Raw genomic sequence first — 72,089 nt, forward strand, 5'->3', positions numbered from 1 at the left:
GCCTTCCTCTGGGTCACTGCCTGGTGGGTCCTGGTGTTAGGTGGTCGGTGCCGGGGCTTGGATGGTCGGTTTGGTCTATCAAGTGGGCCTCTTTTGCTTGTGTTACACAGAACGCGATATTCTGTGACTTTATATGCATATTCTTCGTGTTTTTTTCGTTTTGCAGATGTATGTGCCTGCAGATGACAATTCACCAAAACTTGTGGAATTCAATTAGTCATAAACCCTATATCTAAGTTTGGTGATAAAAAGTTAAGAAAAGCTGCAGGAGTTGATGGTTAATTTTAGCACTTAAGGACCGTCAACAACATCCTCACACTTAGCTCTTTGCTCGTCCTCGAGTAAAGTTTGAAGGGCTAAGGTGGTTGCCACTCCTTGAACATAACCTGCATACAAGTTATTCCAAGCTTCTTCCAGTTTCTGTGAACTTTTGAGTGGCTACCATGCTTTCTTGGACAATTGAAGAATGAAATGAAGTAGATTTCAGGTTCCTAGCTCTTCCTACTTAGAAACTTGAGTTTTTATTTTTTTTGAAAACAAAAGCATAGTCTTGCTCCTCAATTTATTCCCACGAATCATTCTTTTTGTTTCAGATCCTCACCAAGACAAAGTTGCTGCCTTCTTTTCTGCTACCATCTAACCAGGCTTATGTGGAGCTCAGGGTGGGAGCAAAGAGACATGTTTGCTTTGCTTATATTGTTAAGTCAAAAACAAGATCCAGGCAGAAATGAGTCATACAATCTGATCAAGAGGTGCAAGTGTGTGGAATATTTTTGGTGGATAGTTGATGTACTCCTTTATATGATCTCTCTCTCCTTATATTTTTCTTGAATGTGGGCTATATATATATATATATATATATATATATATATATATATATATATATATATATATATATATATATATATATATATTAACATGTCTTGTGGACATGTAGCAACACCTTCTTTGGGTATGCATCTTTTCTCTTCTTCTTTTATCATGCTTTTTGAGCATGTGGCACACCTTCTTTGGGTATGCATCTTTTATTTCTTTTTGTATAGCCCATATCTTTGATGGTAACCTTGGAGAGAGAGTCATGATAGAACTTGGAGTTTTATTTTGTGAGTGGATGAAAATGTTTGCTATCTTCCAGTGTAGAAGTATAGCGTGTGAGTAGACATGTACGTGATCTTGATCATGAGAGTATGACAAGTTTCTAATCATGGGTCAAAGAATTTGACGAAACTCAAAGCAAAGTCAAACTGCATATGAAGGTTTGGGCATGAAAATCTAACTTTGGCTTTGGTAGAAATTCATATTAATTTGAGGAGGCAAGCTATTGCATTTTTTTTTGAAAATAAATCTCAAGTACTTTGCAAGGAAGAGCATGGTTCCATTTATCCAATCATATCACATTAGTCAATTACTTAGATAGCATGGGGTCCCTATGAAGATATATGTTCACAAGAACTAGAAAGAATGCGAGGAATAAAGAGTATGCAAGTTTATTCATGGAAGCGCATGGAGTGGACAAGGCGATAAGGTAGGGTTCATTGAGTTTAAATTTGATGATCAACATGCAATTTATTTAAACTCAGGAATGAGGGAGTTTGAGGGTAGTGTTGTGCAAACCATCGTTTGAAGAGGAAACTGAGTGAAATCAGAGGTGGTTTGGTCGAACCAGAGGTTCGGCCATCCTTCTCTGATTCCATCTATCCTGGTCTTCAGCATGTTGGACCGTCGATGATGTGCAACATGTTGGGGGAGAGATCACGAAAGCGTTTGCAATTGGTGATTTTGAGAGATCCCCCCACACTTATTTTTGTACCTGTTTTTATTCAAAAGAAAAACAAAGGTGGAAACAAAAAAGAACTCTACCAGTTTTGAACACCGGGGGAGTCTAAATTTTATTCAAACAAAAAGCAAGAAGTGCTTGAAGCACCAGATTTTATTTATATATTTTTTTGTTTTATTATTATTATTTTATTTTGTTTTATTTATTTTTTTATTCTAGGATGGCAAAGTGGACATGATGGGTAACTAAGCAGAATGAAGACATGAGTGAGAATGCACGAGGTGTTACCTTATTAATAAAATCCAACCCTTTTCTCAAAAAAAAAGTCTTCAGCAGCTTCCTCAGTGACGACGGAGGTAGGGATGGCACTGACAGATTACTAAACTGCACCGGCTCAGCTCCTACAAACTGAAATGCCTTTACGATGTTTGGATGTGTTGTCACAAGATATTCATCACAAAATGTCACCACATGAACACATTATGAATTAATTAGGTTTAATAAATTTATATCGTGAATTAGCCTATATTTATACAATTAGTTTTGTAATTATTTTATATTTATTCCCCCCATCCGATGTGATATAAATAGTGCCAAAGTCACCGATGTCATGAGTCAGTGTTTTCACTGTTATTGACAACTACCGAACTTATCAATGGTACGGCGCGCCACATGGCATCATTATTATTCATGACCATTCGCTCGCTTCCGGTCGTTACGTTGTGTAACCGAGTCCTTGTCGCTACTTTGGCGTGTCAACACGGCAACTGTTTTTTTTTTCCTCCTCACGGGCTCTGTTTGGATCAAGAGGGCTAATGTTTAGCCCTTCGAAATCTTGCTATTTATGAGTATTAAACGTAGGTTAATGATAAAATCTATTCTATAACTCTAGACTAATTTATAAGACGAATCTAATGAGCCTAATAAATCTATGATTTGCTACAGTGGTGCATCAATAACTATTTGCTAATCATGGATGAATATACCTCGTTAGATTCGTCTTGTGAATTAGCCCAAGAGTTCTACAAGTAGTTTTGTACATAGATTTTATTTAATACTCATAAATGACAAGATTATCTAGAGCTAATGTTTAGCCCTCCGGATCCAAAAGAGCCCACGGACGTAATGGAGTACTCAAGTTCAAAAAGGATATTGTTTTAGACATCGACAGTCTTCGAAATACAGCTTTGATCATTACTTTTTTTTACAAAATATTTTTAAAATATAGTCAAAATATACTTTTATGAAACAATTTTTTGAGATGAATCTACTCATACCATTTTCACATCTCACAACTCACCATATAAAAATTTATTTATAGTCAAAATTTAAAATCGTTAACTTAAAGACAGACTCAAAACTACACTCTTTTTGAACCTAAAAGGAGTACAATGTAATAAACATTTTAGCACAAAAGAGACATACCAGCTGTCTTGTCTTTCAGAGCGAGAGCCGCGTGCCCTTTTCGGTCTGAACGCACAACTCTCTTCTTCCTGTCTTGCAGACGTTGCACACCAAATTTTTTTGTTGCATCAAGGCCTACCAGGAGTAGGAATGGTAAGTGGTTATTCGAAAGATTCGTTATTCGAATTCGCTGAAATCCGAATATAGTAAGAGAGATTCGTATCCAATTGGTATCTCCGTTTAACTTACACGTAACATGCACCATTTTAAGCTCGCTGGATAAGATTGACAATTTCAAGTTGTAATGCAACAACTTCTGGAACCACTTATGAGTAATAATTCAATTACTCAAGTTGTGAATGGTGAATCATCTTAACTAAATGAGTAATAGAGGAGCCATAGAAATTAAAAGAAGTTTTACAATACCATTGGGTCACTCTCACTAATATTTGAAAATTTATAAGAAAGTTGAGATTTCCTTGAAATTTACAGGTTGATCATGCAGAAAATAGTTCAGAGCCCCTGAGCGACCACCAAGTCGACCCTGCGACGTCAATGCTGCCTGCTGAAATTGTTGCTCCGGCCAAACCTAGGCTGGGGCAAAGGCTACAAGTTCGCTCCCGCTGGAGACTCGTCTATGCAGAGTTTAGTTTGTCTGCTTTAGATTTGGAGTAATCTGCACTTTATTTTTTCGCTTGGGTAAAATGGTCATTTTACCTTTGACTTAACACCATTAAGTGCTACTACTAGAGATGAACGGAAGGTCATATAGGTAAGATAATTTTATTTTCGGTCCTCACAAGTAAGTTTAAAAAAAATAGGTCATAGAAGGAAGACGCATTATTTTGATATATTCAGCTTGGGTGTCATAATGATAGCCATAGTGTCAGGACCTGATGGCCGCTCGAAATATGAAGACATGAAACATGGAGACAACAACAAATTTATTGATTTAGTGAGACACAATATTTCTCTTTAAGAAGATTAGATTTCCTAATAATCTAATACTGTGTCGGATTTACATTTGAATAGTATCAACCAAATTGACAGTTGATTCTTTAGGTAAAAACACACTGGAGGAACAGGTTATTGCAAGCAACAGAGTGTGATTCATATCTTGAAGCATATTGCCACCAGGTAGAAATATGCGCTCAGATAGCAATGGATTGTGTGGAGGAAGAAAGCCAAAAAAAGGCCCAATATTATAAAGATCATCAACAAGCTGACTAAGACAGAAACTGTCATTGGCAAGGTAATCAAAATCATTATTTAGCATTGAGTGAAAAGGTTCCTTTTTAAAGGAGTACAATGGAACGACTAGGGCAGTAAATTATTTGAATAGATTTGCATTCATGTTCTCCCATCATTTCACGATATTTTTCTGTTAATTAAGAGGAACTGTTGTTCAACAATATGTGATCCCTCCAGAATTCAATAGTGTAGCCAGTGGTTGGGGGGGGGGGGGGGGGGGTCAGTTCTTTTTCCTCCTCCACATCCACACCATTTTATTATTATTTTTCTTCTTCTTTCTCCCCTTTTTTTCTTCCCACTCTACCTTTTAGATATATGGACAAAACACTATGCAGAAGGTGGTCTTTAGTGGCAGGCATCATCACATAAGGGAGTCCGCCGCTAAGAGATGCCACTGATGATCCCTCAAAAGTGAAGGACTAAAGCCCGCCTTTGACATTTATCAGTGACCTTTGACAATTGTCAACTCGTCACCTTTGACAATTATCAGTGACAGGCAACTCTTGTTGCCCATCACTAGATGCCTCTTATCCCGCCACTTATGAAGGTCATAGGTGACGGTGATCCATATTGTCCGTCACTCATGTCTGATTGGGAAAAAAAGGGGAGAAATTAGGTTCTATTCTCTTCTTTGATATCATATACATATGAACACGAGTATATACAACAATAAAGTTGTGCACCATGTAGGTAAACAAATATTATATAAGCAACACAAGAGTATAGACAACGATCAAGCTGTGCGCCATGTAGGTAAACAAATACTACACAAGCAAGGCCAACAACTGATATGATAGCATCAAGCATCCATGTATTCTATGCCATGTACTTTCAGCTGCTTTGAAGTTCATAACATACCAATCAAGTCCATGTCAGATTCATACCCAACAGAAATGTACCAATCAATCAAGACATGGTAGGGTACGCTAATTGAACATGCAAATAACTTGTACTTATTAATTATACTACATCGAGAAGACATGAGCGATCCATTGGACTACATATAGTTTCTGATCTTATGCAAGTAACTAAAATGGAATTGACAACCATTTCTGCAGGGGTTCATAGTTCATTCACAGTTACAGGCAACAATAGCATGCAATTCAGAATTGCAGTAGATTTCTTAACCGTATTAGCAATAATAATGGTTTCACACTACATACCAGTGGACCTGTCAGCTACAATATGAAAAAAATGTTGTCATGAGAGAAGCAATCAAAGCTGAAAAAACTTAAATGGAATGTAACTGTTCCACAGTAGGATTAGTTACAATTTACAATGGTGTAAACAACTATACTAGAAAGGATAAAGAAACTTATCAGTTCAATGGTTAGGAAATAAATTGGCGGCAGAACGAGTATAAAGGAAGCTAAGTGTATGCAATGTATCGATCATCTTGCACGATGATAGAAATATTTCAGTTTTGTCATAATAGTATACACTGTCAACATGCATATGAGTATCTTCTGTGATGCCAGTCTTCCTTGAGTTCAGACATTTTGATTTCAGATGCAAGTTACTACAATCAAATATATAATAAAAAACTAAGAATTTGCAGCATCAACCTTTCAATCAAATCAAAGTTTGAGATCCACTTGGAAGTAGATCAAATTACCTGTGCTCAGTAGCCTATCAGGAGGGTCTGATAGGCTGGAAGCCTTTCTCCGTATAGGGATTAAAGAAAAGAAAATTATCTACGACTTTAGACCCTCCTGATAGGCTGGAAGCCTTTCTCCGTATAGGGATTAAAGAAAAGAAAATTATCTTCATTAGGGGGAACATGGCCCCCCTCAGCTCCCCCTTCCTCTTCCCCTGCCTCCAGGAGCGGCAGCACGCCATAACGCCGCGCCATAGGTCTTCCAGCGTCAGCTGTGAGATCGCCTCCGCCAGGCACACCGGCGTCATCTCCGACCAGTCTCGCTCCTCCTCCGGCGCCCGCACAGGCATTGCCTTCTCCAGCTCGCCGTTGGCCACATCACTGGTCGCCAGAGGCGGCGCCACCACTAGGGCAAGCTAGGGTGGCCGCCCTAGGTCCCTCTGGCTGACCTCCACTGCATATCCCCAGTTCCCCACCCCGGCACGGTGGCACGGCGGCATCCGAGACTACCGGACGTGGGAGGACGACGTCCGCAGGAGGTCGGCGACTGCGACACCATGTCGTTTCGTGGCCTCGTGCCCACACGGGCTTTGGTCTCGGCTGCACTGGCCCCCGGCCTTTTAGCCCAGTAGTGCCCCCCCAGCTTGCTCGACCGCTCTGTCCGTCCTCGTCCGACCGTCGCGGTCGCTCCGTTGAATCCCGCGCCTACAGCCCGCCTCCCGCCGGCCGCCGTCCACTGGCCACAGAGGATTGGTCATTTGGGGGATTTTTCAATTTTAGTCATTTGGTGATGGATGGGGGAGTAGTTGAAGCCGTTGTGGGTGGGGGAGATATAGCTGGAGATGAGATTGGTTCAAATAGCGGCGACACTGCCACCACAACTAGGCAGACAGCTTCAATTCCAGTAAGAAAGAAGCACTATAAGAAACTAGGTATTGCCAAATTTGTGCTTCATTATTTGATTTGATTACTTATATTCAATTGACTGATTCAGTTCATTAACTATATTTGAAAAGCTTCTTTGATACTACATATTAGTAGTAGAACTCCGCCCCTCCGGTTGGCGTTGCCACGGCCGGTCGCCTCCGCCTCCCAGATCCGCGCTCGAGTGGCTGCAGAGGAATGGGAGGAGGGAGAAGGGAAGATGACGACTTGCGGAGGGAGCCAGGGAGGAGCCGCCGGCGTGGGCACGGGGGAAGGAAACGGGAGGATCGTGACCGCAACGCCATGGGCGCCGGAGAGGGACTGAGGGGATCTTGGTCACCCGGGTGCCATGGCTATGGAGGGGATCGGAGCAGGGGAAAGGAGAGAGAGTGGATTGGATCTGAACTGGAGACGCGGGGAGGATGGGAAGGTGAACACAAGAGGGGACGCAAGCCAGCCACTCAGAATCTGAATCAACTAAAATTTCAGGTCCCATCTCTAGGTGAATAGCTCTTGCAAAGAGTGTCACCTTCGATTTTGTAAGGCATGGCCTGTTACATATTTTCTCCATATCTAAATATTTATCGCCACTGACTTTTGGTCATGAGTTTGACTGTTCATTATAGTGTCGATTGTTGTGGTGTCTCTTTGTTGTTGTTATTGTCATCGTCATAGTCACTACTGGTTGTATGGCCCAGTCTGGGTCTAACTACTTCTTTATCAATATAGTGGGCAGCTCTCATGCCTGTTCAAAATAAAGGAACGTAGTTATATCATATCAAAGGCTTACAAATATCAACAAAGATTGATCGAATGGCTTATAATTTCTTGATGATTGGATCAATGAGAGGGCTCATTTTGTTTCCAAAATGAAGGGTAGAGAGATTATTATTGACTTCCCTATGAATTTTTTTCTTAATATTTCTATTCTAGTTAAGATACTTTTAGAGAACTTTTATTTGAAGCGTCACCTTAGAGATGGTTTACTAAAAATATGATTCAAAGTAGATTTTACAATGTGTTGATACATCAATGAAAATCTTGCAGCTAACCCAGATAACATGTCAGGATAATATTTCTTGGATGACATCGCATAATAAGACTGAGCAGATGAGAAAGGAGAAACACCAGCATTTTAATTTGATGACAAACTGCAATGAGCTGGAATCTGTTGATGTACACGAAAAACCATCAGATGAAACAGAAGAGCTCATTGTAGGGAGGACAGATGAGAAAAATGAAATAGTAGCTGCTTTACGTAACAGCATGAATCATAAGTTCACCATCCTTCCTATATATGGTATTGGAGGCATTGGCAAGACTACTTTTGCAAAATTGATTTGCAATGATACAAATTTCACAAGTTACCACCGCGTATGGGTCCATGTGTCCCAGAGATTTGACTTGAATAAAATATGTGACTCTATAATCTCACAGCTACCGGACATGGAGAACCAAACAAATAACGGACAGTGCCTCGTGAAACTATTTTCTGGTAAGAAGACTTTGATTGTTTTAAACGACCTTTGGGAGGATAATGCATTTCAACTAGAGGGTTTGAAGGATAAGCTAGGTTCTGGGGACAGGATCAACACAATTGTTTTAGTAACAACACGCAGTGAATATGTTGCAAGGAAAACTTGTGCTAACTTTGAACCATACAAGATAAAATGCTTGACAAATGACATGTGCTGGGAAATAATAAAGCGAAAAAGTGGCTTTGAAGCTCGAGATGACAAAGAACACTTGATTGTTACAGGAAGGGAGATTGCCCTGAAATGTGGAGGCGTGGCTTTAGCAGCTCAATCTCTTGGATTCATGTTGAAGTCCATGACAGTTGATCAGTGGAAAGAAGTCAAAGACAGTGATATCTAGAATGAATCTATTTCGCAGGATGCCTCTTTGCCAAATCCCGTTCTTGCATCCTTGAAATTGAGCTGTACCTACAGTATGGTTGAATGCTTGATGTCATGCTTCACCTACTGGCAATCTTTCCAAAAGGTTACTTTATACTTAAAGATGATCTAATTTACCAATGGATCTCTTTGGATTTCATCAAGCCAACAAAAATGCTCTCAACTATACAACTCTGTGAAAAGTACATTGCACGGCTGCTTGGACTTTCCTTCCTTCAAAATTCAATGTCACGAACAGTGAGTTTTATTTATGCACACTACTATGGTTTTTTTTTGTTATTTCTTTCTAATGATTGATAGACCAAACAAGCTGAGCTGCTTACCTTTTTACCACAGAAAATAGAACGTGGTCCAAGCCTCGATAAAATCTCGTGTGTGTACCACACAAGCTGAAAAATCAAAGATCATTACCAATCGTGGGTGTTGTATTTCAAAAACTGTGCAACCAGACAATATAGAACCACCGAAAAGACTGATCCCTGACTGAATTTGTCTGAAGTCATAGTGAAGCAGATTACATCGACGCCACAGAAAAGCGCAAGTCACAAAAATGTAGCTCCATTATACTTGAAATCTCACTTTGTTATGTTAAACCTATTAGTGTCATGGAACCCAGAAACTATAAAAGGAAAGATTAATTTTCTTAGTCTTTGATTCAAACCAAATACCATATAGTCCCAAGGAAGCATGCATGGAAAAACAGAAATAAGGGAACATAACAAGAAAACTTGTCTAAAACTGTAGTTTTTTGCAGTTCGATCTGAATGGAACACCATCCTGTATTCATGTGTGGCATGGAAATGGTAACAAGAGCCATATGTCTGAGCTTCTGCAGAACAAGCTCCCTCTTTCACCCAGACAGATTCTGTGATTCATATATAATGTATCAAACAATTTTAATTGAGAGGGGACAAATCTGTTGGGCCCCGAATAGGAACTTTGAATTTCCACTAACTCAACACACTTAGCACGTGGCCCAAGGTCGGTTACATATAGGGGAAGGAAATTTGGCTTTCATGTTACCCCTAGCGAACTTGGGAGCCAAGATTCCCCAGCCGAGTCATAGCCTATGTGGCAGCTAAATCTGCCATTTGATCTCATCAATGGTCAAGACCACCCCAGGGAGACTAATACCTAGTACTATCTAGTAACATAGATAAATACATGGACACACTAGTGAGAGACCTAACTAACATTCTCCGCCTAAGTCTCACACTGTGGTCCGGGACATGCCGATGTGATCCCGAAGCTCGTTGAACTTGATTTAACCGAGGGATTTGGTCAGGAGGTCGGCAAGTTGATCTTATGTGGCGACGAAGTCGGCCTTGATGCTCTCCTCCTCCAGACTCGGTGTCAAGGTCGAAGCAGCCAAGTGAGTCGGGGATGATTCCTAGTTGTCGCCAGCTCTCCTGGCTCTCTCAAAGCGGACGTACTCGATATCAAAGTCATTGAACGACGCTGAGTCGCCACTTGCCTCTGAGTCCCACGTGCAGCCACACCCATCATTGAATACGACGTTGCATTCTGTGCACGCACACCGAGTCATTGGATCGAGGGTGTGGTACGCCTTGGAGCCCTCCGCAGAGCCGATTAAGACCTCCGCCTTCCTGTGATCTTCAAGCATGCTAAAGTGACTTAGCTCCATGGTGAAGGCCTGACAGCCAAAGACTCAGAAGTACCTGACTGCCGACTTCCGCCCGTGCCAGGCCTCATATGGCGTCTTGCCGTCGAGATCCTTGGTCGGCAACCGATTGAGGATGTGGACGGTGGTCATCGTTGTCTCTCCGAAGATGGCTGGCATGCCCCTATGCTTGAGCAAGGCACGCACCATCGACACCACCATCTGGTTGTGGCATTCGACGATGCCGTTCTACTGCGGGGAGTAGGGGCTAAGTAGTGGTGATGGATCCCTACGTCGGCACAGTACACCATGAACTCAGCCACCGTAAACTCATCTCCATTGTTCGTGTGCAACACCCAGAGTTTGCGGCCACACTCCTTATCTGCAGTGGCTTGGAGTTGCTTGATGGTGTCCACTGTAGCTGACTTCATGTCAAGGAGGATGACCCACATGTAACAGGATAGGTCATCGACTTGTAGCAGGAAGTAGCGCCGACCTCTTGGAGAAACGGGACCGCAGAGGCCGTCGTGCACGACTCGGAAAAAGGTCGCCTCTTCTGCTTTGTCAAGATGCAGGTGTCGCAACGCTGCTCCACATGGGCGACCCAGGGCATGCCGCGCACCATCCTTTTGGTGCTGAGTGGCTTCAACACCTCAAAGTGCAGGTGCCTGAAGCACTCGTGCCATCACCAAGCTTCTTCATTGCCTGGAGCGGCGAGGTAGAGTGGCTAGGACACCTCAGCATGGAGGACGTAGAGGTGATTCTTCACCCGGTTCAACATGGTGAGGAGCCGCAGTCGGCGATCCCAAATACGGAGCACTCTAGCTTCAATCTCCTCACGCGAACCGCCCTCATCTAGCTACCTGAGGATGATGATGGAGTTCGGAAGCACAGAGATGAAGTCAGCTCACTCTCCGCCTTTGTTTCCTCGATGTGAGCTTGGCCTCCACGCTTCGGTTGCTGATAATCCTTGGCCCAATGGCCGGCCTTGCCGCAGTTGTGGCACTGGTCATCTCGAGTCACCTTGTCAGCTCTGAGTGTACCACCACATTCTTGGTCATCGCTCGTACCGGAAGCCTCCCCTTTCTTTTGATCCTTATCCTTGGCACACCAATCTTGAAAGCTAGGTGATCCCAATCTTGACATAGTTGCTGCTGCGTGTGCTTGCAGGCATGCTCGTTGCTGACATGCGACGCAGTGATGGCATGCCAAGCCGCCTTCGCTAAACTCTTGTGACAAGGGTGGACGCTATCTCCAGCGGAACTGCGGTAATGAGGGCCTCCATCGCCTACCGGTTCTCATGTCGGTCGACGTCGTCATGCCGCACCATGTCCGATAGCTGATGAGACTCCAACTTCACCTTCATCACCTAGCTCCACTCAACATAGTTCGTCTTATTGAGGATGAGACATGGTATACTGGCGCCATACCCCTTGATGATGTGGATGATGGTCAGTCGCATCGCCGATCCGGTGAGAGAGAGTCCCGCTGATGTTGTTTCGGGGAACGACTGCCTTAGCGCTGCCGATTGGGAGAGGGATTGACTTGGCATCGCCATTCTGGTTAAGGAGTGACTCGGTGTTGCCGCTCCGGAGACAGATACACTTGGTGCCGCCGCTTCTGGGAAGGAGAAAGGCCCACCCATACAGCTCCGGAAGAGGATCTGGTTGCCGAAGCTCCAGTGAAGGTAGCCGTCGCTGATCTGGGGAATGAGCTGCACACAGCCGTCTCGGAGGAGTAGGCCGACCTCCACTCCGCTAGGGCTACTCGACCTCCTCATCCTCTTTGTCTTCCGCCTCTTCAGTCCGAGCCGAGCTTGTTGCCGATGCCTCTGGGCACAAGGCCATTGCCGTAGCAACCGCCACCTCTGCCACCTTGGTAAGGTGCGCCACCTCCTCATCTGCCATCACGAGCCGAGTTGCTCTCTCCGCTACCACCTGACTCGTCGCCGCCCTCCACCTCCGCTATAAACTCCAGGTCACGTGTCGCAACCTCAGCGTAGACTATCGTCTGCCAACTCTACCCGCTCGAGGTGACTGAGCCCCATGAGGACGCTTGGTCAGAGATAACTACTATACCATAACTGGATTTGGTGGTGGGTTACAGAGCTCTAGTCGGATCTGAAAGAGAACACCAGCACCGTCACCGCCTGGTGGGAGTGGGAGGATGGGAGGGTTGGTGGGAGTGGATGAAAACCCTAGGCTCTGATACAAATTGTTGGCTCCCGAATGGGAACTTTGGATTTCTACTAATTGAACACACTTAGCACGCGGGCCAAGGCTGGTTACATATAGGGAGAGAAAACTTGGCTTCCAAGTTTAATGGGGATGTGGGTTTCCAATCTTCCGTCAGGTTCTGGATAACTCTCGTTGTAAGCGGAGCGCGACACACAGATCCGGCTTCAGTATCCTAAGACTTGAACCCAGCAATCTAAGCACCACAACTCTGGTTATCAACTGTCACAACCTGGTTGACCACGCCACTAAGGCTAATCTCTGCAAGCGCAACGAAGAACACAAGCAAGAATTTGAAAGAACACAACTCAATTAAAGTGACTCTGCAGATGAATGATTAATCTCACAAGTTGGGGTCTCACAAACCGATACGGCGGTGAAACTGTTCTTGACAGAATAATTTAAGTAAAACCCGAGCATCTAGGGCGGTGGCTACTAAGTCTTATACATCCAAGAGGTGGCGGCCAAGGGGGTGGATGACCTAAGGCACCCTTGGAGCGTGCTCCTACTTTTGGGGGCACACAACAACTTGGGCCTGGGTCACAAGCAAAATTACAAGGCCCGTGGCCCGATAAAAGGTGACGCAACACCCTAGCAGATTCTGAAGGTCCACTTGTTTTGACGATTCCCTTTGACTCAGCAGGAATTTTGAAGCAAGACTGGTGCCATTGGAAGCCATACGAAATTATCTTTCCAACCATATATGGATCATCAAAATCAGACTCCGTATGTGGCTTGGGAATCCAATTTAAGATGGATTGTTCCTGAATTTCGAGCTGGACTCGAACTTGAGATGTATTAGGCCTCCAACTTAGCTTGGACGTCCTTTGCTGGCCCTTTTCACCTATATGGCTGTCTTTATATACTTTATTATGATCCTCTCCATAGTTCCTAGTCATATTAATATCATTAGGAAGCAATCTATTCTTAGAATTATCAATAGTGCATATGAACGAGCTCACCTTATCATCATCTTGAAAGGTCGTAGCTAAATGGTTCATGTCCTCATCATTCTCCCCTTCTTGAAAGCAAACCGTCTTCGGTTTGACTGCAGTTGTAGAATATATTGTAGGTGACAAATATCACTCCCCTTCTTGAAAGTTAACATGTTTCTTTAAAACAAAACTAGCTAGGGGATGTCGACAAGATATGATTATTGTTATTGCAACCTTCTACTTGATCAAATTCTTGCACAACCAAAGGATATTTCAGAATTGAGCACATATAGACACGATGCACCATATACTCTCCTTTATAATTATATCGCCCAATATATATATATATATATATATATATATATATATATATATATATATATATATATATCAGTGCAACCATGACAATTCAGCGCATATAAATTTCTCCTTCAAACTACTTAGAGTACAAAGATTGTCAAATTCTATATAACCCAAAGTACTTAAAGAAGATAACAATTTGAGCTCATCAGTTACAGATGCAATGGGAAGCAAAATTATATTTTCAACACAACTATTTCGCTCCAAAGTAATGATATCAGATGCAGGGACTAGTTGTGACACATGAGCAACAGTATTGTTGTCACAAAACTCTTCTTTATCACAAGAAATATCATGCACCTCAGCTTGTGACAAAGGTAGAGTAGAAAAAGGATCCTCACCTTGGAGTGTTTCACAAATGTTATTACCTATGATCTCAATCTCAGTGGAAGGAAGGAAGTGTTGGTTCTGAAATTTCTCCAAAAACTGTGTGTACATCTTCCTCCTCATTTGTCTCATGTTGCTTGAAATCTCCAAAGCCCTGCAAAATGTTAGGCACAAATGGAGGTACAACAAGACACTGCTCCTCTATTTGTTGCTCTTCATCTTTGCAAAAAGGTGCATGAAATTTTGACACATTATCATCACCGAAAAGTTGTTTCTTAGCCATACAAGCAAGTTCAAATAATTGTGAAAGAGAAGTGTAATACTGATCAATAAGAACATTCTGAATTTCAGATTGAAGCCCATGCAAAAATCTATTCTCAGTTGCTTCTACACATTCATCTATTTCACATTGTAACATTAAAGCTTGCATTTTTTATAATATGACTTCACTGATTTGCTACCTTGTTGGAGAAACTGAAGTTCTTCACACAAAGTAGAGTGGTATATAGGCACATAGTCATATCTTAAAAGTTGTTTCAACATCATCTATGTTTTAGGTGTCTCATAATTTTCACAATGAAACTGCCACCATGTTAAAGCATATCTTGTGAAAGCACTAGTGACGGCTCTAATGCATTCATGTTCAGAAACATTATTGATTGAAAGCAATTTCTTCTCTACCTCAAGCTCCCACTTAGCATATTCAGAATAATTGCAATCACCATCAAAAGAAGGAATAGAAATATGAATTGTACCTTGTTTTACATGGTTTGGTGCTGCAATGTTTGAAGGGCCCTGAGTCGTCATCTTTCTTCCATCTCCATAAATTATGTAACCTGCCATTGTTAGTGGAAAACAAGAAAACACACAAATGTATATTTTCCTATAATCTAATAGGATGTGGTTATGCAAAAGGCACACACTCTCAAGCGTCTTACCAAGCTCTTACAAGGTTCTTACCAACACAAAGCAAGAGATGGTACAACCGGTGGATGGTTCATGATACTTACCAAGAGGGAGTGGAACCAAAATTGCAAGGGTTTACCAAGCTCTTACAAGGTTCTTACCAACACAAAGCAAGGGATGGTACAACCGGTGGATGGTTCATGATACTTACCAAGAGGGAGTGGAACCAAAATTGCAAGGGTCCTTTGCTGTACTGATCTAAAGTGTATATGTAGAGCTTGGAAGTCACACAAAAGAAACAAAAAAAATATTTGTATGTGGCACACAAGTCAGTCACAAATAGCAATATTGAATAAATGTCCAAAGCACTTGTCCTAGTTGCTGGCCTATACGTGTTCCTAGCACCAATTTGTGATAAACAAGAGGGGGAAAAGTATGAAAGGTAGCAACAAACAAGGACAAGGCAAAAGGCACCACAAACAAATAGAGCTATTAGCTGTTGCTTATGTGCTCCTCTTTTCTTGTCTTTCCATTCACTATTTTTCCTTTTTTCTCAAACTTTTTTTTGCTCTTATACTTTTGATATATATTTTTTCCAGCAAGGAGCACACAAGAACAAACCACAAAAAATGTGAGCTCAATTGGATAAAAGATGTGGTCAATACAAAATCAGAATTGTGCTCTCAAATGCATGACAAACTTATCGGCCCCGAAACTCAGTTTTTCTGATCAAATTTCGCAATTCTAATTTTTGCGAACCTAGCAATGCTAGGATGAAACAGATCTAAAATTTTCTGTAGTTCTCTGTAGATACAAAGTTTGCTCCTTTCCGAGTTCGGACGCAAAAGTTATGATTGTTTTATGGAAGGCATTCGAATCAGGATGTTATATAGACAAAAATGTGGATCTAGTGGATGGTGATAGCAAGGTTTTTGGAAAACAAAGAGGGATCACACAAATTAGATTGAAACACGATCTAAACTAGCAACAAGACCTTGACCTAGGACAAAAACTCAACACTACGAACTCTGAAACTGAATTATGCAAAGGCTATGGCGCGGATGGTTTTAGGTAGGAAACAAATATGGCGGTGGACTATGGGACAAAGCCAAAAACACTCAACTAGGGTAAGATGCGAACTTGACGGTGTACCTGAGTCTCTGAATACCAAATAATGGGGACGTGGGTTCCCGATCTTTCATCAGGTTCTGGATAACTCTCGTTGTAAGCGGAGCGCGACACACCGATCCGGCTTCAGATCCTAAGACCCGAACCCAGCAATCTTAGCACTACAACTCCTCTGGTTATCAACCGTGTCACAACCCGGTTGACCTCGCCACTAAGGCTAATCCCTGCAAGCGCAACGAAGAACACAAACAAGAATTTGAAAGAATGCAGCTCAATTGAAGTAACTCTGCAGATGAATGATTAATCTCACGAGTTGGGGTCTCACAAACTGATACAGCAGTGAAACTGTTCTTGACAGAATAATCTAAGCAAAACCCGAGCGTCTAGGGCGGTGGCTACTAAGTCTTATACATGCAAGTGGTGGTGGCCAAGAAGGTGGACGACCTAGGGCACCCTTGGGGCGTGCTCCTACTGTTGGGGGAGCACAACAACTTGGGCCTGGGTCCCAAGCAAAACTACAAGGCCCGTGGCCCGATAAAAGGTGACGCAGCACCCTAGCAGATTCTGAAGGTCCACTTGTTTCGACGATTCTTGTTGACTCAGCAGGAATTTTGAAGCAAGACTGGTGCCATTGGAAGCCATGCGAAATTATCTTTCCAACCATATATGGATCATCGAAATCGGACTCCGTATGTGGCATGGGCGTCCAATTTAAGATGGATTGTTCTTGAATTCCGAACTGGACTCACTATGGGAGGCTCTTTGTTTGCCGTGTGCCGCAAACACACAGCAAAGCCCGTTTTGCACATGGCAAAAGTTTTGCCGTGTGTTGCACACAGCAAACAGCACACGGCATATAACGGCCGGCAAAATCAGCTTTTGCCGTGAGCCTTTTCTCGGGTACACGGCAAAGTCTTTGCCGTGTGCTGTTTTGGCCCACGGCAAAGTCGATATGTAAATAGCAAAAATTAACCCCAAAAAAATGGCCAAAAGTTTTTTTAATGAGAGGAGGCCCCACTGGTCATTGGCTGCTTGTCCCATCCCAAGTCGCAAGTCATAGTATTTGGTCATTGGCTGCTTGTCCCATCCCAAGTCGCAAGTCATAGTATTTTTTTCCAAACTACCCAGCCAGTGGGATTCGAACCCACGACCTCCCTCTCGCACGCAACCTCCTCTACCACTGCACCACACATTCACTTATGTCTACACTTCATTTTCTTTTCCCACATATTATACTAAATCGAGCGTAAATTGCTTATTTGAGCCTCTAAACATATTCAAATTAAAAAGTTGTCAACTACAAAGTTTCATAACTTTTCGAGATCTACAACTTTCATTTTGGTAGTTTCTCCATCCGAGGTCGTTTATGAAATTTAAATTTAAACTTTGCCGTGTGCCAGATCTAGGGCACACGGCAAAGACCTTATTTGCCGTGTGCTAGATCCAGGGTACACGGCAAACAATTTTATACCTTCCATAATTTTTGTATCATTCAATTTGTTCCACTATATTTTATGTTTTCATAACTTTGTCACAATTTATACCTTGCCAAAGTGATTCAACAATACATGTTTGATGATTGTAGGAGAAAAATCTATTATTTCATGCAATTATTGCTCAATTTCAATGTATATGGCATGATATTTTTTAATTGCAAAAAAAATTAAAATTATCAAATGGCTCCAAAAAATAACCAAAGTTTTACATGAAACAATCTAGATTGCGTATTGGCTATAGAAAAAATTTTCAAAGTCAAACCCAAATTTGTTCGTAACTTTCACTCCAAATCTAACCGCACACTTCTCAAACTCTTTAATTCTTCTTCGCAGATGTTTCTATTTGTAAGCATCGTACATGATAAAATTGCAAAATCTACTCAAATTTTTACCACAACCTCCACGTACGATATCATGAGATATTGACAAATCTCATAATTTTTAGACTTCATTTGCTTTTTGTAGAATTTAAAACTCATTCGTACTTAATAGTTTACCGTGTGTCATATAAAAAACACTAGTGCCCGAAAAAATACACTCGGCAAAGATTCAGCCCTCGGCAAAGATCAAGTTTCCCGTAGTGACTCGAACTTGAGATGTATTGGGCCTCCAACTTGGCTTGGACGTTCTTTGCTGGCCCTTTTCACCTATATGGCTGTCTTTATATACTATATGATCCTCTCCATAGTTCCTAGTCATATTAATATCATTAGGTAGCAATCTATTCTTAGAATTATCAATAGTGCATATGAACGAGCTCACCTTATCATCGTCTTGAAAGATCGTAGCTAAATGGTTCATGTCCTCATCAAAGTTACCCCTAGCGAACTTGGGAGCCAAGTTTCCTAAGACGAGTTGACTGAGTCTAAATTAGCCTAATTGGCAACTTAATCCGTCATGTGATCTCATCAACGGTCAAAATCACTTCGGGAGGACTATACCTAGTCCTATCTAGTAATATAGATAGATACATCGTCACACTAGTGTGAGACTTAACTAACAAAATCGAGCTGAGCATATAATGGAAATTCAGATTGAGAAACAAACCCGAGGTGGAAGAGAAGGCCAAACATAAACCATTTTTTCGCCATTTTCCTTCTGAAGCTGGGATCAAGGGGAAGAGGCGGTGCAGCCCATTTTGGGCATGGTGGCTGTGTGCAGCACACAATCATGGATCAGGTCCTTGCCTGGAGGTCCTGGTGTCCGGTGGTTGTCGTTGCTGCCCAAGCAAGAGTTGGCACATCCAAGATTGATGGGAACACAAGAGCGGATGAAAGACAATGAGAGGGGCATGTGATTTGACAAGGGTGGAGCCAAAGGCGATGGGCAGTTGGGCACGAACAAAGCGCCAAGCAGGGTGCGCATTGCCATGTGGAGCTTCAAAATGCTCAAGCTGTTAGCTCGGTGGTGCGGCCGCTGGATGTAGCGCCCATCAACCTATGTTAAGCCTCGCTCAGGGTTGGGTTTCACACTTGTATCTAGATGAGAGGCTTAAAAAAATTGCTCGGGTACACTTGGTGAAATGTTTGTCTTCGCTCAATGTAATGATGGAATAGATCTGCTTTGTGTCATATGTTGGGCTGAACACTGGGTTATATACTTCAACTTTCTCTGTATAGCAGCATAGATGATGAAACCTTTGCGTATATAAAATTCTAATTACTTGTCCCAGGAATGATTGGCATGTAAAATTAATTCAGTGGCTTGGTCTGGTATGCTCATGGGCGTTTTATATTGTGATGTGTAGAATTGAGAAAACTGACACTAGTTTGTACTCCCAATGCAGGTTGATGGAGAGTATTCTCAATATGATTGGACATTATTCACCATGCACGATCTAGTGCATGATTTGGCAATATCACTCCTTAGCAATGAAATCCTGTTTCAGAGCAAACAAGGCAATATGAGGGGAAGCAGCTGTCAATATGCGATGCTTACTGATTGTAGCAAGCCACTAGAGTCATTCACGAGTTCACCTGCCACGCTAATATCACTTTGTTTTCTAGACTACTGCGGAACCGAGCTATCTAGTGCTGTAGTTGCACCTGCTATGTCCCTGCGAGTATTGGATTTAACGAAGTGCTCCATACAGAAGCTGCCAGATTCCATTGGCCAACTGAAGCAGTTCAGATATCTTAAAGCTCTTGGGATCAAGGATAAAATGTTTCCAGAATGCATCACGAAGCTCTCGAATTTGATTTATCTCAATCTTCTCGGATCTTCTATTGTCGAAGTGCCAAATTCAATTGGAGAACAGGAAAGTCTGATGTATCTGGATTTATCAGGCTGTCAGCTACTAAATGAATTGCCAGTCACATTCAGGAATCGAGAAAAACTGGTGCATCTGGATTTGTCAAAATGCCCATTAAGGGGTCTGGGAAGACTCTTTCATCTGGATTTGTCAAAATGCTGTAGTGTTCCCACCGTATCAGAATGGTTTGGCAGCCTGAGCCGATTGGAGCATTTGAACTTACAGCGCTGTTATCTTGTTGGAAGAAAATGGGACAACATCATAACTAAGCTACCAGAACTCTTGGTCAATCTCACTAAACTCAGGTATTTAAATTTACAACGCTGCCTTGTTAGTTCTTGTAACGAACATGGCACCATTTATGCCATTTCGAGTGATTTTGGTGATCGTATGACAACGCAATCAATGGGACTAATGGTTTTGTTAAGTGAACATTTCTAGATCCCAGGGATGAAGTAAAAAGGCCATGCAAAGCAAAACACGAAGAAATAACTCAAAGAAACACTGAATTGGACGAGTTCTACAGAAACCAGTAGCACCGGAAGAACCGATGCCTCTAGCATCGGTGCATCCGATGGTTGTCGGAAGATCCGATGCCATGGCATTGGTGCAGGACTGAGCGCCTCTGGAGATCAAGTGAAGAAAGAAGTGAAGCACCGGTTGAACCGACGGTGTCAAGAGAGGCATCGGTGCATTCAACGTACTATGTTCCAGAGACATTGTCAAGCATGCAGCAGCCAAGCCATCAGCACCGGTTGAACCGACGGTGCGTCGGAGCAAGGCGTCGGTGCAATGTCGTCAGCAAGAGCAACGGCTATATGAGGATCAAGTGTCACCGGAAGAACTAACGCCTAAGCATCGGTTCAACTGATGGTCCCTGAAGGTGCTGCGGCCGTGTCAGAGAAGCCAACGGCTAGCTCAGAGCGCAGAGTGACCGGAAGTTCCGACGCCTCCTCACCGGAAGTTCCGATGCCTACGCAGAATTCTGCTAACGACTACAAACGGCTAGATCGACTTGGAGGCCTATATATATGAGCTCCCCCGGCCATTTGAAGTTTGCTGGAGTTGCTGAACATCCTACACACACCCAAGAACATCTCCAAGCTATCCAAGAGCATAAAGATCAAATCCTTAGTCCTTAGCACAAGCTTTTGTGAGTGTTAGTGCAAGGTTAGCTCTTGAGTGAGTGATCAAGCAAGGTTTAGATCCTTGTGCTGTGGTTCTAGAGTGAACCAAAGTTGTATCTTGGTGCACCGGCCATACTTGGAGCCTTGGTGGCTCGCCGGCAAGTCTACGACCCTCCGACTTGATGTGGAGCGGCGTCGACGACATTGTGCGGGGGACGGAGACCCCTCCTTCGCGGGCAATCTCCCTTAGTGAAGATCGGGATCAAGGTGACCGTGATTGTGTTCACGGAAGAGATTTGATTGCCGGGAAGCGATACTCTTAGTGAGTGCTTCAACAACATGGACGTAGGGGCGCCTTTGTGGCAAACCGAACCACAGGATAAATCCTCATGTCGAGAGTTCGCTTTCTCTCATCCCTCCTTTTAAGCTTTCGCATTTTATATTGCAACTTGTGTGCCTTTACTATTTTAGTATAGTATCTTGCTAGGATTGGCTATATGTTGCAAAACTCTTTGGGATGAGGGTTTCACACTAAGGTGAACCGTAGTTGCACATCTAGATAGTTTGATCTAGTTTAAGTTTTGTGCAAACTAGTTGGAGCCAAAGGTTAAGGTTTTAATAGTGCCTAATTCACTCCCTCCCCCTCTTAGGCTAGAGCACCCGATCGCTTTCAATTGGTATCAGAGCCGGGACTCACTTCTCTTACAAAGAAAGCCAATTTCATTGGCAAATTTGTGTTTACCGGCTCATTAGATCGGTAGGCTTCACCGCCTAGTGAGTTAGCTCTTAGGGGGAAAGAATGGATCCTTTTAGACCCGCTCTACGGTTCTAAGGCACGGGCTTCCAACGATGGAAGGTTTTAATGCAAGCCCATCTCCAAGCAACGGGACTAAACTTTTGGAGAGTTGTGAGTGAGGGCATAAAAAATAATGGTCAACAAGAGAAGCAATATGATGTCACCGCAAAATGCATAATCTTGTCTTCTCTTAGTGATAATGTGTTCAATCGTGTTTATTCTTGTGTAAATGCTAAAAAGCTATGGCAAACTATCATCGAGAACCATGAGGGCACGGAGGATGTTGCCAACGAAAGATATCATGTTCTCATTGATAAGCTTAATAGCTTTAAGCAACTTGATGATGAGAATGCCGAATCTATGTACTCATGATTGAATACTCTTGTGAATGAGGTTAATTCTTTAGGTGTGAAGCAAATTGAAGATTTGGAACTCATTCACAAGATCCTTCACTCACTCTGAAGGCCGGACTATGATTTGGTGACAACAATTCTATATGAAAAAGATCTCACCACAATGACACCAAATCAAGTCCTCAACAAGGTGATTGCCCATGAGCTACGCAATGAAATCAAGACAAAGGCGCCATCTTCTTCACCAACACATAGCGCACTTGCATGCAAGCAACTCAAGAAGTTGAAGAAGATGGCCATCAAAGGTAGCTCAAGTGATGAGGAAGAAGAGGATGCAATAAGCTCCTCAAATGATGAAAAAGAGCCAATGAACCCCAACCTCTACAAGCAAGTAAAGAAGATGAACAAATGCTTGAATGAAATCAACTCAATGGGGTATATGGTCTTCCTCAAAGATGGGCCTCACCATCAACTTATGAAGGTTGAGAAGAAGTTCAAGAAGAACAACCAAAAGAAGGAGAAGAAGCCCAAGCATGAATCATTTGCCATATTTGGTGAATGGGTTAGCGGTGGTGAAGAATCAAGTGCAAGTTCAAGTGATGAATCAAACAAGAAATTCACCACCCACATGGGATCATCATCCAACACTTGCTTTATGGCCAAAGGTATGATAGCGATGTAAGTGATGATGACTCCGACTCTTCTTCAATTGATGAACTTCTTGACCTTGTTCATGAGCACCAAAAAGTCATTAAGAAGCAATCAAAAGAAATTAAAAACCTTAGTGCTCTCAAAGATCTAAATGCTTCTCTTGCTACAAATTTTGAAGAATTGATGTGCAAATTCAAATTGCTTAGCAAGGAGCAAGAAGAGCTCAAATTAAAATTTGAGAGCATTAATGATACTAATGACTCTTTGGAAATAAAGCAAACTATCCCTTGTGCAATTCCAATCTCTAGGGTAGATGCTCCAACTTCTTGCATTGATTTAATTGATGATTCTTGCTCTAACCCTTGCAATGAGAAATGCAATGAGACTGTTATTGTAGAATCATGTGATGATCTCATTGCCAAGGAGAATGATGAGCTCAAGCAAGAAATGGAAAGGCTCATGAATGACTTGTATAGATTGAAGGGCAAAGGCATAGAGAGTAATGTCCAACCTTCTCAAGATAACCGTGAAGACATGGTGAAGAAGCTTGAGAAGGGGTCCACCGTGACTTACTCAAAATGCCACAAGTCCAACAAGTGTCCTCAACCAAGGAAGAAGCTTCCGGATGAGAAGAACAAAAAGAAGCTCACAATTCTACACCAAGCCCAACCAGAGGAACAAAAGTAATAGCACCTCCTATGTGATCAAAAGGAAGACCAATGGCAAGGTGGTTGCTCACAAGGTTGGGAAGAAGGAAAGGAGCTGGAACCACTCCATTTGGATGCCCAAGGACATCATCACCAATATGAAAGGGCCTCAAATGGTGTGGGTTTCAAAGAAAACTTAAAGCCAAGAACGGCTTTGGGGGATTTGGAGGCTTAGCTTACAAGTTGAAGTGAAGGTTCAAGCCAAAACAAGCTAAGCTCAATACTTGGTCATTTGTTGCCCAAGTCCCCCATAATAAGGTAATGGTAGCTAGATTTCAATTCAAGCATCATTGAGCTCCATTTCTTTTGCTAGGTTGTTTGCATACATTGCATCTCCTAGTGTTATATATGGCGGGTTGCTTGTGTCATGACTCTAACCCATGAGCAACCTACATGGTTTGATAAGTGTGTAGAAAACTACACAAGGTTACCCTTCATGGTACATGGACTTCATGAGGTATGTATTTCATATGTGTACCATGAGCACAAGCTATAGGGTAAATTTCCCAATTGTGTCAAAATCAATGTGCATACATTTGCTTGGTGATTCAAACACTAAATGCACACATTTAGGGGGAGTCATTCTATGGCTTGTGATTTTGAGACTAACATATTTGCAAGTTTATCTTTTGTAGTCTCACGTGGAGTTAACACTCTAAGAGAATGTTTCTCACGATCAATGTGAACAAACAACTCTATAAGAGTGATTAGATAAATTGTGCTTCATGCATATTGAGCCATGCTCTATTGAACTTAATTGCTCATATCTAAGTTCATAGGATATGTGCTCATACAATTACTTAACCTTGGTGTACCAAGAGCTCATCTTCAAAAGACTTTCAATTGGTACATGCAAGGTAAACAAAGTGACCCCCGGAGGTAAGCAAGGTTCTAAATTCATTCAATTGGTATTATTATCAAATTCTTATCATTTTTAGAGCTACCTCCGTGCATGATATGCCCTAAGCTTTCTAGTTATAACATCTAGTTGTGCACTTGATTTTCACATTATCATTTTGTGCACATACTTATGGAAAGCTTAGCTCATGTCATGCTAGTTTTGTGATTTTGTGATCCACCGTAGTAAATTTTCAATTGGTATATTCATTGATATCATACATTTGGATCATAAGTCATGGAACTAACTCCCTAGGCTACTAATCTTCTCTTGAGCTATATTGTTTTGCAAGACCTTTTAGGTGCAAGACCTTTTTAGGTGATTTGATTCCAAAGGGGGAGAAATGTGGATCAAAGCAAGGCATGTTCCCAACAAAGGGGGAGAAATGTTCCCAAGAAGGAAAAGTATATTCCAAAAGAGAAAAATGCCGAGTGGATCAAGTCAACATATGAGAGAAGAGTAAGTGGTTAAATTTGTCAATTTTTGCAAATTTTATGCTTGCTTTGATTGTGTTGTCATCAATCACCAAAAAGGGGGAGATTGTAACGAACATGGCACCATTTATGCCATTTCGAGTGATTTTGGTGATCGTATGACAACGCAATCAATGGGACTAATGGTTTTGTTAAGTGAACATTTCTAGATCCCGGGGATGAAGTAAAAAGGCCATGCAAAGCAAAACACGAAGAAAGAACTCAAAGAAACGCTGAATTGGACGAGTTCTACTGAAACTAGTAGCACCGGAAGAACCGATGCCTCTAGCATCGGTGCATCCGATGGTTGTCGGAAGATCCGACGCCATGGCATTAGTGCAAGACTGAGCTCCTCTGGAGATCAAGTGAAGAAAGAAGTGAAGCACCGGTTGAACCGACGGTGTTAAGAGAGGCATCGGTGCATTCAATGTACTATGTTCCAAAGACGTTGTCAAGCGTGCTAATAAATACATTGAGAGCTTTAGAGCTGATGACTAGATGACCTTGGGTAATTTTGCTAGAGCAGTTCAGAAGGAATGGAATCTGACACCTTCAAGGAGTAAGCTATCAAGAGCAAGAAGATTAGCCCTAAATCAGATTTATGGTGATGAGATTGAGCAGTACAATAAGCTTTGGGACTATGGATGTGAGATTAGGAGGTCCAACCCTGGTAGCACATTATACCTAAGGCTATTAGATGGGCATTTCAACAACTTGTACTTTGCACTTGATGCTTGCAAGAGAGGATTTCTCAGTGGATGCAGACCAATCATTTGCTTGGATGGATGCCACATCAAGACTAAATTTGGTGGACAACTTTTAACTGCTGTGGGAGTTGACCCAAATGACTATATATTTCCAATTGCAGTGGCAGTAGTAGAAGTAGAGTCCTTGAGCACATGGAAGTGGTTTCTTGAAACACTTAGAGAAGAACTGAAAATTAGCAACACATATCCCTGGACCATTATGACTGACAAACAAACATCACTTCTCATATTATTCTTGCAAGGTCTTATGCAATTATTAATTTCTCATGATCATTTATTTCTGTCCATGCAGGGTCTCATACCAGCAGTACAACAAGTCTTTCCAGAGTCAGAACATCGGTTTTGTGTCTGACATCTTTACCAAAATTTTCAGGAACATTTCAAAGGTGAGAACCTCAAGAATCAGCTTTGGGCATGTGCTAGATCTAGTTCTGTTCAACATTGGAATGCTAACATGGAGGCCATGAAGGTTCTTGACTCTGATGCTCATGCTTGGCTTGAGAAAATGCCACCAAACACTTGGGTAAGGGCTTTTTTCAGTACTTTCCCTAAGTGTGACATCCTTCTTAACAATAGTTGTGAAGTGTTCAACAAGTATATACTTGATGCAAGAGAGCTGCCCATACTTAGTATGTTTGAAAGGATAAAGGGACAACTCATGACTAGATTCTACAACAAGCAGAAAGAGGTCAATGACAATTGGACAGGGCCCGTTGTAGGGTCGAGATGGCGGACTAGAGGGGGGGCGGGGGTGAATAGTCCTTTCTAAAACTAATTGCGCCGGCTAACCGAAACTTATGTGGAATTGAAACTATTCGCTTAGCCAAGACTTCACCCCTCTAACTATGACTCTAAGGCACCTCAAAAAAGATCCTACACAAAGCAAATGGAGTGCCAAGCTAGTAAGAGCTCTCCTAACAATTCTAATGCCAAGTCACACAAGCCTAAGCACTAGTACTTCACAAACCGGAGGAGCTCCTACACAATTCTAATGAGCAAAAGCACAAAACCAAACCTAAGCTCACTAGATGCTCAAGGACAAGGATACACAATCCAAATCAAAGAGCTCAACTTGCTTAGCTACACAATCTAAGCTCGAGCACCTAATTAAGCTACACAAGCTAACTAGTTATACTAGGATCTCTACTTCTAGCTACACAAGCAAGAAGATAATTAGCAAGCTACACAAGCTAACTAATCACTAGAGAGCAACTACACAAGCACAAGATATATATGAATGTAAATACAAGGCTTGTGATTTGGAGAATGCAAACCACCGAGAAGAGTAGACAAAATTGACACGGTGATTTTTATCCCGAGGTTCACTTGGTTGCCACCAAGCTAATCCCCGTTGAGACAAGCTCCAAGGTTGCGACCGATCCTCTTGCTAGTGGTGACTCTCAAGTCACACTCTCCCACGTGGAGTGCTCACACCGAGCTCTAGCACATGATCCGGCCGAACCACTTGTTGCTCTTCACGTCTCGCTCAACTAGAGTTGCTCTTCGCAGCTCCCGCAGGGTGAGCACAATACCCCTCACAATCTCTTCTCCGGAGCACCGCACAATCTTCTTGCGGGCTTCAACGGAGCCTCTTGCCACCAAGCCGTCTAGGAGGTGGCAACCTCCAAGAGTAACAAGCATACCGGCTTGCAACACGATCACCTAGTGCCATTCGATGCAATCTCTCAAAGCAATCGCACTAGAATCGCTCTCTCACTCGATCGGATGATTACTATCAAGTTAGAGTGAGTAGAGGGCTCTCAAGCACTCTCACACATGGACACCAAGTCCCCAAGGTGCTCAGCAACCTCAAATGGCCGGCCACACCCTCTATTTATAGAGGGAGGCCCCAAACTAGCCGTTACACTCAGATCCCGTGAAAATAGAGTTTTCGCGGACTGCCCGCCTCACAGAGACCGAACCGTCCGCCATTCAAAACCAACGGCTAGAACTGCAATGATTATGTGTCAGAGTCGACCGTTAGAGCCCCGTGCGGACTGTCCGCACCCATGGGGCGGACCGTCCGCGGTTCAAAACTTCGAACCAACCGATTTGCAAACGTCTCTGACTAAATCTGGAATTGACCGGCGGACTGTCCGCTCCCCAGGGGCGGACCGTCCGCCGTTCAAAAGGTGAGCACACACAGAAACCGCAGTGTTTCTGTCCCAGAATTTTCAGTAGGAAGCGGACCGTCCACCCCCAAGGGCCGGACCGTCCACAGTTCAATTTGGACACTCAAGACAGAACTACCAAGTTTCTGCGCCCGTTTCAGCTTTTAAAGGCGGACCGTCCGCCCCCATGGACCGGACGGTCCGCAGTTCATTTTAGACCACCAACAGAGCCAGAAACGGTTCTGTTCGAGCTTATCCGAGATAACGGCGGACCGTCCGCCCCCAAGGAGCGGACCGTCCGCAGGTCTATTTCCAGCAGAAATGTACCTCGGTAAAACGGCCATAACTCTTAGCTCCAATGTCCAAATTTGGTGATCTTGGACTCTATGGAAAGCTTATTCAGAGGGCTACACAACCCAACTGAATATTTGATCCAAAACACAATGGATCAAAGCAGTATTTCACTCCAAGAGCCAACCTAATCTCCGAAGAACACCGAAAAGCCTTTCTTGCTTCCCCAAGTTGATAAACATCAACTCCAACTCTTTCTCTTTTGCAAATGTGCCAACAACACCACGTGAACAACACCATGTGCATGTGTGTTAGCATTTCACAAACATTTTCAAAGTATTTTCACTTGATCTCACCACGCCACTCGATCCTAGCAACATCGCAATGTTAGATCGCTCAAGTGGCATTAGATGACCGATATGCAAACAAGTTTGCCCCTCTTGATAGTACAGCCATCTATCCTAAATCCGGTCATGCACTTCTTTACACAACCTTTGACCAGTGAAATAAAATGCCCTACAAGTCATACCTTTGCCTTGCGCATTCTATTTCATCTTCTCAAATATTGATGCCACACAAGCACCAAGCTCCATCAAACCTTTTGATCATCATCATGAGTCAACACTTGGCTTGATCTTTCTTAAATGATATGATCCACTCCATATCATCACATGACCTCTTTGGTCCATCGATCTTGACCTTGCTCGCTCTTCACCGTTGCCTCGGTCCATCGGCGACAAATCTTGCCCAAGCTTCACCGCCTCGCGGTCCCTCGCTTCAAAGCCTTGACTTGCCCTTCTCCATTGCAACCGGTCCATCAAGCCAAGCCTTGTCTTGATCTTCTCCACTTTGGTCACATAACTCCATGTCATGTCTCATATGTAATGAGCTCCTCGATCACACTATATGAGCATAGCATCAACCCTTAGCCATTTCTCCTCTATGGCACATGTTGCTCATACTAGTGTCTTTGTGTGGACTAATCTCCTGTGTATCTCAACATAAACACTTATTAGTCCACCTAAGTTGTCACTCAATTACCAAAACCAAACAAGGGCCTTCAATCTCCCCCTTTTTGGTAATTGATGACAACTCTACAAAGATATGGAAATTAAGCATATTCCAAGCTAGCACTTCACACACGTGTAAATAGCTAACTTGGTTTGGATTTTATGTTTCTTATCCACCATTAAGACCACTTGTAAAAGATTGGATAAGCACCATAAAAATCCAACTTGGTAGTGATAACTTCCCCTACATGTGTGCTCAAGAGATTTGGTTTTAAACTCACACACATGCATAAATATGAAATTTGTGGGATTGTTATCACTACTAAGTGATGCTAAGGTATATAGGATAAACCTTTGAAGCGTGATACCAATTTGAGTTGCATCCTTGAAGTTCATTCCTTAGCATCAATGAGTAACTAGACATTCATCAAAAACTCAAGATACCTCATGAGATCAACAATATTAGCAAGGCTCTTGATTCACTTGTAAAAAAAATGTCTAGCTACAATCTATGCATGCTAGTTATCAAATCATCAATCAAGTTCTATGATTAGCATACATCACACACAAGCAATGCATATATAAATTTTAAAACTTATGCAAATGCAAGCAAGCACATGAATATGCACATATCAAATGCAAACAACCAAGTTCATGAGCTTGCTCCCCCTACTTGTGTGCTCCTCTTGATCCATATCCATGATCGCACTCTCATCTCATCTCCCCCTTTGTCATCCAAGGATAATTCATATCTTTATTCATTTCTCTCCCCCTTTGTCATCAATGACCATAAAAGGGCCGAAACCACATGAAATTTGCCTTGTGAAGATCAATGGCTACCACTTAAAGTTGTACCTCTTGTACTTATAGGGTTACCACTTGAATACCCCTTGTAGGCAATCATATGAAGCGCTTGGGTAGATGGTTGAGTCTTGAATCTTCATTTTTGATGGACACTTTCAATTTGATTGGAATTGACACCACTTGTAACAACAACATGTGGAAGCATGAAGACCACCTTGAAATGCCACATGTAGGACACTAGTAGGATCCTTGACCTTGATACCTTGTAGTGGGGCTCCTCCCCCTATGTCAAAGTGTTTGTCAATCTACTTGAATCTTGAGCTCTTCTTGATGAGGGTAGCTTTATTGATTTGAATTGATTACTTAAAGTTGAGGATCACTTGTGGAACCACCATTGTTGCACTAGATCTACTTGAATGAATACCACTTGTATGACCATGTATATCACTTGTAGAGATACAATGATATACCTTTTGTTGAATCTAGTATCACTTGTAAAATTATGATGGACCACTTTGTTGAATTTGACATTGATAACCAATTCTTGAACTAGATTGTTTCAATGAGCTTCTTTATCTTTGACTTGATCTAGACTACTTGCCCAAATAATTCAACTCAGTTTGAACCAATGACAAGCTTCTTCACACCTCATTCTAAGGGTTATCTTGACAATGTTGAGTCAAACACTTGAAAGCTCATTTTCTAGATCAACTACTTGGGTTTACTCGCTCATGAACATGTCATATGTTACCACTAGATCATATCAAGCATAGAAGCAATAGTGGCATCATAAAACATTTAAAATTATTTTATTTTTCATGAATGATCACTATATATGACTATATGCACTAATCATGTCCTTAGCATAGTATGAATGCATATGTCAAGCAATTTCACCTTGCTATGTTGGAGTAGAGGATAGTCATTAGATTCCAATTTAGCTCTCCAACTAGCATCATGAAGTCCAATTATAATAGCTTGGTGAAGACAAAGAATGCCAATATGAAAACCATTCTTCACCCATATGAAATGAATACCACTGATCATCAAATGCACTATCTTGTTGTGGTTGGCTTGCTTCATCTCTTTGATCCTTGTTTGCATGAGAGAATACCATTTGAATATTACTTGAATTTTCATGAATCTCTCTACTTTGGGTGTTGCTTGCTTTTCTTGATCAACCCATTTGATATCTTCAACTAAGCATCTCCAATGACTCTAGATCACCACTTCCATGTTGGCCTTCCAAGCATCTTAATTGTCAATCCCACTCTTGGGCAGCTCGCCCCTCTCCAGAGAGAAGTGATCTCTCCAAGAACCATTCTTGACACTCACTTGAAATGAATTTAGTTGATTGATCAAACAATGGACTTGTCATGATGAGTAATTTTGGAGTCTGCTCTAAGTCCTTTTCTTTCTACTTGAGGTTGGTCTTGATTCTCTACTTGAGTATCAAAAGTGTGCCAAAAATACTTCTCAATCAAATGGCCTTGTAGCCAATACTCGTCATGCTTCTAGATCATTTCAAAACCAAACCTAGGTTCCTCAACCACTTGTAAAGATGATTCCAACTTGAGGACCTTTAAATTTAAGTGACTCAAGATCAATCCAATATTTTTCACTTTTCTGAGCATATTCAACTTATCTCAGGCGGACCGTCCGCGGTATACTGGCGGACCGTCCGCACCGGTGCATCTGGCGGACCGTCCGCGATCCATGGGCGGACTGTCCGCGCTGCAATTTTCTGCTGATCAGAGCCTCTGGTGAAAAACTCATGAATGGCGGACCGTCCTCCTCTAACACGCGGACCGTTCGCAACACCAAATTTCAAACAGTCCAGAATTTTGCCAACTTTCACAATTTCAACTTTGAATTGGAAACATTGCTCCAATAAAATTCCAAAAATCTCAAAACTAGCATTAACACCATCCAAAGACTCATATGAGTGAGTAAGAATGAGAAATAAAAAATAAATCAAGTAAAATCAAGGAAATTCATAAATAACCCATAAAAGCTTTTGAAAAATCAAAAATTTGAAGCAAAGAGTGCACATAAGAGCCAAATGTCATATGTACTAGTTTTCAAGCCACATTTGAGAAGTAAATGACATTTAGCTCATTTTTCAATTTGCAAAAAGATTTTTCATCCAAAAGCAAGATTTAACACAAATAAGTTTGCAAGCCATCAAATATTTCCAATAAATTTCTCACAACTAGAATAAGATACTTATATGTTGTAGCGCTTGGACTTCATTGTTTAGACTTGGCATTGGGTTGTATATATGCAAAGAAAACTTCAATTCCTTGATTCAATCATAAGATCAAAAATATGAATTTTATTTGAATCAAGCCTCCAATGCCTTTGGTACCTACACACATTCATCCACGTTTTGATGGTACCCAAACTAGGTTGGGTCCTCTCAAGTTAGGAGCAACATACTTTGGCAATGCCTTAGTATGAATAGCGGGATGTTTTGCAATAGTAACAAATGAGGTACCATTACCATCCTTTCTAAGCATAATATTTGCATCAATTGAAATAGACTTAGAATTGTTACCTAAGGGACATGAATAAGCCATGTGTCCCCTTTCCCGGCATAAGTACCATCTTCTCTTTTGTTGAGCCTTTTCTTCCTTACTCATTTGATGCTTCTCATTGCCTTGCTTCTCATAGTTTGCTTGAGCCTTCTTCTCAAGCTTGTTTGGGCAACCCGAAGCTAGGTGACCCAATATTGCACAACTATAGCACTTGATGTGAGCATGTGGATTCTTCTCTTGAATCTTGTTCTTGCTCAACATTTTGTCATCTTGAATATGAGTTGGACGCCTTGCTCTTGCCTTGCCACCCCTTCTTGTTGTCTTTTTCAACATCCTCAAGTCATCAACTTGATCATCACGGTTGATCTTGACTTGAGGTTGGGGTGCCTTCTCTTGCTCAACTAGTGGCTTTGATTGAGGTTCTTGTTGCTTCACCAATTGCTTGGTTGGGCACATTGAGGTGAGGTGACCCCAAGTGCGGCACTTGAAGCATTTGACATATTTAAGCTTCTCTTCTTCCTTCTTCAACTTGAACTTTTCTTTGTTGGGGCAACCATTTGCAAGATGTCCCATCTCATGGCATTGAAAGCACATGAAATGAGATAGCTTCATTTCTTCTTGCTTCTTCATCTTCCTATTATATTTATTTTTGCCCCATTTCTTGCCTTTGGCTTTGCTCTTGTTGGAACCAATGCCACTCATGTCACCGAAGCTTCTTTGATTTTTTATTATGCTTTCAAGGGTGACTTTTGATTTTGTCCACCTCTCTATCTTGTTGCTCAAATACTTCACTTGACTTTGGAGCTCTTTGTTTTCTTCTACAAGGTTAGTCTCATAATGCATAGTAGAAGAAGAACAAGCATCTATATATGAAGTACATGGCATAGACAATAAATCATCACATGAGGTGGATACATGTTTCTTGCCTACATCACAAGGGTTAGCAACATTTTGTAATTGATCCTTTGACCCATGTGATGAGCTCTCACTAGTTTTAATTACTTTACTAGAAAGCTTGTTAGTGAGTAAAGCATGGTCTAGTACCAAATTCTCATGAGCAACACTAAGCTCCTCATGAGTCAATTTTAACTCCTCATGTGAACAACTTATGACATAAAGTAGATGCTTTTGTTGTTCACATGTGTCTTTGAGAAAAGAGTTTTCTTTTTCAAATTTGATTGTTTTGGCTAACACTTTCTCAAATAATTTGGTCAAGCTAGCATATCTACTCAAGAGCTCATCATATGAATTAAGATCAATCACATTGCAATTTGATACATTTGTGTCACCTTGTGACATGAAGCAATGTGGCGATGGAGATGAGCTTGACGTAGCAATATCATCCGTGCATGAGCCAACTTGATCATCAAGTGTGCTTGGAGTAGAATCATAATTTGCAACATTTGAATCATTATCATCAACCATGTCAAGTGAACTTGTTGAAGATTGATTATCATCATCATCACTTGACCATGAGGTGGAGCAATCTTCCACAACCACCATGTCATGGATATGCTCATCATCCTCATGCACTTTTTCCTTGGTCTTATAACCATCATGATCATCAGAGGGCGCTCCATATTTCTCATTTAGATAACTCCAAATCTCATGGGCGGTTTCCTGGTCCATGATCTCACCAAGAATGCAATTATGCAAAGATCTAAACAAGATGTTAGTAGCTTGGATGTCTAGATCTAGGCATTTCTCTTGTGTTGGAGTTAGATTTCCTTCATCTAACACATGAGAAAAACCTACATTCACCATCCACCACATTTGAGGGCAAATAAATTTAAAATTGCATATCATCCAATTTTTCCACCGTGCAAAGTGTGTGCCATCAAAAATATGTGGACACTCAACATCTAGCCCATAAGTCGCTATCCTCTCGGGTCGGTAAGGACCACAAATGAGAGACCTCGGCTCTGATACCACTTGTAGGGTCGAGATGGCGGACTAGAGGGGGGTGAATAGTCCTTTCTAAAACTAATTGCGCAGGCTAACCGAAAATTATGCGGAATTGAAACTATTCGCTTAGCCAAGACTTCATGTCACACCCTGAAATTTTTGAATTTCAGGATGTGATTAAAATTAAAAATAACAATTTTCTCAAAATTTTAAAATTTTCTCAACATTTATTTTTCTTCACAGAGAATTTAGTGTAAAAGAAAATAAATATTAGTTGTTTTTCAAATTAAATGATGTTGTTCTTCTGGTGATGCATTCATGTCACATGCATAGTGTTGTTGAGTGTGAAAACCTTTCCAAACGTGTTCTATCATCAAAAAATTCTTCCCGGGAATTTTCCGGATTTTTCTGGATTCTTTTCCCATTTTCCCTAGAGCAAACTCTAATTTTTAGAGGCTCTTCCAAATCTTCTCATGAGCTCCAAATATTTTATTTGAGTTCGTTAGGTCCCAATATATTTCTAGGATTTTTCCTAGAATTTTCGGGCCATTTGGAATATTTTTCGGACTTTAAATATGAATTCTAGATTTTTCTAGAATTATTTTAATTTCGAAAATAATTAATTCCGAAATTTTAAATGGGCTAAGTCTATCAAAAGTGCATAAATCCCTAATGGACCTCAAGGGCCCATTCATGTGTTCCCTAATGGGCTAAAGGCACGTAAAGCTCATTAGCATGGGAGGAAGGTTTAGTACCACATTGCTAGTTGATGTGGGATGGCGAGACTTTTCTCTCTATATATTAAACCAACCTCTCATGGCAACTCCACACAAAAATATAGACTACCCGTAGGGAGGCTCCTTGTTTGGGAATCCCTAAAACAATCTTTTCCCCAGAATCCCACCATCCTCCGCATCCGTGCATCTCCGGTGAAATCCGACGCCACCCCAGTGCTCAGCTCGTTGTCCTCTTCGTCGTGGTGTCTTCCTTCTCGTGAGTCGTCGCCATTTCGCCGTTGACCCCATGCCTTCTTCCTCGACTCCGACAATTTCCTTCTTCTCCGGTGAGCAACTTCCTCCGTCTTTTCTTCCCTCTCTCTCGCTCTGCTCCGCTCGGTCTTGTTCGCCGTCGCCGCCATCCGCCATGCGCCGCCGCGAGCTCCGCTCCGCCCGCTCTAGCTCTGCGCCGCCGCCAGCCCACCCCAATCCACTCCCGCCGTCTGATTTAGATCCAGCGGCCCAGATCTAATATGACCCGAGTCAACTAAACCAAATACCGTTCAACCGTGGTCATTTTTGCAAATAAACCCCTCCGTTTTTCAAAAATCAACCCTCCGTCCATCGCAGTTCAAAACTATTTCTGTTTTAGTCCAAATCTTTACAGAAAACACCCTGAGCTTTTCCAAAATAGAACCCACCATCCTTAGTGCGTTGTTTTGCAAGCTAGCCCCTGTATCTTAGGTTAAATCTCATTTTAGTCCCTAGTTTCTTTAGAGCTAGCCCCTGAAAGTTTAAATCTATTGCAAACAAGTCCCTAGAATCTTGTTTTAGCCATATCTTTCACGTTTCAACTCCGTTTTCAGCGATTCTTGCGCTCACGTGATCCTTGTGACGTGTGCAATAGCTTTGTAACCTTTTTATCCTCTATGAGCATACTTTGTTGTGTCTTACAAATCTTTTCTGTTAGCTCTTAACTCTATAGTTAATCGCGACTAGATCCCTGAAGCATCGTTTATCCCATAGAATCGCCGTTTTAGTTCCGTTTTCCGCGTTTCTTGCGCTCCCATAACCATAGCAGTGAGCCCTATCCTTTAGTACGTTCTTTTAAAGACTTTCTTTGTTTTGGTGTATTGTTCTTAGAGGTATCTTGTTATTTGCTTTGTATGTTTGCCCGATGATTGTTCCGAGTAGAAGGATCGTTGTTCGAAGATTGAAGATCAAGAATTACAAGTGAGCGAAAGCTGAAGAGCAGTAAGAGTAGCTTTTCGTTGGAGAAAGGCAAGTGACCCTAACCATACTTCTATCTATGCTTTATTTACAAGAGTACTATGATTTAATTGGAACATGGAGAACCACCCAAGAAAACAGTACAACCATAATACTAATGGGCTCTGGTCTTGGCTGAGTAATTAGATGAACTGTATGTTGTGTTGGGGTTGTTCCGCTTGGTGGTTATGAGTTTGTGTTGTGGAGCGGGTGAAGGAAGCTGCGTCTTCTGAGGGACCGCACGGCAGGGACCAACACATACATATAGGGATTCTTTGTAAAGGCCTCGTAGCGTCCCTATGCAATCACACCTCGGAAGTGTGGTATTGTGCCTAGCTAGCACATTGCGTGGTTGGGTTCAAAGTTCTTCGGAACTTTTACGCGAATTGTGGTGAAAGTGTACAACCTCTGCAGAGTTAAAACTAACCGGTTAGCCGTGCTCACGGTCAAGAGCGGCTTGGACCCTCACATGATTAATAAACTTAAAGATGGATTTAAATCATTTTCTGGTTATTTCTTGTGGCCTTGCTGAGTACCAACCATAAGTGTACTCACCCTTGCTTACTGCTGCTCAGAAGGAGAAGGTGTATAAAGATTTTTGATGATGATGCTGAGTTCTAGGCGTACGCAATCCCCCAGTCGATTGCCTGTGAAGTTTGAAGCCTTCGTTTCCAGGATAAGCTGTATAACTCTGATAGTCTTTTATTTGTTTTATTTACTCTTTTACGTGATACTGTTACTAATTATTCACTTATGATGTCTCTATATGTATGAAACTTGATCCTGGCATACATATAGTTATGCATTCGGTTTTCTTCTTAAAACCGGGTGTGACACTTCACCCCTCTAACTATGACTCTAAGGCACCTCCAAAAAGATCCTACACAAAGCAAATGGAGTGCCAAGCTAGTAAGAGCTCTCCTAACAATTTTAATGCCAAGTCACACAAGCCTAAGCACTAGTACTTCACAAACCGGAGGAGCTCCTACACAATTCAAATGAGCAAAAGCACAAAACCAAACCTAAGCTCACTAGATGCTCAAGGACAAGGATACACAATCCAAATCCAAGAGCTCAACTTGCTTAGCTACACAATCTAAGCACGAGCACCAAATTAAGCTACACAAGCTAACTAGTTACACTAGGATCTCTACTTCTAGCTACACAAGCAAGAAGATAATTAGCAAGCTACACAAGCTAACTAATCACTACAGAGCAACTACACAAGCACAAGATATATATGAATGTAAATACAAGGCTTGTGATTTGGAGAATGCAAACCACCGAGAAGAGTAGACAAAATTGACACGGTGATTTTTATCCTGAGGTTCACTTGGTTGAGACAAGCTCCAAGGTTGCCGCCGATCCTCTTGCTAGTGGTGACTTTTAAGTCACACTCTCCCACGTGGAGTGCTCACACCGAGCTCTAGCACATGATCCGACCGAACCACTTGTTGCTCTTCACATCTCGCTCAACTAGAGTTGCTCTTCGCGGCTCCCGCAGGGTGAGCACAATACCCCTCACAATCTCTTCTCCGGAGCACCGCACAATCTTCTTGCGGGCTTCAACGGAGCCTCTTGCCACCAAGCCGTCTAGGAGGTGGCAACCTCCAAGAGTAACAAGCACACCGGCTTGCAACACGATCACCTAGTGCCACTCGATGCAATCTCTCAAAGCAATCGCACTAGAATCGCTCTCTCACTCGATCGGATGATTACTATCAAGTTAGAGTGAGTAGAGGGCTCTCAAGCACTCTCACACATGGACACCAAGTCCCCAAGGTGCTCAGCAACCTCAAATGGCCGGCCACACCCTCTATTTATAGAGGGAAGCCCCAAACTAGCCGTTACACTCAGATCCCGTGAAAATAGAGTTTTCGCGGACTACCCGCCTCACAGAGACCGGATCGTCCGCCATTCAAAACCAACGGCTAGAACTGCAATGATTATGTGTCAGAGTCGACCGTTAGAGCCCCGGGTGGACTGTCCGCACCCCTGGGGTGGACCGTCCGCGGTTCAAAACTTCGAACCAACTGATTTGCAAACGTCTCTGACTTAATCTGGAAGTGACCGGCGGACTGTCCGCTCCCCAGGGCGGACCGTCCGCCGTTCAAAAGATGAGCACACACAGAAACCGTAGTGTTTCTGTCCTAGAATTTTCAGTAGGAGGCGGACCATCCGCCCCCAAGGGCCGGACCGTCCGCACCCAAGGGCCGGACCGTCCGCAGTTCAATTTGGACACCCAAGACAGAACTACCAAGTTTCTGCGCCCGTTTCAGCTTTTAAAGGCGGACCGTCCGCCCCCATGGACCGGACGGTCCGCAGTTCATTTTGGACCACCAACAGAGCCAAAAACGGTTCTGTTCGAGCTTATCCAAGATAACGGCGGACCGTCCGCCCCCAAGGAGCGGACCGTCCGCAGGTCTATTTCCAGCAGAAATGTACCTCGGTAAAACGGCCATAACTCTTAGCTCCAATGTCCAAATTTGGTGATCTTGGACTCTATGGAAATATTATTCAGAGGGCTACACAACCCAACTGAATATTTCATCCAAAACACAATGGATCAAAGCAGTATTTCACTCCAAGAGCCAACCTAATCTCCGAAGAACACCGAAAAGCCTTTCTTGCTTCCCCAAGTTGATAAACATCAACTCCAACTCTTTCTCCTTTGCAAATGTGCCAACAACACCACGTGAACAACACCATGTGCATGTGTGTTAGCATTTCACAAACATTTTCAAAGGATTTTCACTTGATCTCACTACACCACTCGATCCTAGCAACATCGCAATGTTAGATCGCTCAAGTGGCACTAGATGACCGATATGCAAACAAGTTTGCCCCTCTTGGTAGTACGGCCATCTATCCTAAATCCGATCATGCACTTCTCTACACAACCTTTGACCGGTGAAATAAAGTGCCCTACAAGTCATACCTTTGCCTTGCGCATTCCATTTCATCTTCCCAAATATTGATGCCACACAAGCACCAAGCTCCATCAAGCCTTTTGATCATCATCATGAGTCAACACTTGGCTTGATTTTTCTTAAATGATATGATCCACTCCATATCATCACATGACCTCTTTGGTCCATCGATCTTGACCTTGCTCGCTCTTCACCGTTGCCTCGGTCCATCGGCGCCAAATCTTGCCCAAGCTTCACCGCCTCGCGGTCCCTCGCTTCAAAGCCTTGACTTGCCCTTCTCCATTGCAACCGGTCCATCAAGCCAAGCCTTGTCTTGATCTTCTCCACTTTGGTCACATAACTCCATGTCATGTCTCATATGCAATGAGCTCCTCGATCACACTATATGAGCATAGCATCAACCCTTAGCCATTTCTCCTCCATGGCACATGTTGCTCATACTAGTGTCTTTGTGTGTACTAATCTCCTGTGTATCTCAACATAAACACTTATTAGTCCACCTAAATTGTCACTCAATTACCAAAACCAAACAAAGGCCTTCATCCGTTTGTCCAAAAATCAGGAAAAAATTGTTGAAGAATTCAGACTATGCTAACCTGTGTTATGTGATGCCATCTGGTAAGGGCATTTTCCAAGTGCAGTGTAAGGGTGTTGACTATAATGTTGATATTTGCAACAAGACATGTTTCTGCAGAAGATGGGATTTGACAGGAATCCCATGCAACCATGCTGTGGCGTGTCTTAGGCATGAAAGGATCCCTGCTGAGGAGGTACTTCCAATCTGCTATTCCACTAAAACATTCAGTAAGGTGTATGGTTTCAATATAATGCCTTGTGCTGACAAGAATAGTTGGGAAAAGACAAATGGACCTAAAGTGCTACCACCAGTGTATGAGAAAAAAGTTGGAAGGCCGCCTAAATCTAGGAGGAAAAAGCCCCATGAGGTGCAAGGCAAGGATGGCCCAAAGATGTCCAGGCATGGTGTTATCATTACTTGTAGCTGGTGCAAAGGCCAACATCACAATAGAGCTGGATGCAGTCTTAGAAAATTGGGAATTAAACCTAATGCTCATAGCAATCCAAATCCTGTTGTTGATGAAGACATCCTAGATGACGAACCTGCCATCACCCAGGTAATTGTATAACCTCATACATTCTTTCATAATGTCACAAGTGCTTTTATACTGTCATACATACATTGTAATCCTACTATCCTTGTATGAAACCGGTCACCCGCAAGCTGTGGACGTGCAACTTCACGACACCATATTATCACAAATGTTAGAAGAGGTAAGCTGGCCCAAAAGTTATTCTTTCATTGCAACTTTTCTTACATTTTGACACTATGCTGACTCTGCAGGCTTCAAGTACTATTGCTCCACACCAACCTCTAGGACCTCTGCCAGATTGTTCTTACATTGTAGCCAACCAACCTGTTCCACGGCCTGTTCCAGCTACCACTGCATCCAAGACTATCAAGGCAGCAGTGAACAAGCGAAAGGCTGCAGGAACCAAGCTGAAGGGTACAACAGGGAAGAAAGGAAAGAGCGCAGGGGAACAAGACCAAGACCGTAGGCAACACTACAAAGAAGAAGTAATGAAGAAGCCACCTTTTGTGAATGGCCGCTGCTGCTGACCCATTTTGTGAATGAAAGAAGCTGACCCCTTTTGTGAATGGAAGCTAGGTTTCTTTTGTGATGTAATTTGCTCCAAAACTATGTGTGGAAGCTTACATCATGTGATATTTCGTAGCTGTAGAAGGGTTGTGTGAGCTCTGTAAAACAACTAAATCGGAACTCCTATCCATGGTGCTAGCACCAAAAAAACTTGTATGGATGCTATGGGCTTATAATATATTAAGCTGGATGCATGACCCGGCTGCTATATTATCTTGTTCTGGTATAAAATGTGAGTATTGCTTGATTTGTAGTGCTGCAAGGGCTTAAATGCAAACTTGCATCAATAGATCGAGGGTGGAGACAACTGCTTTGGCAGCAAAAATCGCGCCAAAGCCACGGTGGCACGCCGTATCAGCGGCTGGATGCCTTCGTGGGCTGTTTGGACCCGCAGTGGCACAGTAAAACAAGTTTACGGTGCCGCATGCACGTTTTGCAAGTACCGGGACCGGAATGAGAGCATGGAACAAGTTTAGGGACCGCCAGTGAAATTTACTCTCTTAAAAATTTAAAATTATATACTGCAGTGATCTCACATGCAGCTCAGCAGATATCCTTCAAGGTCTCTCCTCCCTTGAGACTATATGTGGGATATTGCAAGAGCATTTTGGCGCTGCCGGAGGGGTTGGGAGACCTCACATCTCTTGTGGAGCTCAAGGTACACGATTGCGAAGGCATCAAGACACTACCAGAGAGCACACGGCAACTCAAATGCCTCCAACACCTCGAGATTAGTGGCTGCTCTGAGCTAGTTCGGTGGTGCATGTTAAATAAAATGGAGCTCGTTCACATCAAAGAAATAGTATGTGCCCTGCCACTCAATCCATTATAATGTCCTTTATTTGCACTGGCTACTCTTTTGGCCATCTTAGCATATATAGGATCTATTCTCAATTACGTGTTAAGTTTCAATATTGCAGTAATGTGCATATTTTAAATATTTTCCTTCTTTATTTTCTCAAAAGAAAAAGGTTGTCCAACTTTATTTTGCAGACTAAAAGAAAGTATATAATGATGGATTGATTTACAAATGAAAAATTGTAGGGGCATCTGTTCAAAAAGTATAGACATCTAATGGGTTTTTTCCCTAGCTTATAAAGGTTCACTTATCTGTAAATCTCAACATAGCATTAAGAAGATGAGAGAGTTACCTATATGGCCTTGGAAAAAAAATGGACATTCCTTCTATGGCCTATTTTTTCGAACTTACCTATCAGGCCTAAAAAACAAACTTTTCTTACATACATGGCCTTCTGTCCATTTCAGCCACTTAACGGTGTTAAGTGAGGGGTAAAATGACCATTTTACCTCTAGCGAAAAAACATAAAGTGAAGAGTTTAGTTTGTCTGTTTTAGATTTGGAGTCATTTTACCTCTAGCAAAAAAAAACATAAAGTGAAGAGTTTAGTTTGTCTGTTTTAGATTTGGAGTGATATTGCGCAAATAAGATCACATATGTTAACTGTGACTTCATAACAAACTAAACTCTCCAGTTTATGTTTTTTTGCCACAGGTAAAATGGTCATTTTATACCTCACTTAACACCATTAAATTAAGTGGCTGAAATGGACGGAAGACCATATGGGTAAGAAAAGTTCGTTTCGGGCCTAATAGAAGGAAGACTCATTTTTTTCGAGGCCATATAGGTAATTCTCTTGTACTATAAAATAGAAACTCTAGCAATGACAATACAATTATTATTTAAAAAAACACCTGAGTCAAAATTACTATCGTACAGCATCAGGAAAATGGCGTGGTTTCTTATCTGCTTATATCCTACTACTGGCTTTTCAGACATTAGATGGTGTGCGGTTAAGTGAGACCAGGAGTCAGAGCGTGGCGATGACAAGGGAACAAAAACCACTAGAGGTATGGTGCAAAACAGTTTCCGAAAGCTGGTGCCTGTACTCGTATACTTTGCTATATACATACTGGCTGTAAATGATCTTATCTTGTTAAACTAACTTTTTGTTGTTGCACATCGTATGCACTGCCCAAGGGTCATACCCCTACTAAATAACACGTTCTTCTTTCGAAATACTGTTTATATAGGGGTAGAGAACAGAAATATTGCAATAACTGTACTCTTAAAGTCATTGCTGGACAAAATTGTGAAATCTTTTCATGCGAGGCTGTAACATCCCGTATTTTTACGGAATGTTATATTCTCCAAAAATGCGAGTTTCAAAATTTTTGTGGCAGTGTTGTAGATAAATGCACTTAAGTAAGAATTCTACCTCTCTAAATTCCTAGTAAATTAAAACTTTGATCTAAATTAAGGATATTATTTTGTTAGTGAGCTATATTTGGAGTTGGAGTTTATTTGAATCTACATTGTTTAAATGGCTTTGAATATCTTTGTTTGAACTTGTGTGAGTTTTAATTTGAATACAGCCAATTCAAATTAAAACTAAATGCTAACCTTGTCTTTGGGCTGAAACCACCTAACCTACCCAACACCTATCGGCCTTCCGGCCTTCCTAGCACAGCCCGCACCAGCCTCTCGCTACCAGCCCAACCGCCTGCCCGGCCCGACTCGCGCGCCCACACGCCGAACGGCCTAAGCCGGCCCGCAATCGACCCCTCCGGCCTGCCAGACCTGAGCCGGCCTGATACCGCTGCACTGGCCCGTTGCTTCGGCCTGCTTCCGTCCGCCGCGCGCCGAGTCGAGGCGCTGACAAGTGGGGCCCACTTGTTAGCTTTATCTCCCTCCTCACGCGGCTTCCCTGCCTCCCCTGTTCCACCTCCGCCACGCCCTTTTCCGCCACCGAGTCATGCCTATCCACCGAAACGGCCTCGCCTGGGTCTTCCGCAAGCCTTGCTCTGCCCCGCTGACACCACGCCTGCCCCGCTTGCCGGCCACGACCACCCTACGACTCCGAACGCGAGAAGGAGAAGCCGCAATGCCGCCACGCGTCCAAGCCCCCACTCACGCGATGCCCTCGGCATCCGGGCCCGCCACGAGTTCTACAACCCTAGCCGCCCTCCTATAAAGCCCAGACCGGCCGCAGCGAAACCCTAGAGCCCGGGGATTTTCCCCTTTCCACCGCCGCCAAGAAAGAAGCAGAGGAGGAGGGGGAGCAGTGGAGGAGAGAGAAGGAGAAGAAGGAGGAGAGGAGCGCTACCGTCCATTGTTGCCGACGCCGAAGCCCGGTGCCATCGCCATGCCAGGAGAGAAGCCTGGAGCAGACGTCGCCAAGAAAATGAGGAGGACGTGCCACCACCGCCACCGAGGGTCTCCGCCGACCCAGTGCCCGTACGTCGATGACGACGAAGCTGCGCGGCACGGCATTGCACTGACGTCCTCTTGCACCAACTCACCGCTGCACCAAGCCCGTTCGCCCTCGACCCCAGCCAGTGAGCCGCTGCTGTTCACCCTTGCCTTGCCGTTGAACCTATGTCTCTAGCCGACATAGAACCAGCCGTAGGGACCCGCGAACCCCCTTCCCTTTCGTGTGCCCTGCAGGAACCCCTTGCCGCCGTAGCCCGCACCCCACCGTTGTGTTGTCCCTGTGCCGTCGCACTGAGCTCGCTCGGCAAGGCCATGTCGCAGCCCTAGGAACCAGGTGCCCACGCATGCGTGCGCGACCCAGCCCCGAGCCGAGTTCGCCGCCGTCGTCGTGCCTTGCCCACTTGGCCACCCGTGCTTGGCCGCGCCGCGTCCCTAGGATCCCAGCGGCCGTGCGCCCACGCCTCACCCTCGCCTCGTCCTGACCATCGCCGCCGCGGACCCGGAACACCAGCTCCCGAGCGCGCGAACACGCCACACCACCGGCACCAAGGCCCGACCTTGACCTCACCCACACACGGCTCCGCCGCCCCACGGCTGCACCTTCACCACGCCGTGCCGCCGCCTCGGCGTGCGCACGCAAGCGCATCGGCCAAGGCCGAGCCCTTTTGGCTCACGCCCTCGCTGTCACGAGCACACCACGGCGCACCGCACCCACGTGCTCTGGCCCTTCCACGGCCATGGCCACTGCACGCTCATGCGCAGCCCTTGCCCTTTCTCGCCATCACCGTTTGCTCGCCGCCGCCCCGGCCGTCCTCGCCAAGCCACGCTGCCGGACCTCGCCATCACCGCCTAGAGGTTGCGTCGCCGTTCGCTCTGCCTCCATCTCGCCGCCGTCGCCGTCACCTCCCAGGGGACCTTCGTCGTCGAACCCGCGCCGCCGCCGGAAGAGCCCCACCAAGCTGCCGCCCTGCTCTGCTCTATCGAGCGCTGCGCAGCGCACACACACGGCCACACAGGCACGAGCCGCAACAGATCGGCCCTGGCCAAACCGGATCCAGCAAACCGCTAACACACGGGCCCCAAATGTAAGTGAAGAGGAGGAGCGCTGACGCGCGGGACTAGAGCATCAGTGAGAGAAGGTAGAAGAGAAAGAAAAGGAAAGGGAGGAGAAGAAAAGATGGGCCGCCAATGCCCCGTCGGCCCAAACTGCCGAGCCGAGCCACCTCTAAGCCGACCTGCTAACCTCGAGCCGAGCCCAAAGCCAACCCGCGAAGCCAAGCCGTCCTTGCTTGGCCGCCCGAGCCGAGCTTCTCCTTTGAGCCCGTTAACCCTTTCCCTTTTTCTTTTGTTTAAACCGGCGCTGACACATGGGTCCCACCTGTCGGTGAGACCCAGTGGCTGACACATAGACCCCACATGAGCCGTGGACCCGTTGACCAGTCAACGGTCAGTGTTGACTTGGTCAACACTGACGTCAGCTGGGCCCACACCCTGGATGATGTCGTGCTGATGTCAGCATGCCACATGGCACGCCCAGAGGCTGCCACGTGTCACTAACTTTCTTTTTCTATTTTTTGAAATCATTTATTAATTTAAGAAAATGGTTTAGCACTAGAAAATTCATAATAAATTAACCGGAGCTCCGAAAAATATGAAACCAGTTTCATAATTCTTCTAAAATCACAATCTACCCGTTAGAATAGGTTTTGTCATGTGGTTGGATCTTATTGAGCAGTTTTGGTGCATTTTTGCAGTTTAGTCCCTATAGTTGTATGTAAATATGAATAGGTCCCTGCGAGAAGGAACTGATCGACGCCCCGGTCGCCCAAAAGACCCAGGAAGACGTCCTGGACTGCAAGAAGCCCCTGAGACCCCAGAGGACAACAAAGAGTTACCAGGTTCACGCTCATCTATGACTTGAATTCCTATTAGGCATTGCTTGCTAGAATTGCTATCGCATTATTTGTGTGTGTGAGATAAGCCTGCATGGCCTATTGTATACCTTATCCCTTGCATCCCTATTATACCTTCATTGATTCTTGGATGCTTTGGCTACTATGAGAGAGAATGGGTAAGGGAATTCCATGATGTGATAGTCTTGGCATGCTTGAGACCCACTTTGTGAGGAGCCAGAGATAGGGCTTTTTAGCGGGGGCGAGCAATTGGCCGGGGATGTGAATTGGGCACATCCTAAGGATGCACCTGTGGCGAGTGCGGGAGGAGCAGGGGCGTACCTATTGTGGTTGGCCCAGGAGAGAGGCAATACCTGTTATGGGTGCCTTTGGCGGACCTCTGCGGAGGACTGTGTGAGGAGAGCTTGCCCCGGCTCTTATGGACATATGTGGTAACTATGAATTGTGGGACTTTGTAAACGTGCACACCACTTATCCATTATGCGGGTGAACCCGGTCCGAGCTAGCTATGCACATCACCAGACCTGTCAGGAGTAGGGTATTGTGCGGGGAAGGCCCGATGCGGGAGTAGCATGGGCCTTGGTAGAACTCCAGATGGCAGAGAGTGGGCCACACAACTCTAGGGCGACCTCTTGCGAGAGGATGCTTCCCAACCTGGGGGGACAGAATGGTGCCATAGCGGTTAGTCTTGCTCTTCGGAGTGCTTCGGTAGGCCGGTGTCTCGGAGTCAGTCGGTCGACGGATCGGCGGGCGACGGGACGAGTGGGTATAGGTGCGCAACCCCTACAGGGTGAAAACTATACGTATAGCCGCATACTCGGTCATGTACATTCCTACTCTTCTGTTACTTCATCTAGTGTAGTAAACTCTAATTTCTACCTCCCTCTAGTCCACTTCCCCCTGTGGAGTCAGCTGAGGTGTAGAGGAGCGGGATTTCCTGCACGGACCTGGGTTTTGTAGATGACCGGTGCTGGTATGGCCCATGTCGGTGAGTGACAGATGACTTATATATATGTTTATGCTTGCATAGGAAACCTCAGCCTATACATTGGCTACTTTTATACCTTTTTTGCATCCACTTAAAGCTTGCATACGGATGGTGATGTGAACCTATCCCGTCCTTGGGGATAGTCTGGTAGATACAGGATTCGACTCGCGAACCAAGCCCGAAGATGAAGGACAAAGCTAATGATGATTCGAGCTACACTCCGAGCCTGCCTGTGGAGAGGAGACATCAAGACGGGGAATGCCCAGAAGACTAGCTACCATTTTCGATTTCTGTTTGCTTTCCTTTAGCCCAAAGGGCTTGTACTCTGATTTTTCATACCACAACCCTTTGGGTTATGTAAATAATAAATCCATGTAATGATTTTCGACATTGTATGTCTGTGATATCTAATTGAAATGAGTTTTGTATGTGATAGTTACTGATCCAGGGACTATCACGACGATACAGGAATTCGAGTTCTCCCTTCGAAAACCCGGGTCGTTTCAGAGGCCACGAAGACAAATATAGTGACATAGATGGAGTATTAAAAATCTATGCTCATGATCGTTTTACAAGATTATGTAGTAATTGATTCAACTTAATGGGCAATGTGAATAATAATATAATGAACAGTACCTCAGATATATGCTCTACATGTGTCCCTAGCATGCATTGGTCAGTGTGCGCACCAAGGGCAGTCTCAATGGAAGACACCACCAAGTAGTTTCTATACACATAGACAGTACTTCTAAAAACCATAGTTCCAATGGTTAGTTTCGTCAAAATATATTCACACCCAATCATCTCAAAACTCTCTCCCTCCTCCCCCAATCTCCCTTTCTTGCTTTCTTGGTTCTTGTGTTGACCTGGTGTCTTGCATGAGACCCGGTATCCTTCTCTTTCCTCAACAAATCACCTGCCACAACAGATTTTTAACTCCATTAATTGGTATGAACACCACCACAAGACCTGCATTGGGAGTACGTGCCTTTAGGTGCTCCCAAGTCTAAAAGGTTGGCATGAGATATTGTTAAATTAGAGCACAAACATATACTCCCCTAATTGTCACACCCGGTTCATGAAGGAAACCGAATGCATTCTCATATGTGCACCAGGATCAGTTTACACACATACGATAGACAATAAAGCGAATATCATAACAATGTCAAAACGAAAGAGAGTATTAAAGACTTTATTACATAACCGAATGTCTTAAACTTAAGCGAATAAATAGCGTCTCAGAGTAACAGCGGAATCCTCTAGCACAGGCAGTCGACTAGGAGACATACGCCTAGAAATCTTCGAAGTCTTCTGGGTACTCCGGGCAGTCGTTATGTTGGTCTGAACAGCGTTATGCAAGGGTGAGTACACTTATGGTTGGTACTCAACAAGTGGCTAGAAAACATCTATATATTACATGCAAGGCTGAAACAAGGAATAGCTGACAAGGTTTAACTGCGATAAGCACTTTTAATTAATCAAGTTTTATTAAGCAAGCATTATCTACATGTAAGTTTATACCATTAATCCCAAGAATAAGCATATGAAGTAACCATCAATATCATAAGTAATCATCTCCAACATAAATAAAGCATCGATTTTGATCATCTTCAAGTTCAATTATCATGTGAGGGTCCAAGCCGCTCTTGACCGTGAGCATGGCTAACCGGTTAGTTTTAACTCGGCAGAGGTTGTACACTTTCCCCACAATTCGCATAAAAGTCCCGAAGAACTTTGAACCCAACCACGCATGTGTTGATCAGACACAATACCACACTTCCGAGGTATGGTTGCATAGGGACGCTACGAGGCCTTTCCAAAGAATCCCTATATGTAAGTGTTGGTCCCAACAATTGCAGTCCATCAGAAGACGCCGCTTCCTTCACCTGCTCCAAGACACAGGCCCAAACACCACCAAACTAGCCACCCCAACACCACATATAGTTCATCTAGTTACTTAGCCAAGACCAGAGCCATGTAGTATTGTGGTTGTACTGTTTTCCTGGGTGGTTCTCCATGTTCCAATTAATCATATGATCTTGCTTAACAACATTAACCTTAGAACATGAAGTAACATGTGTAGCATTTGTATCAAGTATCACTAACCATGATCTATGTATAAGCAACTAGCAATACTACACAACTTAATTATAGAGCCCGGTTTGATCAAGGCATGGATAAACAATCTAGGTAAAATCCTTAATTAGGTTCCCATCATATTATAGACACATGCATGCAATAAAGTAAATGTGAATAACTTGTGATTGATTTGGGGACAAGGTATGATCAAGGGGCCACTTGCCTTCCTCGAAACGCTGCTGCTGATCGGCGTCTTCAAAGTCTTGCTCTTGTTGACCCTCGAACGGCGCGTTGTCTACGCTTCACACGAGCACATACAAACAAACACATACAACAAATAAGAAATAGTACACCAAACAATATAAACAGTACCAAACGAGGGTATAAAACTATTCTACATGTTACAAGGATCGCGTGAGTGCAAGAATCGTTGAAAACGGATTTAAAACGGTGAAGTTATGGCCAAAACTAGGCTCTAGGGGTTTATTTGCGAAAAACAGAAAGAGACCGAGGGCGTAGACATAATTTTGTATAAAAACTCAGGGGCTAGGGTGTAAAAAAGAACTCCTAGGATAGCTTGTTTGATTTTAGAAGATTCCAGGGGTGAAAACATAAATAACAGGGCTATTTTGGAAATACTTTCCTACAGGCTTGGACTGCGGGTTGATTTATAGAAACATGAGGGGCTCTTTTGCAAAAAGGCCAAGGTTGACCGGTATCTAGAAGTTTGACTCGGGGCTGGATTAGATCTGGGTGGTCAGATCTAGGTCTGATGGCTGAGAAGGGTTGGGGCGGTGCGGGCGGCGGCGCTAACGCCGACGGTGGGTTTTGCGGCGGCGGGGCTCACCGGCGTTGGCCAAATTGGCCATCCGGGCTTGGTTTGGCTCGGGTTTTGGGACGGGGAGAGAGAGCACGAAGTGGCGAACGCGGTAGCGGGATCTGCGCAATGCGCAGAGGCAGCGGAAAGCAAACACGGTGGCGAGGGGCGGCGAGCTAGCTCCGACGAGCTAATGCGCCGGCAAGAAGGCGAGATAGGAAAAGAGAGGGGGTCAGCGAGTTTCCTCTCACCACAGCGAAGCTCCGGAGCGGCGATGTCGTCGAGGAAATAGAGCGGAACAGCAGCGGGCTCGATCTTGAAAAGCGGCAGCACGGGCTAGGGGTTTTGCGAAGGCAGCGGCTGCAGGTTTGTGGGTTTAAGGGGAGGTCTCGGGTTCCTTTTATAGAGGGGCAAGGGGTCTCGGCGTGCGTGCCGAAACGAAGGCACCCGAGGATGGTGGGCGGCAGCCGGACTCGGACTCTGCTCCGAGTCCTGGTCGGGCACGGGAAGGGGACGCCCCCTGACGGGCGGGCCACAGGCGACACTGAAAGAGAGAGAGAGATGACGGGCTGGGTCGAGAGAGGAAAAGAAACGGGCCGGCTGGGCTGAAAAGAAGGAAGGGAGAAGAAAAGGTTTTCCATTTTCTAAACTAATTCAAACACTTTCAAATTAAATTTGAATTCAAGAAATTCAAACTCAAGTTGAACAAAAGAAAATTAAAAGATGCAAAGCGGCATGAATGCTCACAACCTATTTTCCTTATATTTATTTTAAGGCTAAATAAATTATTTAGTTCCCAATAAATGCTCTAAAATGCAAGATAAAGCAAATAAAACCTTATCGGACTATAACAAAACTAATTAAATTTATTTGGGTTCCTAATTTGAAATTAGGGTGTTACAAACCTACCCACCTTAAAATGAATCTCGTCCTCGAGATTCGGCTGGGTTAGCAAAGAGCTAGGGAAATTCTGCCTGTAACTCATCCTCTCGTTCCCAAGTCGCCTCATCCTCTGCATGATGACTCCACTGAACCTTACATATCCTTATCCTTTTACTCCTGGTAATCCTTTCTAAGGTATCCAAAATTCTGACCGGATGTTCTGTATAAGTCAAATCATCTTGCACATTCAACTCCTCCAGTGGCAGCTCCTCCTCTGGCACCCTCAAACACTTTTTTAACTGGGATATGTGGAACACATTGTGCACATCTGACAACCGAGATGGTAACTCTAACTCATATGCCACTTCACCCTTCCGAGACAATATCTTAAATGGACCGATGTAGCGAGGTGACAGCTTCCCTTTGACCTTGAATCTACGCAAACCTCTGATGGGTGACACTTTAAGGTACACAAATTCTTCTTCTTTGAATGACAACTCTCTACGTCGAGTGTCTGCATAACTCTTCTGTCGAGACTGCGCCACCATCAGATTCTCTCTGACAATCTGCACCTGTCGTTCGGCCTCTTTGATGATCTCTGGGCCGAACAACTGGCTTTCTCCTGTCTCACTCCAATATAATGGAGTCCTGCACTTCCTGCCATACAATACTTCAAATGGTGCCATCTTCAAACTGGCCTGATAACTATTATTGTAGGAGAACTCTGCATACGGCAAACTCTTATCCCAACTGCCTCCATGCTTCAGTACGCAAGCTCTAAGCATATCCTCTAACACCTGATTGATCCTTTCTGTCTGTCCATCCGTCTATGGGTGATATGCTAAACTGAAATTCAACTTTGTATCCATAGACTCATGCAATTTCTGCCAAAACCGAGATGTGAACTGAGTACCTCTGTCTAACACAATCTTCTTGGACACCCCATGCAGACATACAATCCTAGACATGTACAACTCTGCTAATCATGCTCCTGTGTAAGTAGTCTTCACTGGAATAAAGTGAGCTACCTTGGTCAATTGATCTACAATAACCCATATCGAATCATAACCATCCTTTGTACGCGGCAATCCCACAATAAAATCCATACCAATTTCTTCTCATTTCCACTCTGGCACTTTCAAAGGCTGTAGCAATCCAGCTAGTCTCTGATGTTCTGCCTTGACCCTCTGACACACATCACATATAGCTACGTGAGCTGCAACAACACATTTCATACCATACCACCAATATCTCTGCTTCAGATCCTGATACATCTTGGTACTTCCAGGATAGATCGAGTAAGCTAAATCGTGAGCCTCTTTCATAATCATCTCACGAAGATGCTCTACCTCTGGCACACATATCCTCTTTCTGAACCATATTGTTCCATGTTCATCCTCTGTGAACTCAGGTGCCTTGCCTATTTCCATCAACTCCTTTATCTCCTTGATTCTGGCATCCTCAAGCTGACCTTTTCGTATCTCCTGCTCAAGTGTCGGTTCCACTTCTATGGTAATCCCTTCTGTGTGAGCAACGAACCCAAGATTGAGCTTCTCAAACTGCCAACACAACTCTTGAGGCATCTGGCTAGCTCTCATTGTATTTACATGGCTCTTGCGACTGGAATCTGCAACCACATTAGCTTTCCCTGGATGATAGTGTATCTCCAGGTCGTAATCCTTTATGAGCTCTAACCACCTCCTCTGTCTCAGGTTGAGATCATTCTGGGTGACGATATACTTCAAACTCTTGTGATTCGTGTAGATCTGACACTTGTGTCCCAACAAATAGTGTCTCCATATCTTCAAGGCATGCAATATGGCTGCTAGTTCCAAATCATGAGTGGGGTAGTTTTGCTCATTCTTCCTTAACTGACGAGACGCATAAGCAATCACATGTCCCTCTTGCATCAGCACACAAAAAAGTCCCTGATGAGATGCATCACAGTATATATCAAAACTCTTGTGAATGTCCGGCATAGCTAACACTGGAGCTGTAGTCAACCGCTTCTTTAATTCTTCAAAACTGGCCTGGCACTCTTCTGACCACACAAATACTTTACCTTTCTCTAGTAGTGAAGTAAGGGGTTTCACTATCTTAGAGAAGCCTACAATGAACCTCCTGTAGTATCCAGCGAGTCCTAAGAAACTCCGAATTTCTGACACTGTCTGAGGTGGTTCCCACTTCAACACATCTCTGACCTTGCTGGGATCAACTGCAATTCCTCCCTCGGTGATGACATGAACAAGAAACGAAACCTCATTCAACTAGAATTCACACTTGTTGAACTTGGTATACAACTGATTCTCCCTGAGCTTCTGCAAAACAAGCCTCAAATCTTCCTCATGTTCCTCCTCATTGTTGGAGTACACCAAAATATCATCAATGAACACCACTACGAACTTGTCGAGATACTCCATAAACACCTTATTCATCAAGTACATAAAGTAAGCTAGTGCATTGGTCAACCCGAATGACATAACTGTATATTCATACAACCCATATCTGGTAGTGAAAGCAGTCTTGGGAATATCTGACGGTCGTATCCTCAACTGGTGATATCCTGACCTCAGATTGATCTTGGAGAACACCTTGGCTCCTCTCAGCTGATCAAACAAATCTTCTATACGAGGCAATGGATACTTGTTCTTGATAGTAACCTCATTTAATGACCTGTAGTCCACACACATTCTCTATGTACCATCCTTCTTATCAACAAAGATCACTGCTGCTCCCCATGGTGACGAACTAACACGAATAAATTTCTTATCTAACAATTCCTTTAATTGTTTCTTAAGTTCTTCTAGTTCACCAGCGGACATCCTATATGGCCTCTTAGCAATAGGTGCAGTACCAGGTAAAAGATGTATGATGAACTCAATGTCACGTTCAGTGGCATACCTGGCAAGTCATCGGGGAACACATCTGAGTACTCTCTTGCTATCCTGATGTCCTCTATCAGAGCAGCCTTCATCTGATTCACCGTACAATCTGCTGATGTTGGAGGGGTTGCAACAAACTCAAACCTCTCACCTGCTGGGCTGGTAAGGAGCACTGATCTCTTTGCACATTGGATGATAGCATCGTGCTTGGTTAACCAGTCCATCCCAAGGATAACATCAATTCCATCTGAATCCAGAACTATAGGTCTTGCATCAAACTCCCTACCCATAATCTGAATTTTAATTCCATGGCACTGGTACACAGCTCTCATGTTTCCCCCCCGGTGAGTTCACTAGCATAGTGCTAGGCATGGTGCAAAGCGGTATGGAGTACTTGGCTATATTGAGTGGATATAAAAGTATGTGATGCTCCAGAATCGAATAAAACTGATGCAGGGGCTGAGTTGACTAAGAACATACCGAACACAGCGTCCTGAGCCTCCTGAGCGGTGTCTGCAGCCACGTGGTTGACCCTGCCGCGGACGTAGTTCTGTTGTCCTCTGTTGCTCTGCGGGGTCTGGTTATTGTTCCTTGGCTGCTGCTGTGGATTCTGCCTCTGCCCACTGTTGTTCTGCTGTCCTGAGGTATTATGGACAGTCCTCTTAGGGCAGTGGTTAGCATAGTGCCCCAATTCTCCACACTTGAAGCATCTGTCGCCCGCAGTAGGGGCAGAGTTGGTGTTCCTCATAGGCGTACTGGCGAGAGTGTTCTGACGGTTCTGAGGGAAGTTGGGGCGTGGCGCCTGCTGTCCGGTGCGTGGAGTCTGCGGAGTGTGCTGATTCTGGCACTGATACTGATTTTGCCCGTAGTTGACATTCTGGCCCCCAGAACGGAAAGGTGCTCCTTGTGGCGATGCAAAGCGAGGGCGGCTGTTGCTTGACTGTCCCTGTGATTCTATCTTTCTTTTCATCTCGCCCATCTCCTTGAGAGCATGCTCCACTTTGATGGCGTTGTCTACCAGCTCTTGAAAACTCCCAAAAGTGTGACACAGCAACTGATACTTGATGGCTCCACTCAGGCCATTCCTGAAGTGATCCTGCTTATCTTCATCATTCGCAATATCTGCTGGGGCGTAGCGAGCCAACTCGAGGTACTTGTCTCGGTATTCATCCACTGACATGCCTCCCTGCTTGAGCCCAAGAAATTCCTGCCTCTTCAGCCTCATGAGGCCCTTGGGTATGTGGTCCTCTCTGAACTTGTCCCTGAATTCCTGCCATGTGATGGTGTTAGGAGCATTGTGGGCTGCGGTGTATGCATCCAACCAAGCTGCAGCTGTTCCCTCCAGTCTTCCCGAAGCATACAGAACTCTTTCCCAATTAGTACACTGAGCGATGTCTAGCATCTTCTCAATGGTCTTGATCCAATCATCTGCCTGGAGAGGATCTGGCGCATGTGAGAAGGTAGGGGGCTTGTGACTCATGAAGTCACGATGACGGTCCCTCTGCTGCGGCGGTGGCGCTTGATTCATCTGCGCCTGCATGTTGGCCATTGTCTGGGCCATATTAGTGAGCAATTGCATCTGAGCAGCAAGGAACTGCTCCATCCCTGCAGGTGGTGGTGGTGGTGGTGCCTGGTGCTGATGGTTCTGGGGTCCCTGGTTGTTGTTGTTGTTCTGCATGTTACCGGAGTTGATGTTGCTACTGCCTCCTCTCTGTCGCTGAACGGGTGGCTGATCAATTCCTGAACTGGACCTGGTGTTCACCATCTGATCGGTTAGACAAGTGAGACTCATGAATATATCATGGAAACAATAGGATAGCAAGGATAAGACAAGGCGATAAATAAAATAGATAACCCCAAAAAGCTTTAGTAAACTAACTATCTTTATTAAACTTGATGTAATTATGGTAATCATTCCACAATTCCATCACAATCATTACAAAGAAGCAAATCACGTAGTCCTCAAAATAACAAGCATAAAAACCACACTAATTTTAAACTAGCGCACATAAAAGAACATTCGATCTAATGATTACAAACCGACTCTGACAAGACTCTCCTAAGACTCTTAAGCCTAATCATCTAGAGGTAGCGGATGCGGTAGCCGGGCTCTCCATAACGAACGAGCTTGTGTACTGGTGAATTTGCCCTGCGAATCTCCTGCTCATCATCATCTAGTGGGGGCGGCTCCTGCTCTCCTTGTTGGCGAGCCTCCAAGATCTGGCATTGGCGACGTATCCTCCTCAACTCGTCCTTGACTTCATCCAATTCTACTCCTGCTGCATCCAGATCAGTGCTGAGAGGCAACCATCTCCTGTGCAACATCCATAGTGGGGTTCCTCTCCTCAGGGGGTGGGCAAGGAATCTGAGCACTGGCTGCACCCCTACTGCGGCGTGAGCAGAATCTGAACTTAGAGTCCGCAAGCTCATCACGGTAGATGTAGCAGATCCTCGCAAGAGCTCTCCGTGCGGCTTCACTGACTCCTGCCTCCAGTGACCTCCTCATTACCTGATCGTTGTTTGCATGGATTTCCCTCTGGGTACCATACCTAGGATCCTGTATGGTGATCACAGCTGACACACGCCACTCTCCCTGCTGGTCGGGGTCCTCCATGCGGTAAGCTTCAAAGTGTGGCCTCTGGGTGGCGCCAATGATCTGCAGTGCTTCCCATAGCATCCTGGGGTAGGGGCCTTCAGCGTCATCTATGTAGTGGATCTCCCTCTGTGCCCGGAACTCAGGCGGCTGTCGTGCATCTCTGGGTGGCGCTGGGGGGTTCACTGAGTCCTCATCTCCTCCATCTGGGGCGCCTGGTCCACCTGTCAGCTCCAGGGGCTCTTCTTCTGCATCGAAGTCATCCCACATGCCTCCACTGTAGTAGCCATCATACTAGATGGGGTCTTCATCATCATCCATCTAGGGCGCCTGGTACTCTGGTGGTGGAACTGGCTCTTATGCTGGTGTCGGCGACGGCAGTGGTGACCTCAGGTTCCCTTCTTCATCAACCTCCATGATGCGGCCATCCTAGTCCTCCTCAAAGAAGTAGTCCCTCCCTGGCACCTGCTCATCATCTCCTCCCGGTGCATCTGTGGCGGCATCTGGGTGATCCTCTGGTGGCGCCAAGGGCTCCTCTGTCTGAGCAGGTGCGTCTTCCTAGACTGGTGGCATGGGAACCTCCTCCTGCTGTGGCTCCTGGGGTGGTGGATCGGATGGGGCGGTCCACGGGTGCTCTTCCTGGCAGTCTAGCGAGTCCTGGCCATCTGTGGCGGGGCAAGATAGAGAAAGTTTTGTTTAGCAAAAGTATACTTGAAAGAAGTGAAACAAGTATACCACATGGATAGGATAAAATATGTCAGAATAAAATAAGGATTAAGCAATTTTCAAAATAAGCAAGAGCAGAAAGATAGGTAAGGGCATGGCTACTAAACAAGACCTTAATTGCGACCATTCTAACTAGGCTAACGTCCTACAGTCAACACTACTCTGATACCACTTCTGTCACACCCGGTTCATGAAGGAAACCAAATGCATTCTCATATGTGCGCCAGGATCAGTTTACACACATACGATAGACAATAAAGCGAATATCATAACAATGTCAAAATGAAAGAGAGTATTAAAGACTTTATTACATAACCGAATGTCTTAAACTTAAGCGAATAAATAGCGTCTCAGAGTAACAGCGGAATCTTCTAGCACAGGCAGTCGACTGGGAGACATACGCCTAGAAATCTTCAAAGTCTTCTGGGTACTCCGGGCAGTCGTTATGTTGGTCTGAATAGCGTTATGCAAGGATGAGTACACTTATGGTTGGTACTCAACAGGTGGCTAGAAAACATCTATATATTACATGCAAGGCTGAAACAAGGAATAGCTGACATGGTTTAACTGCGATAAGCACTTTTAATTAATCAAGTTTTATTAAGCAAGCATTATCTACATGTAAGTTTATACCATTAATCCCAAGAATAAGCATATGAAGTAACCATCAATATCATAAGTAATCATCTCCAACATAAATATAAAGCATCGATTTAGATCATCTTCAAGTTCAATTATCATGTGAGGGTCCAAGCTGCTCTTGACCGTGAGCACGGCTAACCGGTTAGTTTTAACTCTGTAGAGGTTGTACACTTTCCCCACAATTCGCGTAAATGTCCCGAAGAACTTTGAACCCAACCACGCATGTGTTGATCAGACACAATACCACACTTCCGAGGTATGGTTGCATAGGGATGCTACGAGGCCTTTCCAAAGAATCCCTATATGTAAGTGTTTGTCCCAACAATTGTAGTCCATCAGAAGACGCCGCTTCCTTCACCTGCTCCACGACACAGGCCCAAACACCACCAAACTAGCCACCCCAACACCACATATAGTTCTAGTTACTTAGCCAAAACCAGAGCCATGTAGTATTATGGTTGTACTGTTTTCCTGGGTGGTTCTCCATGTTCCAATTAATCATATGATCTTGCTTAACAACATTAACCTTAGAACATGAAGTAACATGTGTAGCATTTGTATCAAGTATCACTAACCATGATCTATGTATAAGCAACTAGCAATACTACACAACTTAATTATAGAACCCGGTTTGATCAAGGCATGGATAAACAATCTAGGTAAAATCCTTAATTAGGTTCCCATCATATTATAGACACATGCATGCAATAAAGTAAATGTGAATAACTTGTGATTGATTTGGGGACAAGGTATGATCAAGGGGCCACTTGCCTTCCTCGAAACACTGCTGCTGATCGGCATCTTCAAAGTCTTGCTCTTGTTGACCCTCGAACGGCGCGTTGTCTACGCTTCACACGAGCACATATAAACAAACACATGCAACAAATAAGAAACAGTACACCAAATAATATAAACAGTACCAAACGAGGGTATAAAACTATTCTACACGTTACAAGGATCGCATGAGAGCAAGAATCGTTGAAAACGGATTTAAAACGGTGAAGTTATGGCCTAAACAAGGCTCTAGGGCTTTATTTGCGAAAAACAGAAAGAGACCGAGGGCGTAAACATAATTTTGTATAAAAACTCAGGGGCTAGGATGTAAAAAACAACTCCTAGGATGGCGGGTTAGATTTTAGAAGATTCTAGGGGTGAAAACATAAATAACAGGGCTATTTTGGAAATACTTTCCTACAGGCTTGGACTGCCGGTTGATTTATAGAAACTTGGGGGCTCTTTTGCAAAAAGGCCAAGGTTGACCGGTATCTAGAAGTTTGACTCGGGGCTGGATTAGATCTGGGTGGTCAGATCTAGATCTGACGGCTGAGAAGGGTTGGGGCGGTGCGGGCGGTGGCGCTAACGCCGACGGCGGGGCTCATCGGTGTTGGCCAAATTGGCCATCCGGGCTTGGTTTGGCTCGGGTTTTTGGGACGGGGGGAGAGAGCGCGAAGCGGCGAATGCGCTAGCGGGATCTGCGCGATGCGCAGAGGCGGCGGAAAGCAAACGCGGCGGCGAGGGGCGGCGAGCTAGCTCCGACGAGCTAATGCGCCGGCAAGAAGGCGAGATAGGAAAAGAGAGGGGGTCGGCGAGGTTCCTCTCACCACAGTGAAGCTCCGGAGTGGCGATGTCGTTGAGGAGAACAGCGGCGCGATGGCGGCGGGCTCGAGCTCGTTAAGCGGCAGCGCAGGCTAGGGTTTGCGAAGGCGGCGGCTGCGGGTTTGTGGGTTTAAGGGGAGGTCTCGGGTTCCTTTTATAGGGGGGCAAGGGGTCTCGCCGTGCGCGCCGAATGGAAGGCCCCCGAGGATGGCGGGTGGCAGCCGGACTCGGACTCTGCTCCGAGTCCTGGTTAGGCGCGGGGAAGGGGACGCCCCCTGATGGGCGGGCCCCAGGCGACAGTGAAAGAGAGAGAGATGACGGGCTGGGCCGAGGGAGGAAAAGAAACGGGCCGGCTGGGCTGAAAAGAAGGAAGGGAGAAGAAAAGGTTTTCCATTTTCTAAACTGATTCAAACACTTTCAAATTAAATTTGAATTCAAGAAATTCAAACTCAAGTTGAACAAAAGAAAATTAAAATATGCAAAGCGGCATGAATGCTCACAACCTATTTTCCTTATATTTATTTTAAGGCTAAATAAATTATTTAGTTCCCGATAAATGCTCTAAAATGCAAGATAAAGCAAATAAAACCTTATCGGCCTATAACAAAACTAATTAAATTTATTTGGGTTCCTGATTTGAAATTTAGGGTGTTACACTAATTTTGCAATGCACATCCATATGTTGATTGTTATTTTGTTTAAAAGAATTTTTAAATGCAAAATATGACTTTGGGAAGGGAAATATCAATGCATGTAGAGGATTAAGAAAACAAATGTGTGTTCCCATGGTTGAAAACGCAATTATTACCATTCCTTATGTTGGTTGGTGTTGTTTTCCTACACGAGGCACCTTATGCATTATGCAGCTATAGACTGTAGTAGGTAAGTTAAGAGATGTTTGGTTGGACGGTACCGGTGGTACCATCAGGTACTGTTGCCTTTTGATTTTTTGTGATCCTTGATCTGACTATTTTAATTAAAATAATTAATTAGATAAGGTATTGTAGTAATTGTGTACCCCTACCATTAATTCCCTAATCCCATTGTGACAAACGACGCGGATGAAAATGTAAATTTGGATCGGATATGTCAAATTGCAGAGACATGAAATTACCTATCTGTCCTTTACATACTTAAAAATAATAATTAAATGGAGTACCGATCCGATGTATACTTGGTATCGGTCCTACCATTTTGGTATTTCCCATTACTGTGGCTTGCATACCTCTTAATTTTCCACTGTTTGATTCCTACCGATGGATGGCACTTATTTTTTCCAACCATCATAAAATTTCTCATAAGTTAATCGATGAATCTCCTTGACATGGAAAATTTTCTCATAAGTTAATCAAGGATATTCCTCCAGAGAATGGTGGAGGCACTTCCAATCCGGGTCAAGTTGATTTCTTTGATTTTTTTTCAGCAGGTAGCTGTGCAAAACCAACATCAGCAAGAGTGGCAAGGACATCAACACAACAATGCCATTCAAAACCAGAATTGGGGACAATGGAATGAGGATAATGCTCCTGATGCTGCTCTTCATACACAAACTCAAAGAGGTGGCATCCTTGACTTGAATGAGCCACCAGAGAATGCCTTTCCAGTGAGCATGGCACCTCCCCCGGACCCTGCCCCTTCCCCTTCCTCCTCAGTGGACCTCATCACTTGCCTATGCTTAGGGAGAACAAACACAGCTTCAGTGCATCCAATGCAATCCCTCATGCAACCCAAAAACGATCAAGTTAGTCTGTCCTTAAATATCTTACACCCTGATCCCTCTGAAGGTTCAGTGAATGACTTTTGTGTCCCAGATTTAAACCAACCAGCAAATACAGATAAACAACAGGTATAAGTAGTCTTGCACTGCCTGCCTAACATCCTCAACCACAACAAGTAGAGCAATTCCTACCTGAAGAGATCCTGATTGAAGACTAAATGGCAACTGAGGAGTTAGCTTAGCCAGCAGCAAAGGCTGAGCAGTTTGATCTGAATGTACAAGTTGGCCGGTATGATGCTTGATCAGAGGTATTTTGCTCTGGCCCCGTCTTTTAGACATAACGTGCTAGGTATGACACATCAGTGGTATTCTGCTCTCACACAGTCCTGCAGGGACCTTAGATGCAGTTCACCATATTTCCTTCCCGATCTCTCCTCCCTCCAGACTCTAAACTGTGGAAGGCTATGAAAGCATTGTAGCACTGCCGGAGAGGTTGGGAGATCGCACCTTCCTCACGATTATGTACAACAGTTTTGTGTGGTGGGTGGAATAATATTACATTCCTTTATGTAAAAAAATAAGAACCATGAGATCAGTTGTGCGCCTATTTTATCTCCTACCAATATTTTGGCACACATGGCTTATAATCAATTCGGATTTCCACTTCAGGTCATCTGCAACTTGTTCTTGTGGTGCATGCCATCTGGCTGATACTCATCTAAATAGTTCGTGTGAGACATTTCCCTACTTTGAGAGCTTAAATTTATTCGTAATTTCAGATTGTTTTGCTTGAGGAATTGAGCCATATTTGCAAGCATTACCATGTTCATGCTTGGTTGATAAACAGTATAGGCTGAGGTGTAGTCATTGTGAGTGGATCATCAATAATGGCTGAAGCCCTTGAGTCATCAATGTCGGGTTCGGTTGAATTTCAAGTATTCAGTTTCACCAATCTCCACGACCGACATATTACTATCTTTTCAAAGATCAGGCCTCTCTCATTACAATCCACCTCAGAAAATAGTGTCCTGAAACAGCGAGCTGAGGAAAATAATAACAGAGATGTAAAGCCATAGAGTTGACAAAAGTTTGGAACTTTGTATGGGAGGTAATCATTTACTAAAATTTAAAACTTGGTTTTCCTCTTCCCCAAACTGTAGATCACTATCATTTAAGCTGTATCATCCGATAAGTTATGTTCGATGTACCACTAAGTTTTAGCCTTTTCTTGAATATGCTAATAAAGCATTGTGTCTCATTGCATTAAATAGAAGAGCAAAAATATTTACAAGTAAGAGTTGGAAGGATAGATTGCATCTAACGTGGATTGTATTGCATTGAGCCCCTTGGGCGGTATATATAGAGTACAGAGACTTGGGGGCAAGGTGCCTACCCGATACATATGGCAGTCCGACCTTCCTAAGTGGGCACAGCCCCCGGTGGAGATAGATCTCCCAGGGGGGCGGCACGGGTGGCCGCAGCGGAAGCCTTAGGTATAGGAAAGAAACCCTAAACTCGTGATACCAAGTTGAAAGGATAGAGTACAGAGACTTGAGGGGCAAGGTGCCTACCCGATACATATGACAGTCCGAGATATATAGTATCTAGGCTACCAAATATACTCTAACAACAAGAAACTATGCCCCCACACTGCACCACTCTAGTACAGATTTTATTAAGGAGGCCCCCCTGTATAATTCGTCGGAGCAGCTGAACTTCAATTTACCGAAAGACCTGCTGAGTTCAGACCACGTTTCAAGCTATGAAAGCCTTGATCCTAAAGCACCACTCATAGAACACATAAGCCTCAGCATATTCCGTTCACAAAAAAAAGGGCCCCAGCATATGGCCTGAGATCCTGGAGACCATGTCGACGAAAGAGGAGATACCAAAATTGACTGGAGAAGACATAAGTAGTACAGATATATGTTATATCATCTTTGGATTTTATCACATAGAGGATGCTGATTTTGGTGTGGCAAACCTCTATGGCTCTATGGGCAAGTTGTTTAGGGAGAAAATTCGCGCCCACAGGAATTTTCTGCGCCATGGTGAATATATGCGGGCGTGCAGGTGTACTAAGTTAACAAAAGAAAAAAAAGAAAGGAACAAGTATTTAATAATCATTTTTCAGATAACAAATACAAGTCCCAGATTGCGCTGCACAATTTGCTAAGGTCTATCTGACTTCGGCGATGTGGTCTTCTGGTTCCCGGGGCCGCAGAAAGCTCCCGGTTAATTATCTCCGCAAGTCTAGCTTGCGGGAGCACCTCCGATTAAGCTGCTGTGGTCGTCATCTTCAGTCTTCGCTCGCGTTCTCCATGCATGTGTGGTGGTGGTGGTGGTGTAGATGGCGTCGGCATCATCCATGGCCTCGTCGGTCCATGAGCCGATATAGTGCTGCTGGAGCATCAGCAGGGCCCGCCTGAGTCGTCCGGCCTCGTCTGTCTCGAACGGTGTTGTAGTCGTAGTAGAGGTTGATGGTCGGCGAGCTGGACCGAGTCGATGAAGTGTTGTGGCAGCAGATCGTAGATGGATGAAGTGATGGCGAGGCATCTGCACGTATAGATGCACTAGCTTCCTCCATGTGGTGGTGGCGCACGTACATCTCCTTCGTGCATGTAGCCTATTGTCCTCTCATCAACACACGTACGTGCACTTGCTAGCTTGTGGCAAGGCACGCGTGAATTTGCATGCAAGCAAATGTCTGGCCGGCGAACAGGCCTCCAACTCGACGCAGCTCAGCGACGTTGACGTGACGGCACCTCGCGGCAGCCTGTCTTCACGCCATCGCTCGCCGCCTCGACATTGCTTCTCATCTTGGCACCTTCACGGCGGCGCCGTAGTTCTTGGCGCCGGCATCGTCGTCGCGTGGCGCTTCGTGGCGACGTCGTCGTCGCCGGTTCGACAGCCAGTCTCGCTGCCGGCCGCCTGTCTTCATCTGCGTCTCGGCCTCTCGATCATCGTCGACGTGCTCCCGTACGGCGCTCCGACGGCACAAATAGATGACGACTCGGCGAGCCACCAGTGGACATATATACGTGCATGCCAATCTGTAGAGAAAGATGAGAAGACAGGAACTCAACCTGCTGCTCCTCCAAAAACGAACAAGGGCGCCATGGCCTCGTCCCCCGCTCCTCCGACTTGTTCCTCGGCCTCCACTCGACGTCGGCGCGGTCTCTCTGCTTTCGCCTCTCGACTCGATCGGAAAAAAGGCTGAACCCCTAGCGCTGAGGGGTCCGTGTCTTTATATAGGCCGAGTTAGGGTAGCGTGGTGCTCCCCGGGATTTCCATCCAGCGCCGCCTCCAGTTTTCGTTGAGAAAAACTCGGAAGACTCATCCACTCGGCGTGCGAAACGGAACCACGAGTAGATAAATTAACATCCTGGATATCCGACCTCGCTGCACCGTGGGCCTGACCAAGGATGCCTTTCAACACACGTGCGTGAGAAGCCAAGATGATGCACGCGGGCTACGCCGAGTCGTTGCCGCGGCGTGGGAGCTTAGAGCAACTCCAACATATTGATCTTCCCCTTTTCTATTTTCACTTTTTCTCAATATAGGGGATTGATGTTAAAAAAATCTACTCCAGCAGATTGATTTTTCATCTCTCTTTCCCCTTTATTTTTTCTCAATCCCCAATAATTTCTCTCCAATCCCCAATAGAAAGGGGAGACATCACATCTCCCTTTCCATATAGAAAGGGGGAAAATCAATCTGCTGCAGCACTTCTTCTATATATGTTGAAATTGAGAAAGGGAATTTCCCTATATGGTGAAAAAGGGGAAATGAGAAGATCAATCTGTTGGAGTTGCTCTGAGTTCGGAGATCCGGATGCTTGTAGAATCTTCTAGGCCACGCCGGCTGCTGCGCGGGCCCGGGTGTGCAGCAATACGTCGACGTGTATCACAAAAGGCTTAAGTATTTGTACATTGATGTCTCGTACGCATGCATGGGTGCCATGCACTTGGACCGCCGCTCGTATGTGCGCACACACATATGGGCCTGCACACGCTAGCCATTTCGTTGGCCCCTCTTCCTATTTTATTATGGGGCAATATGCCAAGTGCTGCCCTGATTCAGAGAGCCTTCATCAGCGCTCATCTAGTGCATCCGGCTGTCGACGGGCGAAGGCGAAGGTCTCGCGGACGGAGTCGCTGAGGACGTCAACGCGACGAAGGCGCCGGCGCCGGGGCCAGGGCGGCAATGCTTGGGCCGGCTCCTGCAGGAGTTCGGCACTGAAGGCACGGGAAGCTGCCGCCGACGCGCATCATGGGCTCATGGCCAGGCGAGCTAGGTTCACACACGAGCACCGTGGCGGCCGGGCCCGGTTGGCGTTGATGGCGCGCGAACCGAGATGGGGGAAGACGGAGCCGCGGCGACCATGAACAGTTTAGACGGAGTTTAGACGGCATCTACAAAAAAAAAGTCAAAATCATTAAAAAAAATAGTTAAAATGGATGTGGATGGTGATGGTAAGGCTAGTGGGCCGTTCCTCCAGGGGGCGAATTGCAATTGAGATCGATAAACCTCTGCGTCGAGGGGTTCTTCTTCGCATGAGCTGCTCAGAGGATCCTCGCTGGTTTGACATTCAGTATGTATGACTTCCCTACTTCTGTTGGAGTGCTCGAAGCCGGCCATACGGAATCATAAAGGGAAGTTACCGTATGATGTTCCTTTACGTGCTCCTGATGAGAAGAGGAGGCGTATTCAGTCCTTTGGTGGGGCGGCTGCGGAATCCTTTGGCAATGGCTTGCTGCTCCCAGCTAGATCGCATCGGTCCCAGAGTAGATCGGGAGGAGGCCGATCCTCTCTGGGTGATGAAAGCTCTCATCAGTCGTCGTCCGAGAGGGTGGTTGCGACGGAGGAAGAGGAAGTGGTGTCCACTCTGAAAAAATAGCCCCGTGTTGGTGTTTTTATCGGAAACTCGTTTGTTCTCGGACAAGGTTGGATGGCTTGCGTCGGTCACTGGGCTTCCCGAACGGTATGGGTGTCGGAAGCCAAGGACGAGGTGGTGGTCTTTCCTTGTTGTGGTCGGATGTAGTGTGCGTTAAGCTTCAAAGCTATGATAAATTACACATAGATGTGGTGATTGGTGGAGAGGTGGCGGCTGACTGGTTTCTATGGCAAGTCCAGAAGGGAGCTGAGATATAGAAGTTGGGACTGCCTCAGGATGCTTAATGATCGCAGCTCTCTTCCATGGTTATGTGTGGGCAATTTTAATGAAGTTCCACACGCCAGTGAGCAGATCGGCGGTGTAGGGAGAAGCGAGAGGCAGATGGAAGGTTTTCGCGATGCAGTCTCAGTGTGTGGGTTTCAAGACCTGGGCTTCATCGGACTTCCATATACTTGGGACAACCGGCAGGAAGGGGCCAATAATATCAAGGTGAGATTGGATAGAGGGCTTGCAAATGACTCCTTCCTTAATCTGTATCGTGAGGTAAAGGTCTGGCATGTTCAGACTGCCACGTTGGACCATTGTGCACTGGCGGTGGAGTGCCTGGAGAGATCTCATCATCAAAGAAGACGAAAGCGTAACTTCCGATATAAGAATATGTGGCAGCGTGACCCCAGCTATATGTTGACAGTTCGCAACATCTGGAGATCGCAGGCAGGAGGCGGAGATTTGGCCTTGTTGCAGACGAGACTCCGTGGAATGCAACAAGCTCTTAGCAGATGGGATTCGGAAGTGTTTGGCTCAGTAAAATTACTTCCTTGAAAAAAGCTGATGGGGGTTTAGCTCCCAAACCGGAGGATATTGAGGTGGTGGCTACCGAGTATTATAAACAGCTGTTCTCGGTGCAGGAGCAGCTTGAACCGGACTTGGTGGTTGAGCATGTTCCTGCACGAGTGACGGAGGCGATGAATGACCGGCTAACGAGGCCTTATACTACTGATGAGGTGGAACGGGCCTTGCGTTTGATGAAACCAAACAAGGCCCCTAGGCCGGATGGATTCACCGCTGGTTTTTATCAGCTTCATTGGGACCTGCTAGGCAACGATGTGATAAGAGCAGTCTTGGATTTTCTCAATGGTGGTGTTCTTTCGGATGATATCAATCAAACCACTATTGTATTAATTCCAAAAACGAGGAATCCTCAAGAGATGAAGGAGTACAGACTGATTTCACTTTGCAATGTGTTATATAAAATCTGCTCCAAGGTTTTGGCCTTGAGATTGAGGGAATTCCTAGATGAGATTGTGGCTGAGGAGTAGAGTGCTTTTGTTCTTGGCCGGTTGATCACAGATAATGTGTTGATTGCCTACGAATGCATTCATTATTTAAAGAGGAAGAAGGGCAAGACGGCGGCTTGTGCAGTCAAGCTCGACATGGCTAAAGCGTACGATAGAGTGGAATGGGAGTACCTGAGACGGATCATGCTGAAACTAGGCTTTCATGGTGATTTTGTGCACCGAATCATGAAGTGTGTTTCTTCAGTTTCCTTTTCTATAAAGATTAATGGGAATTTGTCTCAGCCTTTTAGGCCGTCGAGGGGGATCAGGCAGGGAGACCCTATCTCCCCCTATCTATTTTTGCTGTGTTCTGAAGGATTATCTTGCCTTCTTAGGAGTGTTGGTCCAATGCATTTGTCAAGGGGTGTCCAATGCATTTGTCAAACTGGAATATTCTTTTAGCCCATCGACAGCAGCAAAATCGGCCAATTCCTTCGTCACGCGTGCCAGCTCCTTCCAGATCAGCAATCCTTCTCTATCCCACCGCCTATCTTGACACGTGTCAAAAACAGTGTCAAAACAACCTATCGATGTATTACAAGAATATGTAAAAATAAAAAATAAGAAAAATATTAGATTTGTTGTAGTCGTGTATGGATTGCTATGACTTGGATTCTGTATGGAAATTAAAATTCACAATGAATAGGATAGAAGGGACTCTTCATTAGTATGAAAACAAAAGAAAAAAAATATATAGGCATAAATCGATGCGATCTATCTATTATCTCGATCCAACTATTACATAAGAAGGAGCTTGCATCTATGAAACCCTCAACTTCTATGATGTCGTCACCCACATCGGTGGCCATCGTGGGAAGAGACACCATGGATGCAACCATGGCATGCACATACTTCAGCAAAGTATATCTCTTGACACCAAAATTGAAGACTTAACGTTGCTATGGCTACAAGGCTGATGAATGCATCCGCCAATACAAGATTGAACGGAGAAGTCAAATATACCTAGCCTAACTAGACATAATAATTTGTTGAGTGGGGCCAAACTACATTCACAAGCTTTTATTCTATACAGACCACACAAAACTACTAACACATTTATATCTTCTAACCTTAAGAATAGCTATCACTGTACCTAAAACTCTCTAACAGGAATTCACATTATAAGACCAAAACTACAATACTTTCAGTAAGCATAAAAGATATATTTTTGATTCTAAAAAAGCGATATATTTCTGTATAATGTATTATTTTTTCTAAGAATTCATCTTCCACCACAAATATGATGATAAAAAAATATGACACCATGGTACGTGCCATTTTAACAAAAGAATAACAATAAAATCAAGAATATTTGGACAAATTATTTTGAAAAAAGAACTTAAATGTCAAAATGAAATGAAGCTAGCTACCCGTGCTTTGCGCGGGCCATCTTGCTAGTTGTGTATGAAATGAGTATTCGAAACTCACCGTAGAAGGGCTGAGGACGTCCAACTCGTTGCTATAGTCGACATACGCACGTTGGGTGGTGGCGTATGGAGAGGAGACGTGGTCCCAAAGGTACGCCACCGTCGGACCAAACTCATCCACATCAACAAGGCTCCAGGGGCGAGGCTGAAACACCCAGGGTCAACCCACCGGTAGTCGGCTCCACATCCACAACTGAAGGAGGAAGATGCAGCCCGACATAGTGGAGGTTGGCGCATGCCGTCTGCATGCCTCACACAGCTGGCAGTAAAGGAAGCCTAGGACGGCCGATCCCTAGCTGTAGCCACCTGCATCGTCCCGTCTCGAAGGCAGTGTATGTACATCCACGAAGCAGCGTCACCAGTGTCGTTGGGAAACAGAACCATTCCAAACATATGCAGCACCAAAGCCCGGCAGTGGAACGTGGCCGTCGCTTCGTCGGCATCGTCCGGACAGCTACCAAAGGTCGACCTCAACCACAGCAAGCACACTCCAGACACGCGGCCACGCCTTCCCAGCTCAGGTTCCAGAAGTGGACTGCCCAGGAACTTGTCGACATGAGCATGCCATACATCAGAAACCGCAGGGCCAATCACTGGATTGCCCCATATAGGCAACCCCAGCAGCATGGCAACATCCTGCAATGTGATCGTCATCTCCCCGCACGGCAGGTGGAAACTGTGTGTCTCGGGCATCCACCTGAGAAAAGTTGCAAACATTGGTACAATCATTTGCAAATTAGATATACATCCCAATATGGCCTGAAAGGGTAATCTTGTTTGGGACTCACCTATCGATGAGAGCAGTCAGCGCGGCGGGATTGAACGAAGGCAACCCACGACGAAGAAGGTTGGCGACGACATGCAGACTGGCACATTGAAGGAGTGGGGTGTACCGGTGGTCGTATAGCATGACCTGTGTCCCATCATGGGTCCGCGGCTGAAGGATAGGAAGGACCTGCAGAAAAAATAAAGTTCAATGTTATAAATAAGAAACAATATTAGCGTTAACTCTTAATTTAAAGTTTACATATACGAATTAATATTAGCATTAAATGTTAAAATTTACATATAATTCCAAACAAAGGAATATACCTAGTCCTGCTCGATTAGCCTGGCCCGGTGGTCCTTCTCATAGAACTGATCCAACAACCGATACCCCGCCATCCTGCATTTGAAAAAACGAAATATGAACCAGCATGTAGCAGTTTCAATGCATAATAATGAAAGACAAAATAGAGGATATTGCATTATGTCACTCTTTTCCATGTGGTTCTAGTAAAAAAAATAGCTAGCCTTATATCTTCTTGCACTACTTAGCTACAAAAACAAAGCTTACTTCATTTAAAGGCATTTCTAGAACATGAAAGATGCTTTTGGATGCAGTGAACAACCGTAACTAGAAAGGTATATACTAATGTTCGATGATTTATTTTAGATCTATCAGATTGAAATTTGGTATATTGGACTGGAAATATTTTCAGTCACATTACATTTTTGTTCAAGGAACCTATTTGGCAATATCAACGTAGCTAAAGCTCGATCAATCAGCTTATGCTAGCTCGAAGGACTAAACAACTATGCATAACTCAGAAAGTCAGACTCTATCTGGATGCGGTCTAGGGCACATGTACAGATGTACACAGTGATTTGCATGTATTTACACACACAAGTTTTGAGCAAGAAGCCAGCTAGAGTCGATCCATTTTAACATATGACGATGATAGGCCAAACCAGTTAGTGAAACAGATCAAGGTAGAAAGTGAGTTTGGGTCTTGTTAACCAACTGAAAGAATAGTATCTATCCATATACGACGCATATCCAAAATTCTATCCACTAAGGTTCCAATTAGGTTTTAACAAAATGTGCTCGAATGAATGCATTCCATTGGACAAAATCAAGGGAGATGGAGCTCATCTTGCTTAACCTCGATCTGCCGCTTCCCCCGTGGATCTGGCTTGGGATGGGCAGATTTGGGAGAGGGGCGGTGAGAGGGAGAGAGAGGAGGCCGTCGGCCTCTTCTGTTCAGGCGAACAGAGGAAGGGAGGGGAGGGAGGGAAAGAGCTGGCCTAGGTTTAGGTCCCAGCTAACGACGCCGTGCTGGTTAGCGCCATTGTATACTAGCACGGCGCCGTGACTTTTGGCGCCGTGTATTCTGGCGTCGTGCCATGCTAGAATCCACGTGTAAATACACGGCGCCAAACGTCATGGCGCCGAACAGTTAACCTACGGCACCGTGGACTGTGGTGCCGAGCCGAGGCTCCATTTCTGGGAATCTTTCCTCTAGGAGTCCAAATGTAAAAAAACTTCCAAAAAAGGACTAGATTGCAGAAATTATACTGCGCAGCCAGGGGAGGGTGGTGGGCTAGGGTTAGGTTAAGATAGAACTTGGACTCATGATACCATGTAGGAAGATTAGATTGCATAATTGTGGAGTGTTGTTATTGCTGAGGCCCTCGGGGCTGTTTATATAGAGGTACATTGCTTAGGGAGCAAGTAGCCTCCCTTGAAGATAAGGTAAGAGGAGATTACAATCAATCCTAAACTACCATATTTGGAGATCCTAGGGATATCCCAATATACTCTAACAGGGATTTTGAGAGCTTTTCTCAAGCAGAAGAAGAAGAAGAAGAAACATGTGAATTTTGTTGCGGCTTTGGTAAAAGATTGGAAGAAATGGATGTGAAACATGAGTGCTAAGACGGAGCAGATTTTTACTGTGGACTATACTATTTATGTGCGCTGTATGAGAACGATCATGGTGTGTGAGTTTCATGTAAATGACATGACGTTTTCCATTGGCACGTGGAGACGAAACGCAGCCACAATCGCCCACCGGCTGGCAGCTTGGCCTCTCGCAGCGGATATCGCCGGCGAGAACACATGACATTTCCGGGTCCATGCGCCATGAACTTGTGCTCCTGTGGCCGTGGATTGCCATGTACTGCGTGCTCTTTGAAAAAGCTAGAAATTGGAAACTTGTCACTGTACCAATTCATGAGTCGAGAAGGTTCATCCCTTATATTTCCTGATAGAGATTGCTAATCCGTTGTAGATGTAAATCGTAATGCACAGACTTTCTTTTTCTTCTTTTTTTTTTGCCATTACTGATCAAGTAGCTAACTAAAACTAGAACTGACGGCAATCCCAAACCACATAGTACGAATATGAAAAGAAAAATCCGTGGACAGAATCAACGGGCCTGTTGCATCGAGA

General features: G+C 44.4%; 2 protein-coding genes across 2 annotated transcripts; both read left to right on the top strand.

Annotated features, from left to right (window-relative positions):
* The first annotated feature begins 7,976 nt into the window (after positions 1 to 7,976).
* Positions 7,977 to 9,009, top strand: LOC120644723 (putative disease resistance protein RGA1). The gene has a single exon (XM_039921409.1). The coding sequence runs from the start codon at positions 7,986 to 7,988 to the stop codon at positions 8,826 to 8,828; it is 843 nt and encodes a 280-aa protein (XP_039777343.1). The 5' UTR covers positions 7,977 to 7,985; the 3' UTR covers positions 8,829 to 9,009.
* Positions 8,886 to 41,108, top strand: LOC120645751 (disease resistance protein RPV1-like). Its single transcript, XM_039922497.1, has 5 exons — positions 8,886 to 9,106; positions 19,663 to 20,467; positions 26,192 to 26,226; positions 26,273 to 26,422; positions 40,833 to 41,108. The coding sequence occupies exons 1-5, from the start codon at positions 8,912 to 8,914 to the stop codon at positions 41,106 to 41,108; spliced, it is 1,461 nt and encodes a 486-aa protein (XP_039778431.1). The 5' UTR covers positions 8,886 to 8,911.
* The last annotated feature ends 30,981 nt before the right edge of the window (positions 41,109 to 72,089 follow it).

Source organism: Panicum virgatum, chromosome 8K (assembly GCF_016808335.1).
Source record: "Panicum virgatum strain AP13 chromosome 8K, P.virgatum_v5, whole genome shotgun sequence".
In the NCBI taxonomy this organism is placed as follows: Eukaryota; Viridiplantae; Streptophyta; class Magnoliopsida; order Poales; family Poaceae; genus Panicum; species Panicum virgatum.

What these genes read in the sequence shown, in the direction of transcription:
- LOC120644723 (XM_039921409.1), top strand. Translation starts at nt 7,986, where the DNA reads ATGAAAATCTTGCAGCTAACCCAGATAACATGTCAGGATAATATTTCT.
- LOC120645751 (XM_039922497.1), top strand. Translation starts at nt 8,912, where the DNA reads ATGCTTGATGTCATGCTTCACCTACTGGCAATCTTTCCAAAAGGTTAC. An exon ending in AAAATTCAATGTCACGAACA is followed by an intron (nt 9,107 to 19,662) that starts GTGAGTTTTATT and finishes CTCCCAATGCAG; the next exon opens with GTTGATGGAGAGTATTCTCA. An exon ending in GTACAACAAGTCTTTCCAGA is followed by an intron (nt 26,227 to 26,272) that starts GTCAGAACATCG and finishes CAAAATTTTCAG; the next exon opens with GAACATTTCAAAGGTGAGAA.